The sequence below is a fragment of the Primulina tabacum genome, chromosome 3 (assembly GCF_025594145.1).
Source record: "Primulina tabacum isolate GXHZ01 chromosome 3, ASM2559414v2, whole genome shotgun sequence".
Lineage (NCBI taxonomy): Eukaryota > Viridiplantae > Streptophyta > Magnoliopsida > Lamiales > Gesneriaceae > Primulina > Primulina tabacum.
Genome location: NC_134552.1, coordinates 1,567,970 through 1,640,058, shown reverse-complemented (window position 1 = coordinate 1,640,058; position 72,089 = coordinate 1,567,970). Strand labels below are relative to the sequence as shown.

The 72,089-nt window shown below is 36.0% G+C and overlaps 5 protein-coding genes across 5 annotated transcripts; 3 read left to right on the top strand and 2 right to left on the bottom strand.

Annotated features, from left to right (window-relative positions):
- Positions 1-5,466: 5,466 nt before the first annotated feature.
- On the bottom strand, positions 5,467-6,746 carry LOC142538808 (NAC domain-containing protein 90-like). The gene is made up of 3 exons (XM_075644104.1): positions 6,495-6,746; positions 6,077-6,360; positions 5,467-5,900 (listed from the first exon to the last, which is right to left on the bottom strand). The coding sequence occupies exons 1-3, from the start codon at positions 6,646-6,648 to the stop codon at positions 5,601-5,603; spliced, it is 738 nt and encodes a 245-aa protein (XP_075500219.1). The 5' UTR covers positions 6,649-6,746; the 3' UTR covers positions 5,467-5,600.
- A 13,463-nt stretch (positions 6,747-20,209) lies between these two features.
- On the top strand, positions 20,210-20,989 carry LOC142538807 (germin-like protein 9-3). The gene has a single exon (XM_075644103.1). It carries the CDS (start codon positions 20,250-20,252, stop codon positions 20,862-20,864), a length of 615 nt encoding a protein of 204 aa, XP_075500218.1. The 5' UTR covers positions 20,210-20,249; the 3' UTR covers positions 20,865-20,989.
- Positions 20,990-38,634: 17,645 nt separating this feature from the next.
- Positions 38,635-40,167, top strand: LOC142538271 (uncharacterized). The gene is made up of 3 exons (XM_075643628.1): positions 38,635-38,814; positions 39,022-39,369; positions 39,415-40,167. Exons 1-3 carry the CDS (start codon positions 38,635-38,637, stop codon positions 40,165-40,167), a joined length of 1,281 nt encoding a protein of 426 aa, XP_075499743.1.
- Positions 40,168-51,203: 11,036 nt separating this feature from the next.
- On the bottom strand, positions 51,204-51,521 carry LOC142538270 (secreted RxLR effector protein 161-like). The gene has a single exon (XM_075643627.1). It carries the CDS (start codon positions 51,519-51,521, stop codon positions 51,204-51,206), a length of 318 nt encoding a protein of 105 aa, XP_075499742.1.
- Positions 51,522-64,953: 13,432 nt separating this feature from the next.
- Positions 64,954-65,421, top strand: LOC142538269 (brassinosteroid-responsive RING protein 1-like). The gene has a single exon (XM_075643626.1). The coding sequence runs from the start codon at positions 64,954-64,956 to the stop codon at positions 65,419-65,421; it is 468 nt and encodes a 155-aa protein (XP_075499741.1).
- The last annotated feature ends 6,668 nt before the right edge of the window (positions 65,422-72,089 follow it).

The following is a 72,089-nucleotide window of genomic DNA, read 5'->3' as shown; positions in this document are numbered from 1 at the left end:
TTGATAGGCACTGGGATTAATTAGAAGTCGTAGGAAACGATTTGATGTCATTTGCCGTATTTTTGTGTCGTATGTGTCGTAGGGTGAACGTCGTTGCTTTGGGGCGTTTGTACGAGTTTGGTTCGATGTTAGGGTATACTAGGATGGGTCTCGGGGTGTCGGTTCATGGTCCGTACAATCGAGTCTAGAATGATAAGCATCGCGTGTATTGAAATTTCGTGAGTTTGCACTTCCCGTAGCTACACGGACCCTTTTACGGACCAAGGCACGGGGTCCGTGTCTTTGCTTCCTTCGCGGTGCCAAATTCCAGAGACTAGACGGACCCGTAGATGGACCCTAGCACGGGGTCCGTGTCCTCACTTCTTTTCGGTGTCTTTTTACCTAGCCTAGACGGACCCTGACACGATGTCTGTGCCCTTCCTTTTCTTCGAGTATACAGAAACAGTATCTACACTGACCCGGACCCAGAGGGGTGCACGGGGTCCGTGTACTCCAGTCTTTTGGGAATTTTCTTAGGGATCAATTGGGATTTCAGGTCATGGTTTAGTTCAATGTTTAACAAAGTTGAGTCACGGGAATTTAGAACGTCCTAAGGAAAAGATTGAGCTTGAACGTAAGTACGAATACCTACGTCTAAGTTATGCAAGTTAAGCTTTTAAATTCATGTTAGTATGTGCAGCAACGGCCCCAAACGAAATCCAACGAATCTCTCAACGCCAAGTAAGTATGTTGACGTGCAAGAAAATATTTTCAAGTTTTTGAGGTATGCTAAATGTCTTGTGACCAATGTATGTATAGGGTTGGAAAGCGTTAAAGCATGAACGGGGATCAACCCACCCCGTTAAAGCATGAACGTGTTTAGATCAGGATTGAAAAGCGTTAAAGCACGAACGGGGACCAATCCACCCGTTAAAGCATGAACGGGGATCTCATGTATGTGGCAATGGGTCCGCCCCTGTCATCCCAGTACTGTGGTTTAGTCTGATAAGGTGATTTATGTTATGGGTCACTTTCTTTGAAACATGCCTCTACGCAAAATTATGAAGTTCATGTATATTCAAGTATGTACAAGTATGCAAGCATGTTTATGAAAAGTTTCACGTTATGGCACGTCTAAGTTATGTACGTATGTTCATGTTTAGTGTGAGTTCAAGTTTCAAGTATGTACGTTCTATTTTAAAGTTGCATGTGGTTTTATTACGTATTATTCGTTACTCCCAGTTTATACGTATTGAGTCTTTAGACTCACTAGACTTGATCGATGCAGGTGATGATGTTTATGAGGAGGCTGGAGGTGGGGACCAATGAGCAGGCTTGGACTGAGCGGGAGGCTAGACCCGAGGACCGCCATGTTTTAAGTTTTATGAAAACATTCAATGCTTTTGTCAAACTTTAAATTTCAAATCTTTTGTTGCAAAAACTTGTGAGACGTACAAGTTATCTCTTTTATCGAATTGTGAATGTTCACGTTTCAATTAAGAAAATTTTTAATTTTTCCGCAAATTTTGAATAGTAAAAGTATGGTACGTTACACAATCGCCCTTGGAAAGTGGTCGGAGAACATCCGATTTGCCCAAAATCCGAAGACCCTAACCTCAAATCGAAAAGAAATTGAATTTTTGATTTTTAAAATTCGAAAATAAATCTAAATTTTGGATGTAAACTTCAAAAATATTAGATCCAAAAAGCATGAATTTAATCAGACCCAAAGTCAGAAAACTTAAAAAAAATCAGATCGGAATCCAAAAAATTATAGACTAAAAAAGCGCCTTAGATAGGAGAATAAAATATAATTTTCTATTTTAATCAATCAATAAACACAATTCTCATAATTCAAGTTGAACGTTGCTCTGATATCACTTGTTGGAGATTTAATTAAAATTAAAAATAAACTTATAAATCATGTGATTAAATTCATATATCACAAGACGCTAGAAATTCATGTCGAATTATCAAAAAATATAAATAACAATAAATGAGTACCATAATCCGTTGATTGATCTGGTGTTGGAGTTATGAATATTCTAAGACAATAGATAATCAACCACCTTATTTTTGCCTTAGATGGGAGAAGAAAAGAGATCTAGAATATGTATGTCGTATATATTATGTGTTATTCTATGTGACTCGGGAACCATAACCTTATATAACTTTACCCAACATAGAAGACTTAATTAAGTTGGGTTTCTACACATAAGATGGACCATACCAATTTATTTAATACTTTGAAAACCAAAATTAATTAGATAACCTTATTGAATCCTAGATAGCTTGTCCATATACAATTAATTAAATTATATGAGTTCACAAAATAATTCCAACAGGCAAATGAGTATATTATAGCAAGTATGTAATATAATCTTGCTGGTCATGTAATGAATTTACAACCAATCATCGACAACATGGCGTTATACTTACTTGGAAGTTGCCATGGCTTGAACTGATAAGTTTGGACAAGAGGGACGACACAGTTTATTTCGAGTTTTTAGGTAGATAAAAGGAAACCAGTTCTTCTTCCATAAGTTAAAATAGAATGCCAAGTGCAATTTCCTCCATGGATTGATTTGTTCTGAGAATTAGAATGCAATATCAAATATATGAGCAAACTAATTGATGTTTCCGAGTGAAAGTGGAAAAAAACTGGAAGAGAATTTTATGTTTCTCTATTGGATAAAAGGGAATGTTACGTGCAATTTTCTCTATGGATTGATCTGGTCTGAGAATTAGAGTACAATATCAAATATATAGAAAATTAAATGATTTTTCCAGAGTGAAAGTGGAAAAAATCTGAGAGAGAATTTTTTGTTTCTCTATTTTCGTATTCCCTACCAATAGCGGCTAATTCAAAGATAATACTGCTCAATCTTACATTAAAATCTGACATAGTTACTTCAGTTTTCATCTTGATGATGTCAAATTTTTAGATTGCCATTGAAAGTTTACTCATTTGTTGGATTGTTACCTTCGTATAATTGTATCAATTTATCCCAGATATCTTTGGCACTGAGATACATTTTGATCTTGCTGAAAATATTCTTGTCCAAAGTTTTGTATAATATGTCATTGACTATATTGTCCAGCTATGCCTTCTTTTTGTCCTCACTAGTATAGTTCATCCTTGGTTTTTCAATCATCTTGTGAGTACAATCAAAAATGGCAATAATAGTGTTTGCTTTCATGATTCTCATTGTTCTGTCTGTGATGACGTACCATATATCATCGTCTTGTGTAACTATATGAGCTTACATCCTGATATTTCAGTCATTAAAATCTTCTTTAGAGAACATTGAAATCTTACTAATGATGCCATTTAGAATATTATGTTTAGAGACAAAAATAAACCTTTCTGATACTACTTGTTATGTTTGGAAAAAATTTAGAGGGGTGAATAAATTTATCTCAAAATAATTCGGTTGAATTAATAATACTGAAATTTTTTTATTGTCACTTGAGTTCACAGTAAGTCAATCAGTATGAACTATATGGAAATATGTTTATGAAACTAGTTGAACAAATAGCTTATCAAGGAAATCAGTTGGGATTATATGAAGAGTAGTAAGGTAAGCTCTTAAAAAATAAATAAGGAAAAGGTTTTTATGGGTGTCGGAGATTTTAACACTCCTACATCACTCATTCTCCCTCACGGAAGGCTTGAGCTAAAATATTTTGGTAATTACAAGTAATTTCAAATCACCTATGTCAGCAGGACTTAACACTACCTAACTGAAACTCTTAATAAAAATTCAATCTAAATTCTTTGAGCAGTAATAATTCCTACTCTCAATTACACATATTTCATAGAGAATTTATAAGCACAAATTTGATCCTCAAAATGATTTGACGATGAATTATTAGCGTGTGCTAGTTATTTCAGTTTGGTTGGTAGAAAGCTTCTTTCAGAGGAGATAATTTAACAAAAAAGTTCGGAGATAAAGTGTGTCTGTCTAATTTTTTGAGCTTGTTTAACTGATCTATTTATGATTTTAATCTGCAACGATAATCTTTTGAAAATATATACGTTTCCAAATACAGATGTAGTTGTTGCCATGTCATCGTCCTTTCTGACATATTCTGGTAGTGCGGTGAAACCTCACATTTTGTCAAGGTTCAGTTATTGTTGTCACAGAAAGCTTTATCTGCCATTTCAGCCGTGTTCTGATCCTTAATCACTGACAATACTGATTTTTCAAGGAATATATGGATTTGAAGTGGCTGATTGACTTATAGATTTTTAGTTGGGCTTCATAAGTCGACCTTGAATCAATTTGGCTATTAATATCCTTCTTATATTTTATCAGTTTGGATTTGAAATCAATTAGCCTTCTTAGGAAATTTTTTTCTTATGACAGTTCAGTTTATCTTCTAGAAATTAGTATGGTTAGTTTATGTTATTATCCATCGAATCAACTACCTTGTTTAATTAGCAAAACTAGAAATGTTCCAAATATATAGGAATTAAATCACAGATTGCCTTGTTATGGAAGGAAAACATCATTCTTTTTAAACGATCAAATGAAAGGTTCTCTTTGTTCAAAAATTAGATAAACTAGATATTATTATATAATACGACACTACGATAATTATTATTTGTGCTATGCATACACATTGCAAATAACTTGGCCTGATTAGGTCTTGTCCTAGCCACTTTGGCTGAAAAGTGAAAAAACATAATTTAATATATTCAATAACTAATTTTTTTTTTGACAAAATTTATGATTAAACATATATTCGTTAATTTTTGTTTTAAAGATTAAATTAAAAATAACAATTTTTAAAAGAAAATTAATTATTAAAATATGAAATTTTTTCGTCCAGTTGAAATTTTTATCTTTGTCAATATAACGTAAAACTTTAATATATACGTGAAAGAGAAAATTGAGAGAGATTGAATTATGTGAGATACAAGAAAACAAAAGTCGTCAATACTTTTCATTTGTACGTATGCAATGACAGTTTAACATCAAAAAAAGAAACATCAATTAACTTTTTTTCATTTTTTCGCTATAACTTTTGTTCGAATCCGATCCTATCCCACTCTAATTGGGAAAGTTTTACGTAATTGCATCACAAATGAGTAGACAAAATAAATAAAATTATTACACTAACGTTGAAAATAGATAGAAATATAAAAAAAGAATAAATTTTCAGACATGTTGCCGATACTAAGTAGCAGTCAAAAATTTGTATCCATTTTTCATGATATTATGTATGGATCGGGTATATCATGGCGAATTATTTAGAAAAAATGGTGTTTTTCACAATGAAATCTGATAAGTGAGATTTCGAGTACGTGTTGGGGCTAATTTAATTAAAGGACCCAGTCTTGAACTTGATTTGAAGTGTGATTAAAAGGTCGAGGTCTAGCTTGACGAATTTAGGTCACCGACTCACGTGCAAGACTTCTTCTTTCACACGAACAACTTAGGTGAATATCGCTATCTTCCAATATATATAATGGAATATAAATGAATATAGAAAACTTGAAATTTTTCATTCCAAATTTTATGTTCGTTGAAATTTCGTACATCTATTTTTGCAACACGTGCCCAATTCTCCAAACTATATAATATATTATTTATGGAACTTATTAATTATTCCCATTATAATTCTAATAAATTTTCCAAACCAAATATAATTTCTCCATTCGAGCCTCCTCCGATATTTTCCTTGTTGCATTCCAATGAAAATTGGCTCGAGGTTTCACCTATGCTTCTATTCTTCATCACATGATCTCTAGCACTATTTTCATCCCTTGAAACATGATCAGCTTCAGTGTCATTCTCTACTGTTATACTAATGTTCCCGCCGGTGATTTCTCCTGGTGCGGCGGGACGTCGATCGAATGCTCGCAAACTTCCCGATACGATGTAAACTCTGCACAAAGACAGTTCGTCCCGCAACTGCAGAATTATCAATCACAAATGCCGGTGAATACGAATAGCTATAGTATACAAAGTATTCAAAATAACTTTTTGACGTAAAAGTAAGAGCAATTCTTGACAAATATTTTCTTTGCTTTGGCGCGCGCGGGAGATATCGAGCAATATGTGTAGTTTTGCATGAGTAAAATTTGAACCTTGCGAATAGAAGTGTGCGAATCTTGTGTAATGGCTATATACTCGTTCATTTTCCATTTGGTTTTCTTCCCACTCCCAGCTTTCCCTTTGTAAAAAACCATGCTTTTTCTCACTCCAATAACTTTATGATCCGCCGCATATACATAGCTCGGCGAGCCGGTGGCTTTCCAGTACCCGGTGAAGGTGGTTCGGTTCGGCCTCCCTCTACGTACTTCATTCTCCTTTCTTTGTACGAAAAAGAACCATTGTTCCGTATCTCCTCGACAAAGCTCCCCACATTGCACTGCGTCGACAATGTATAAAATTTTAATTAAAAGTTGGCAAATGAGTATATTAATCTAGCAAGTATGTAATAAAATCTAGCTGGTCATGTAATGAATTTACAACCAGTCGTCGAAAACATGGCGTTATACTTACTTGGAAGTTGCCATGGCTCGAACTGATAAATTTGGACAAGAGGGATGACACGGTTTATTTCGAGTTTTTCGAGCTTGAGCTGGTTAGGAAGATAAAAAGAAACCAGTTCTTCTTCCGTAGGATAAAAGCGAAAGCCAGCTGCAATTTCGTCCATGGATTGTTCTGGTCTGAGAATTAGAGTGCAATATCAAATATATAGAAAACTAATTGATGTTTCCGAGTGAAAGTGGAAAAAACTGCAAGAGAATTTTCTGGGAAATTTCCACGCGTTGATGCAAAGAAAACGGGGGAATTTAATTAATGTTTTTTTTTTCCTTTCATTGTTATATGATGCTAATAATAAAATAATACCTATCATAAAAATCTTGAATGGGTCAACCCCTTTTTATTTTTGTTCATTTATTTATTATATAAATCTTGGGTGGGATTGTGGATAATTTAGTGGCCAAGTGGCCCTATGAATCAAAAGCTGCTCATATTTTTAATAAAAGTATTAAAAATTGAAAAGAATATGGCAATTCAGAAATAAAGACTCGAAATTTGCATTTAAATACTAAATATTGGACGAAGTTAAAATTAATGGATTCTGTAAAAACTTCACATCTACGAAGACATCTCTTGCTCTTAGAATTGAAATGCTACGTTGCACGCGGTTTTAGAAATGGTAAAACCAAAAAAAAAAAAAAAAAACATTAATCATCAAATCCATGTAAATGATTAAAATTATAAAAAAATTATGAAATTTGGAATTATTAATAACCAAAATCAAACAAATATACACGACAAAAACACAATTTCCTAATATATAAATGAGTAGCTCTGTTGTGAGACGGTCTCACGAATCTTTATCTGTGAGACGGGTCAATCCTTCCGATATTCACAATAAAAAGTAATATTCTTAGCACGAAAAGTAATATTTTTTCATAGATTACTCAAATAAGATATCCTCTCACAAAATACGACCTATGACACTGTCTCACACAAGTTTTTGTCTATATAAATTATTTGGGTTCCAACAGGATTAGTAAACTAAATCAACCATGAAAATAGATAATAATAACTAGCTACTTTGCACACGCGGTGCGTGTGTGTACAGTTTTTTTTTATAATTATCTATAGACTAAAGTGAAATTTGACAAATTATCGAGAGACTAAAGTGCTATTTGAATAGTTGTAATTTAAAACAAAAATAAAAAAAATGTTTTTTGAGATTTAAAAAAATAAAAACAAAAATGTAATTTTGATATAAAATAAGGGTAAAATTGAGAAATCAAAAAATAGACCAACTTTTTTGTCTCTACTAGGGAGATTCTTAATAGATAAATATAATATATATATATATATATATATATATAGTAATAGATAATAATGATAGTAACAGTACTTGATAAGGGGAAACTATCCTCCCATGCCATGCATGGTAAAAGCTAAACTACGGATTTGAATATGTGGATGCAAAATTTTCGAGACCAATATTTATTAGAGATTTTAAGTTTGTTTTTTTTTAAAATACGAAATTGACCTGTAAATTGACATGTATTAGCTTCTACTCATATAATCGATCCGATCAGATTTTAATATAATAACTTGGCTTCTTGCACTTTCAATTTATTTTTTCGCCGAAACGTCGATATACATATGAACATCTCAGTGATGATCGGAGTTAGGGGCGGAACCACCCCAAAGGCTGGGGTGGGCTCTAGCCCTGGATAAAAAAAAAGTAATTATAGTATATATGTAATTTTAACATACATTAAAGTTTTATCGAACCCATAAAATAATTATATTTAATAACTTAGCCCACAAAAATTATCTTCAACCCATTTATCATAAGAAGAATCAACTTACTCTATAAACTGTAATTTTGGAAGCAAAGACTTGAAGCTGAAAAAGATTGTACGGGTGTGGCCCTCGATTGAGTTAGCACAAGGTGAAATGATTTTTTTTTTTGCTACTTAATTGGTTTATTTTATATATTATGCAGAAAGATTCAAAATATGGTTTGATTGAGTTTGTAATTATTTTTAGCTTATGTAGTGATGAAGTTATAGAAGATTAGATTTTTGTTATGTGTAGAGCTTGAGATTAACTTTCGTATGATGCATATTTTTAGTTGTTTCTGGATTTTTTGTTTTTCTTTGAAGTAAATTTATGTTAAATTTGTATACGCAAAAGTTAGTAAGTGATTCTTCAATTATTTGTTAAGTGACTACGACATATTATTTTGAGTTAATTTGAGTTTTTGAGACGATAATACATTATTTTAGTAAAGTGAAATGCTTATGTTATTGTCTTAATGTTATTAAATTCTCAATATGTGTTCATGTATCCTATTTAGGTGGTTGAATGTTATTAATTATCAAAGTTAGTTTTGATGCTCATTTAAAATGTTTGGTCTTCTCATCCTAGACATGTGCTAATAAAATTTGATTTGATTGAAATATTCATTTTAGAAATCAACAATCGACGAGTTTTATTCGATGAAAAAACATATGACACATCTTCAGTAGCTTATATCTAGTTCATATAACTACTGTGTATCGAATCATTCAACCCAAAGTCAATCGGAGTCATATAAAGAATGTCCAACGCTACGGCATATTACTTTGTTGGGAAAAAAACTAAAAGATAAAGAAGCCAAATTGTTAAACTAATGTAGGTACGTAGGTGATTTCGGCCAATTCTAGGTTCGACAGGATTGCTCTTCTCTTTATTATTATTATTATTATCAATGAGGCTGGTTCAGAATGACTTTCTCTTGATCTCTTTTCGTCAAAATTAGAATAAGTTTGCTATTTATTAATATTAAAGTCGTCTAATAATTGTCAACGTATAACATTAAAAACAACGAATCCCTTGGTTAAATTATGATATTTTAAATTTGGAAAAAAAAAAAATAGAATAAAGGATTGTCATGGTAATTTCGGGAATGAAGTTATGTGGGATTTATAAAATTTAATTGTTTTTGGAAGAAAAAATGAAATATATAATTGATTATTTTGTGAAATAACTAAAATAATGTCAGATAATATCTGGGTTATTACAATTATTTAAAATTTTATTGGGTTTATTACATCAACAATTTTGGGGTTTTTAAAAATTTTTGTTTTTAAATGACCAAACTCTAAAATTTTAAAACTATATGTTAAGGATAAAGTTTGAACTTACGTTTTGATGATGAAAAAAATCGAATTGATATGAGTTCGAGCTGTATATATATAGATATATATTGAACTTGAGAAATATGGATCCATTTACTGGCCTTATTGATTGTTATGGAACTAATGCATATTGAGCCATTACAATCGAGTTAGTTGAGACAGTCCAACAACTGAAAGTCGATCTCTGTGAATACATTGTCCACAATCAACCCGTTAGAACCCAAATTTTTGGGCATATAATTATTTATTTAAATATCAATATGTATTAATATCGGAAATCAAGACTGAGATATCCATCTAATTTGGAATAGAATATTATATACAAACTAATTTTTCACAACAAGGAAGCATCTCGAAATTATGGAAGAAGCATCTTGTAATTTATGAAAAGAGAATCTCGTAATTTATAAAAAGAGTATCCCAAAATTTATGGAAGTAACATCTTGAAATTATGGAAGGATTATCAACGAATTATGGTAAGATTTTCACCTCGCTTCTATAAATATCAATACCTCATTCTTAAAAATCACACCTTCAAATCCATTCTATATTTTGAAAATTCTCTCTCAAGTGCTTCAATATTTTCGAAGATTTTGCAAGGCGAAGTTATGTTCATTTTCGAATGAAACATTCAAGCCAAGATTATGTCAAAATCTGATCTCAAACATTCAGAATACAATATCATATGTTTTGAACATCAAATCAAAAATTCAGCTAAATCCAACGGTTAGTTTTCTGTATATAGTCTTCCCAAGAAAATTGCTCAGATTTAGGCGAGAACAACATAGCTATTTTTTGTCCATAAAACAGATCAAAACGACTTCCAGATCATATCTCCACCGTTCATAATGTAGTTGACGTAGATTTTAACATAGTGTGAAATTTGAGCCAGATCCAACGGTGCAATAAGTCGCAAATAATTATGCAAGACGACTGATTTTTCAGACGAAGTGCTGCTGCATTTTGGAAGTATCATTTGCATGATTATTCTGTGTTTTCGAATTCTTCAAGCAATACTAAGGTAAGTGGGCTTGTTTTAAAATATGTTGTGTATGAATTATTTCGTTTTTGAAAGTTTTGATCGAACACCGTTATTCTGTTTCTACCTCTTCTTGATACGATTATCGTATGTTATATTTTTTGGCACTATGAATATTCAACTGGATATGGGTATGACTCCCAAAACATGATAAGTATGGCCCATACATGGTGGAATTATAACCGTTATACTGTCACGCCCCTTTAGAGGAGTAAAAATTAGAGACTGATATCAGTAAACCATGAAAAGTAGAAAAACCTCAGTGCCTAGGCCAAGGTATGTTAAAGTTTATACTTATATGCATGATATGTTGTTTTTCGAAGATCATGTGTATTTGGTATGTATGTGCTCGATCGTCCCCCGCTTAATGAGTGACGACCACATCACTCACAATTTACTCTACTCTCCCTAGATAAGTGAGAAGAGGAAATCGAAGAAGATGAAAAATATCAGTTTTGGGGCTGATAATAAGATGAATCAAGAAGTTTATTTTATTTTTTGTTTATTTAAGTATTTTATTTCCCGTTGTAAATACTTTCGCATATTTTTATTGTTTTAAGAACGTATGTTGTAAAGATAATTTTATGATTGATTGTGAGTATAAACTGGTTTTTGGTTTATATTGTACTACAAGGCTTGTTGTTTTCAATTGTGTGGTTGTAAAACAACGCGGGTGTCGACTTACACTGATCTTAGGGCGTGACACAACCAGTTGTCTCCGAGTTATTTTTGAGAATGTTCTCACATACAAAAAATATTTGAATGTTATTCTCTCTCCTCGAACATATTCTAGTATCCATTAAGTATCCAAAATAATTTATTGCTCAAGTACTATAATCAGATAGACGACAATGACACATGACAATATCCACATTAATATCAGATATATAGTACAATTGTGTCTACTAATCACATTTATTAACGTCAGAGCCAATATCTATAAAGAGATCATAGCTTCATAATTTTTGGATTACTAAAAATCATAAGATCATTTGCATATTAAAAATCATTTGAAGTTCTCTACAACATATCATAAAGTTTTATTTATTCGATTTGATTGCACACACTACAAGTTTTTATCAGATCATTTAGGGATAATTTGTGCATTTTATTCACATTCAATCTTCTGTATTTGAGCTGATTTATGTAGAGTTGATTGTAAAATGTCATAAGCCTGTTTTTGAACATATTGTTAGTTTTTTAAAAGTTGGTAGGAGTTTCGACTCAATAAAGTTGTTGAATAAAACTGAAGTGTGTTTGTATAAGGTGTTGTACCAATCAAATCATCTAGTGGGATATTATTGATAAAGTTTTGTCTTTGGACTTCCATAAACAAATTCTTGAATTTTTATTATCTATTTTACCTTTTATTATAGTTTGCGTATATCAATTCACTTTGTACCGCAAGCTTTTTTCTCACTTTTAAATATTTTTAGTTGCTTTATAGTACCTTGTATGATCGAGATTCTAAATTGAGTTGTTAATTTTGATTTATTTTGAAATTTACTCGCAAATATTTTACAGTTTATTCACCCCCTCTAAGCTCTATCATCGATCCTGACAAGTGATATCATAGAGGTTTTTCTTGATCTCTGAACTATGATATACACGAATAGTTTCTTTTAATAAAATAACTATGTTCTTCAAAGAAGAATATGATGATTGAAAGATTTGTATGCATGCACATTTATCAGCTCAAGATGACGATATATTATATGTCATAACTGACTGGCCAATGATGATTAAGAAGGCCAATGCTATCATTGAAATAACAGATGGAGCTCCGTAAATGACCGAGAAACCAAGATCAGAAAGACTGTCGAAGACAATAAGAAAGCAAATTTGGACAATGCTCCTAGGGACATTCTATACAAAACTCTGGACCAAAACATGTTCAGCAAATTAAAACTTGTTCTATAGCCAAAGATATTTGGGAGAAATTAACTCGACTCTATGAAGGCAATGACCCGACCAATGAAAAAAGGGATAGTGGCTATGCAGAAATTTGATAGCACAAAGATGAAAGCTGGTGAGACTATGAATGAGTTTAATGAAATATTTAATAGTATTGTAATCGATCTAGCTGCCTTTGGGAAAGAGTACAAAAATCTGGAAGTTGCTCTAAAAGTGATGAGAGCTCTGCCAAAGGAATGAGAGGCAAGACCATATCCATGCAAGAATCTAAAGATATGAAAAATCTTGCATGATCTGTTTTCTGTTCCGAAAAGCTATGAGCTCGAGCAGAGAACCAGAATTGAAGGGGAACCATCCATTCCCCAAACAATGAAAGTACTTGCTTCAACAAAAGAATCCCCCTCAAAATCAGTGAACAACTTGGTAATGATATCATGTCACTCTCGTAAAGAAGATAAGAAATTTCTTTCACGAGGAAGAATCACAAAATTTTCAAGGTTCCAATAGAAAGAACAACTATAAAAATGAATCAACTGTCGATTATCAAGCATGTTTCAATTGTGAAAAAACAAGTAACTTCATTGTAGATTGTACCAGACTCTAGAAGATGAGAAGAAATCATTGCAGAAGAGGAGATCAAAGAATAAAGTGAATCTTTGTAAAGAAGAGAGGACAAAAAGTGTTAGTTTCTTTAGAAAGTAAGAGTAAGTGGGCTGAATCATAATCTAAAACCTCCAGCTCATAAAGTTCATCTAGTGAAAGTGACAATGAACCAGTCGAATGCTTGATGTTTGATGCTGAGCCGAAGATTACCTAATAAGAGGTATTTGACTTTAGCTCTGAAGAATTTACACGAGAAGATCTAATTACTGCATTAAATGGTATGGTTATAGAGTATAAAAAACAATTGTAATCATTTCAGGAAGTCATGGAAAAAAATAAAGGCCTGTCGGATACGTCAAATAAATCGAGCTATATGTACAACGATAAATTTGATGGTTTGAAGACCAAAATGAGCATGATAATGACTGAAAATGAAAATATGCTAGCTAAACTCCAAGTTATAATAATTGAAAATCTAAGGTTGAACCATTGGGTCAAATAACTCTTTTGTTTCAAAGGTTGAACCATTTGGTCAACACTTAGAATAAGTCTTTTGTTTCATTGAGAAAAATGCATGAACTGCAAAAGAAAGTTGGTGACAAAACTGGCTTAAGCTTTAGCAATATGATTGTAATTCATATGAGAGAATTACTGAAATCGTATCTGGACAAAGGCAAATCCAAGTTTGTGAACTTTTTTTGATCAACATGATATATGAACATATAGAGCCTTAAATTCATATTGTTGGAACAAAATATTTATGTTTTGGTGTTAACAAATTATTAAAGCAAACTATCTAAGATGAACTGAACTCCAAACCAAATGTTATGACTATGTCTATAAGCTAATCTGGTTTACATAAACTGGACTAGAAATATATCTTAACACTTTTATCATTTTATCAGTTATCATCATTTAGTCTCAAGGACATCAGTTTACACCAGAGAATTAAATCAACTGCATTACATTTTGTACGGATTTCAGGAATGATGACCTGGACAAAAGATGCACCAACGAATAAATTATTTGGAACATAACTTTTTTGAAGTTTGTGACCGTTGCAGTTCGAAATCTATAAATAGAGATGCAGATCAGTTGATCAGAGGTTATTAAGTTACGAAGTTACCAAGTTACAAGAAAAGAAATTATACAGTTACAACAACCAAGTTTCAAGCATTCAAGTTCAAGAAAAACTGCTCATATATGCTCATATACTGACGCACACTTTACAAAATATTGTATCTGATCATTGACATTCACTTAGTGCGATGAATTCTTTATAATTCATTGTGTCCAAGAAAAATTTGTATATTATTTTTCCGTTCAGTTACTGCAAAAACTGAAACTCTTAATCTAAATTGGAATTTTGCTAATTTCTTTTAAAAATGAAAACCTTCTAGTGTGAGCCTTCCAAAAGAAAAAAAAAAGGGTTATGTAAGGGGCTTGAGTTCATATATTTTACTTTCAGTTTATATAGTTAAACAATTTTTAAATTGCTCTAATATGTCAGTTTGTCTTCTTTCCGCAGATATTTTGTTAGCCCACTGATATTGACAATCGAGAATACCAAGTTCAGTTTTTATCCAGACTTAATTATTTTTTAGCAAAAAAATTTTAGGAAGTATTTGCTCAACCCTCTTTCTAATCACTTTAACCAATTCTGTTAAGTATTATCATAGCGAGGTTTATTTCCATCTCTGAAATTTTTTATAAAATGACTTCATTCAAAAAGATTCAATTACTTTTCATAGAAAAATTTGATGACTGTAAGATAATGATGCATGCTCATTTAGCTGCACAAGACGATGATATGTGGTACATCATTACTGATGAACCAATGACAATTATGAAATCAGATACTATTGTTGCTTTAATCGGATGGGGCACCCAAAATAATTTAAAAGCCAGATATGAATGGAAAAACGATGATAAGAAGAAATCCAACCTCGATAATGTGGCTAAAGAAACACTATATAAAACTCTTGACAATAACACATTCAACAAAATCAAAATGTGCAATACTGCCAAATAAATTTGGAAAAAATTGATTCAATTGTCGAAGGTAATGAAATAGACCAAATAAAAAAAAACTCTATGTGGCCATACTTAAGTTTGATAATATATAGATGAAACCAAAGAGAATCATTGTCTGACTTTGATAAGAGATTGAGTGAAATCGTGATTAAACCTAGTGCACTTGGAAATGTGTCAATCGAGAAGTGATCTTGAAGGTGATGAGATAAATCCCAAAACAATGGGATGTCAAAACTATAGCAATGCGTGAATCCAAATATTTGAGCAAGATGAAAGTTCTTGACTTATTTGCAGATTTAAAAGCTTATGAATTCGAATTTAAAACTAGAGAAAATGATCAATCTGCCTCACAGTTGACTAAGGCCCTAACTACTGTAAAATTGGAACCATCAGTTTCAATTGACGAGTCAGCCAAGCAGTTGAGCAGTGATGCCATTTCACTATTTGTGAAGAAGTTTGGCAAGTTTCTAAGAAAGAATTAAAGCTATTTTCAAGACTCTCACCGAAGATGAGAGCTAGTCTTGAAAAAAAGAGATCCATGAAGAAATCTTTCAAGAAAAATCGTGACCAGAAGTGCTAGTGGCCAAAGAAAGCAATTCAAAGTGGGCTGACTCAGACTCTGAGTCCTAACCAGAAAGCTCAAGCAAGTTTGAATGATTACGAGGAAGCGAAGTGCTTAATGGCAAATGATGCTGAGCTGGAATCTACTAGTAAACATGTATTCGATAATATTTCAACTGAGTTGACAAGAGATGATCTTGTCACTGCACTACATGAGAATGAGTACCAAATACTTTCTCTCTCATTCGAAGAAGTGAAAGCTAATCAAATTGATTTGCTAGACAACAAAACTGAACCTGACTGGGAATAGTTTAGTAAAATGTTAAGTCTCAAGGCAGAGATTTCTAAACTTATAAGTGAGAATGAAAGAATACAGGAGGAGAACTAGATGTTAAAATATGAGAATATGAAGCTAACTTAACTAGTTTCATCCTGAAACAAGCCTTCAGTTTTCTTAACTGAAATCCAAGAGTTGCAGAAAATATTTGGAGACAAAACTGATCTCGGTTTCAACAACAATGAAAGAATTGTTGAGACAAGTACTCAACCAAAATTGGAAATTTGCAAAGGAAAGTATATTCACTTTGTTAGATCCAGTTTGGTATATGAATACAAAGAACTTATCCCTCAAGTTGCAAAGCCTATTGAAAATATGACTAAAGGTAGAAAGTTTGATGTTGGTTAAGTGTCTGAGAGATCCAATGCTAAGCCAAACTGGATGCCTAAACAAACCAGTTTTGTTAGGCATAATTCAATAAAAGACAAGCCTAACTGATACTTTAACAATAATCTTGTTCAGAAAAGATACAGGAAAATCAATGAAATTGGAAAGGATAACCAATATTTTTTTAATCTAAAACACATAGAACACAACATACACATGCATAAGCATAGGGGTGGGTACGGTACGGTATATCGTACCGAACTATGATACCGTATACCGTACCGTAAATATCGGTATGGAATTTTTTCATACCGATACCGATACCGGAAATTCGGTATACCGAATTTTCGGTATGAAAAAAGTTCATACCGGATATCGTACCGACACCGAAAATTTTGTCGGTATACCGGAAAAATGTCGGTATACCGAAAATGTTTTCGGTATACCGACATTTTTCGGTATATCGAACTTAAATTTAAAAAAAATAATAATATAAAATTATTTTCGGTATTTCGGTATGTACCGAAATACCGAAAAAAATTAATTCCGTACCGATACCGATACCGTACCAAAATTTGCGGTATATCGATTTTTTCGGTAATTTCGGTACGATTTTTCGGTATTTCGGTATTTCGGTATATTTTCCCACCCCTACATAAGCACAACCTATTTGAAACACATCGAGTGGTCGGTCAGTTAAACTGAACAGATTTTGGGTTCCAAAAGGACTAATCCAGTTTGGACCCAAGAAGGAATAAAGACCAAAAGTTATTTTTAATTTGTGATTGCAGGATGAACTAATCAAGAACTCAGTTTGGTATTTGGACAGTGAATGTTCAAGGCACATGACTGGAGAAGCCCAACTGGTTTCCCAACTGATCCAATGTTCTGGACCCATGATCACATTTGGATATGCTTCTCAAGATAGAACCGTGAGTAAAAGTAAGCTTATCCATGGTAACATTATCATTGAAGACATACTACTTGTTGAAAATCTAAAATATAATTTGATTAGTATAAGTCAGTTGATTGATCATGGCTATTCAGTTGAGTTCCATAAACATTTGTTTAGTGTCAAAGATATTTCTGGATACAATATAGATAGGTGACAGATGTGGCAATACATACAAAACCAGTTGAACTACTCAACCTAGTGAACCAATGTGTTTCATTGCTTCACTTACCAAGGAACTGGTTATGGCACAAGATGTTAAATCATTTAAATTTTAAAGTCATTACAAATCTAAGCAAGAATGATTTGGTCAATGGTCTGACCAAATTGAAGTTTCCAAAGAGAGTATTTTCAGCTTGTCATTCTGGGAAGCAAGTTTGGTCATCTTTTAAAAATAAAGGGTGTCACTCATCAAACCGAAGTTTAGAACTGTTGTATATAAACTTGTTTGATCCTATCTCAATCAAAAAAATTATTTTGGACGTTTGAAATATTCCTTGACTGTCATGATTTATAACATTCATATGATGTTTTAGTTTATTTTTACCTATGTGTTTAAGAACGCTGGACATCAAATCGGTCTGGGATTAACGAAGTTGGTTCTTCTTGTAAATCCTGATTACAATATATTGGCTCCTACTTATTTCGAAACTACATCCAAGATCGCCACTTGGTGTTCCTCAATGGAGTCGGTAAACAAATCAAAGTGCATGCTAGTACGTAGAGCTTTTACGTTGTCCCAGGTCAAATGAATAATGATGTACAATAATAACAGCGGACTATTCCACTCGATAGATAACTACTTGGACAGTCCGAGGGAGAGTTTTTCATTGCAGCATAAAATGAACACCCATATGTATGAATGGACATCTCCATGTCTTTATCAATGAAATAAGGCGTTTATATCGCAGATGTTAGTCTCAAACTCAAGCGAACTTTATCCTTATTTTAGGTAGCTGATTCGACTAAGAATCTATTTGGAATATATGTTATAATTCTTAATGAGTTTCATGATGTTGGAACATTTCATGTTCGCAATTTTGATTTTGATGTTAACAAAACTTGTTATTTTGTTTCTAATGAATCTAACTAAGTGCGCAGAAGCTGAAACTGATCAAGATTCGAACTGATCAGTTATCGGGCCAAAACTGAAGCTATCAAGACGCAAAACTGAAAGCGCCAACTGATTGCCCAAACTGAATCAGTTCAACTGATATATCAAAAACCAGTTCAACTGATTGTCCAGCTGATAGGTGGTTCAGCAGAAGACCTTCAAAAGCCCGGCCAGCTAATGAAGAGCTCAACTGATGAAGAGCCCAGCTGACCAGTTCAGCTGACGAGCCAACTGATTTCACTAAACCAGTTCAAGATCAGTTCAACTGACCAGTTCAGAACATCATCTAAAAATCAATCAGTTTGCAGAACACGACAAGCTTATTCAAATAAAATCCAGCTGTGCGCATTAAGGAAAAGCTTCTGTCCAGTCAAAGGACAATAATGGACGTTGCAACAGAGTTTTAAGCCAAAACGTTCCAGAATGGCTGTCGGAAAGTACATGCATATTTCGAGGAACAGCTTCAAATTGCAATGAACATAGTTGACGATTCTTGGTGTACGGTCTCATTGCCTCTATAAATACCAGACCAAGATCATCAATATATAAGTGTGTGTGGAGAAAAATATACAAGTGTGAAAATCAAGAGAAAAGAGCACGCTCAATGCATATCAGCTTACAAGAAGCAATCACCCCAGATTTGAGAGAACACTTCAAAGTGTTATCAACTTAGATTAGAAGCACAATTTTCCTCAGTGTGTGAGAACACTTTTGTATTGTATTCGTAGATAAGCTCTCACACACGCACATACCATCACTCATATAAAAGTCAATAAAGCCAAGCCACAAGCAGTTGCCTGGTTGGATATCTACTTTAACATAATTAAATCCCCAATTCATATGAGAACTTCCGCGATGCAATGTTGTATGGAAAGGAACAATCAATTTCTCCGGAAGAGGTGCAATATGCCATAAAAGGCCAAGGAATTACAGAAAATGATGCACACAAATGGCCAATCACAAGGTGAGAGCCTAATGGCTCGTGGAAGATCTGAGAAGAAGTCTCCATATAATGAAAAGAACAGGTCAAGGTCAAGGAGCAAGTCAACGTTCAAGTGCTTCAACTGCCTTAATTGTCCTGATAAAAGGAAGAAGCCACCAGAGAAAATAAAAGAAATGGTGAGTCTTTGTGGCTTTGAGGACTAGGATTCCGACCAAAATCCATAGTTACACAAGTTAATGGATGAAAAAAACCTTTTTCTCTTTGTTTATTTTCTCTTTTACTAATCTAGTAATGCTGATATAGTCTGCTAGTTTGCGAGGAATATAAGCTTCATCTTTAATTTTGTTTCCGTTCTCGCCCTCGAATCATGATTGGGACTGCACAGGTGACGTGCTGTCAGTTGTTTGATGTACGTGGTTTTCTTGTTGATATATATATATATATTAGCTCTCACCGAACATTGGATTATTAGCGTAACAACAATATAAAAAAACAACAGTAAGCAATCAAAACCAAGTTAAAAGCATATCCTTATAATACCCACCACAAACATGAAACAACTCCAATAACAAGATTTCACTTTGAAATCTCAAAAACAAAGCCGGCGTCGTTATCATCAATCTTGGGATTTCACAAAAAACTTTCACTCCTTTTCTTGAAATCCCAACTGCTATATATATATATATATATATATATATATAGAAATCTCCCAACACCAACCACCAAAAAGTCCCTCAACATCATATACAAAGAAACCCTATTGTATCCCAATGGATTTATTCAAGAAAGCCTTCACGGTTTTTTGGGCCTCACTTCTTGTACTGCAAATGGCTACGGCCGGAGATCCTGATATCCTCACCGACTTTGTCCTTCCACCAAACACAACATCGGTCGATGGAAACTTCTTCACCTTCACTGGAATGCGATCTCTCGTGACCGCTCCGGTCCCAGCAAAGTTCACCGTCCTAAAGGCAACAATGGAACAGTTCCCTGCCTTAAATGGACTCAGTGTATCCTATGCTGTTCTCATTTATCCAGCCAGCTCAGTCAACCCGGTTCACACTCATCCTCGTTCCGCCGAGCTTTTGTTCCTAGTCCAAGGGTCACTAGAAGTAGGGTTTGTGGACACAAAAAACAATCTTTATACTCAAACCCTACAAACGGGTGACATCTTTGTGTTTCCAAAGGGACTTGTCCATTTTCAATACAATGCTGACATAAAGAATCCTTCATTGGCAATTTCTGCATTCGGAAGTGCGAATGCGGGCACTGTTTCGTTGCCGAATACCTTGTTTAATTCGACAATTGACGACAATGTCTTGGCTTTGTCTTTCAAAACCGATGTTGCCACTATTCAGAAGCTCAAATCTGGGTTGAAGGCCTAATTAGTACACTTGGAACTTTTCCTACAAATAATTGTTGTTTTTAATTTTCAGTTTATGTAAGGCTTTAATTTGAGTGGGGAATTCTGCAATAAATAATTAATACGAATCTTCTAGATTGATTTGTTTGATGAAGTTTCCCCTTAATTCTTGCTTATCCATTGATCGGTTTAAGGAGTCATTCGTATAATTTATTTTAATCACTACAACAAAAACGCAAAACGACAACAAATCATCCGTTGTCGTAGTCTTTTTAAAACTGTTGTAACTGAGGGTGTTGTTGAAAGTGTGTTCAACGACAACGATTTTAAACCGTTGTCCTAGCTATGATTTGCGAAGAATTATTGAATTCGCGACGGATATTTTTCATAAATCGTAGCTAAAATTAGCGACGGATATCATGACAACAGCGACGGTTTGATACACCGTCGCTAATATTAGCGACGTTTTTCCATAGAGTTCGTCGCTACTTTTAGCGACGGTTTATCATGTTGTCCATCACTAATTTTTTTAGTAAAATAAAAAATAATTACTTCTAATAATTTAATAAATCTAAAAAAAATTTACAATCTGACTATGATAACAATATTCATGATCTTAACTAACACTTAAAAATTTATCAAAAATTGAAACGAAAAAATTTACCCTAAATCGAAATTAAAATCGTCTAAGAGAGAAAGATTTTAAGTATTGTGAAGTGGTGTGGAGGAAAATAGACCGAAAATACGGATATTTATAGACAATTTGCGATGGTTTTTGATCAAACGATCGCTATTAGGGACGGTAATTTCATAATCTGTCGCTATTACCGGCGGTTAGACAAACACTGTCGTTATTAGCGACGGTTGTTTATTAATCCGTCGCAATATTTAGCGATGGTTTTTAAAACTGTCGCTAAATTTAGCTACGGTTTAAAAAAAACCGTCGTTAATTTAAAATTTGCGACTGTTTTGCTTAAAATCGTCGCTATACCGTCGCTATATAAAGCGACGATTTTGAAACCGTACTTAAAACCGTCGCAATTTTTAAATTAGCGACTGTTTTGTTAAAATTGTCGCTAAATTTAGTGACGGTTTTGCTTAAACCATCGCAAAATATAGCAACAATTTAAAAGAACAGTTGTTATTTGTCTAAAAAACACGCTAATCGACAATAGTTTTCTAAAACCATTGTCGATTGTCCAAAAAACACGCTAATAAACAACGCTTTTTAGAAAACTGTTGTCTCTGACCCCTAAAAAAACGCTAAAAGACAATAGTTTTTAGAAAACCGTTATTTTTTGCTTAAATAAATACACTTAAGACAACGGTTTTCACTAAAATCGTTGTTAAAAAGTATAGGACAACGATTTTAGCAAAAAACTGTTGTCGCAATGCATTGTTGTATGCCAAAATTCTTGTATTGAATATATATTTTTTATATCTCGTGTGTAACCAAAAGAATTATACATGTAGTTATTCAATTTGTCTCCTATGTATTTAGTCGAATTAAATTATAAAAACCCAAACTGCAGGGGACATCAAATATAAGATATGTCAAGAAAATAACCTCAAGTTCTTTTCCTCTTCGTGAGCAGAAGGTGATCGTTTCCATATTTAATTTGAAACACTCAGATGCACAAAAAAAACAATTTTAATGTCAATAAGATACTATTACAATAAGAGATAATTTCACGGGTAATTTTGTTCTTGTAACTGGTTTAGACTTGTAACTTGTCAAAGTTTGATTTCATCAAATATGTCACGTCCCGGGACGGGGGCTAGTTGACACCGGTGTTGCTCTCAAATTTACATTCGAAAACAACAAGCCTCATAAGTACAAAATTCAGAAACCAGTCTTTTATTCAGAATACTGAATAACTCAATGTCTGATACAAACTCAAATGTTTTACAGCAGAAATGTAAAACCGAACATAATACTGTCTTAACAGATGCAGCGGAATCTAATTACATAAATCAGAACTGAGAAAAATAACAGTCTTCTTCACCAGCCCCAGAACTGATGCTGTTCTTCTTCTTCTAACAATTCTTCCTCGCTTTTATCTGAGATGGATTTGGTGGGTGAATGATATGGTTGTCACTCAGTAAGCAGGGGCGGGAATAACTCCCAGTTTTCGAAATCATTTTCACACAGAAACAGAAATATGAATAATATACAAAAATTCTTATTTTCATAACAGAAATCAGTATTCACTATTCCAAAACCAGTATTCAGTAATCAGTAATCAGTAATCAGAAATTTAACAAGTAAGCACTGAGCACGTTCGTGAATTTCATGGCTAAACTAATATCAATCCCCTATATGTTCTCTCCTCTAAGGGGTGAGGCCAGTAATCAGTAATCAGTAATGTTCAGAATATATATTCCTGCCATTAGTTCACTAAGTTTCAGTGCTTCAAAAATCAGAAATCAGAAATAGAACATACAGAAACTTTGCTTTAAAACATAAATCATCAAACTGGATTCAAGATATTTATACATAAGCCCACTTACCATAATTTGCTAGGAATTTCGGTGGAAGTCTGAAATTTGGTTGCTCTTGCTACTGGATTTTTTTGCTCGAACAAAGGTGCTCTCTTAACTCGAATTTTCAAGTGATACTCAAGATTTGTGTAACACCAATTCAGAGATTTGAGGGTGTTATTTATAGGTAAATTTCTGACTGTTAGCCTCCCAAATAAATGGCCATAATCTGCCATTATGTGTCATTACAGCCTTTAATAATGATAAATGCTTCAGTTACAAGTCATAAACAAAATCAGTAGCTATCCGCTGGAATCTCGCTACTGAACTCTTCTGCTGCTGGATTCTGTATGCTGAAAAAATACATGTCTGCTGGAAAAATATCAGCTTATGAGATATTAGCATCTGTTGAAAATTCAGGTTCTCACAAAATAACTTGATTTTTTTTGTTTTGGTCTTTTTTTTATTCGAAACCACTAAATCAATCAAATATGATTTATCTGACACCAATAGTCTCCTACATGATATGTGTGGTGAGAATAAATCTTATATTACATATATTAAAATTCATCAAAAAATGGAAATATATCAAAATGATCTCAATACTTCGAAGTAAGATGAAAAAAATTTGTTGTATCCCTTTATTTTTATTTAGATAGATTTTAGTATGTGTAATATAGACTTTATTTTTGTCGAATGAGTTACATAGGAGAGCATTGATATGAAATAAGCAATATTCGGTGGATCGAGTAGTTTCGGGTGAAAAAAAGACTAAAATAAAAAATTCAAGTTATTAAATGAACCAAACTTTGACAAGTTACATGACAAAAATCCAAAACATTATAACTTACATGACTAAAATTGAAATTTTTCGTAATTTTACATATCTAAGTATAGTAAATGCACATGTGACCCCGAAATTTTGAAAAAAAAAACATCAATATCTTGTCTATATGTTTCTCTCGTCATGCTTTCAATTATCTATATTGTCAAATAGGTATTCCTCTCAAATATTTCATTTGTTGCACTTGTAAGTGAAGATATGAAACACCATAAAAGTTAGCATTATTTCAGTGGAAGTCAGCTTTTTGTGGAAAATCGACTAGCATTTTTAAACAAAGGAATACAATGAAAAATAGAAAGTAAAAAGGCAAATACAACATAATAAGGCTAAAATTTTTATTCAAAGAAAAAAATCGCAATGAAACAAATAATATGACTAAATTACAATTTGAATATGAAATTTTCTCTCAAATTAATCAAATAAAAAAAAACGTGCAGCTAATAGAAATATTGGTAGCAAACCTTATCATAAAAATGAAAAATTGAACAAATTAAATATTCATCGAAATATTAAATTATGAATTTATATTTAATTAGAATTATACTAAAGCCCCCACATATCTTCAATTGATAAATTAATGAGAAGTTATTCCCAAAATAGACAATATTATACTATTGTGGAAAAATGCGAGTTCCATTGCACAACAATATTGTGATATAGATATATATATATATATATATATATACCGGAATGTCACATTGTACACCAAACCAATCCGGGATTAGCGGAGTTGGTACTTCTGATAAATCCTTACGAACAGACTTTATTCCTTATTCGACCGTCAAATCAGGTCCATGATCGAAGACTGGATTCTTTGTTTAGATCGCACTAGAGATCTTAAATAATTTTGTATCAAGATTGGATCGCATGAATCCCAAAAACCCAATGGCGATGTGACCGTGGAAGTGGCCGTGAATTTTTCTTGTGAAGAACTAAGGTGGTTGAAATTTTTGAGGAGAAAAAAGGGAAAGAAAATTTGTGTGTAAAACTTGTGGTATTTCATATGACACTCAATTAAATATTTTTAAGCCTTGATTCCTAATCACATCAGGAATCTTGGTCATATTAAGATTCATAACCCAAATCTCATCGGAATTTTCATTTTCATTAATTAATTAAAATTTTCATGTTGTACATAAAATGTAAAGTCAACTGTTAATCATGCATAACACACACACATATCTATACATATATATATATGCATATGTATATGTATAGACATATATGTAAAATTAAATAATCATTATTTAATTTCTTAATTAATTGTTATTCAATTAGTTAATAAATTCTAGATCCATCTTGAATATTTCATTGGAATCATGTATATTTAGTAGTCATCAGTACTAATATTATAATTTAATTAGTACATTCTAAATTTACTAAATAAATAATTGAGAACTCAAGATAACCCCGATCGACGATCAGACGGCTCCGATATACCGATGGTATAAATCTCGTTCATGTAATGAAAATTAAAAATTTCAAAGATCAAAATTTCTATTGATCCATTTTTGGCAGCTGCCAATTTTGTGAACTCCTTTACCAAAACTGGCAGTTCCGCTCTCCTTATTAATCAGTAGTTAAGCTAACTTCCACAACTTCCAATACATGGAATCCACTTATAAACCCTTTTATAACCAATCTGTTTGATCTCCATCAAACAACAGTAGCCAAATTCAACTTTTTGAACTTGACTATCTCAACGGTAACACAGAATCCAATATTTGTGTGATCATCAATGGTTTAGGGATATAACTATCTGTTTGTTCACAATTTCATGTGATTCAAAATAATATTTATTCTTATTCGGGCTTATCCTAATTAGCATTATTCTTTTCATCAACACCTTGATCAAGAACGTCAGAACTCAAGTCTGATTGTACCCATCAGATAATGGTAAGGGCGTCTAGTAGCATCGCCCATGATCCCCTAGGTATCACTGATATTATCTGCAAATGATATTATCTGCAAGAATCTTAAATTATGGTTAACGTATAGTACGGTCCCTTCAACTCATATATCCCGATCAAATTCGCAACCACTGGTTTAGCGAAAATTGCAAATGAATTAGATAATGGTTGAGTATATCTTTGAGTAATAATAGTGACATGTTATGTGGAACCGAGGAAACACGTTTCTAAATGCAAATGTCTTACTTTGGCTAGATACTCCTTGCACTATTAACTCATCAGATCACATATGATATATTCACCCATATGGAAATAGTAAATCCCTGACTAGAATAGATTTGCTCTTACGTATTTCAAAATTACACTCATCCTCACCACCTGATGAGCCTCAATGAAGTCAGTAAATAGATCAAAGTGCATGCTAGTACATATAGCTTCTAAGTTATCGCGGGCAAAGGACTACTGATATATAACCATAATCGCGGACTATTCCACTCAATAAGTGATAACCACTTGGACAGTCCGATTGAGAGTTGTTTAGTGCATTATCAAATGATCACTCATCTGTATTAATGGACATTTCCATGTCCTTACCAACGAAACATGATATTTACATCACAGATGCTAGTCTGAAAGCTCAATTGATCTTTATCTTTATTTTAAGCGGTTGATTCGACTAGGAACATGTTTAGAATATACGATATACTTCTTAATGAGTTTCATGATCTTACGTTGAGAGGCAGACCTCATGTTACTTTTTGCACATTCAAGGACTTTTTTTGTGCAGTTTGCATGAGCTTACATATAAAATAAATTACATAATTTGATAAAATTTTATAATATTATTAAAATAAAGATTATTTTTACATAAGAGTCAATAAAGTTAAGCCAGAAGTTGGCTTGCTGAAAACTTACTCTAACAATGGAATCAAAGAACCCGTCAGAAACATCAAGCAACAGCCGGTAGAACCGAAAATCAGAAGATGTTTCAATAAGGAGAATGTGGTTTATTTATTGCTTCAATCTAGTTCTTTCCTGATCTGTACATCATCTAGTATCATCCTACAAGTCCTCAAAACGATCTGGTACTCCAAGAACTAGCCAGAAAAGTGAAGCAGAACAACCCTAAAGCATTAAAGAAACGAAATAGGGTAGCCAATTAAGAAAAACGAGCTATTGTCGTGTTCCGGATTTTGAGTCCTTTTGTTCCTAATACCAATGTTAATGTTTGAAAAAATGCAAAAAAATGAGACGACAATTCGATTTAAGAGCAGCTGCGAGCAATGTGAGACATATATAGGTGCCATTTGGATCGTCATGCCGATTATAAATGAGATATAACAATGTGAGATATGGTTACAAATTTCGTGTTCCGATCTATTCCATACTTCTATTATGACATGTTAGGCATGACTAAGTGAGTTAAGTTGGACGATGCAAAATCTACCTAAATGATAGCAAGATGCATGATACAAGATATTACATATATTTTTATTTATTTATCCATTCTTGATTTTTATATACAAGACTCACCCTGAGATAAGGGAGCAATGCTCTATGATCATTACTATTGAAGTGCTCCGAGTTTTAGGTCGTGTTTACTGCCTTCCGGTGGACGGTGGTTCCCGTGCATAGTGCGTCGTACCTTATTTACATTTGTTATTATTTGAGAAAATTGGTTGTTGAGCCTATGGTGAATTATATGTGGAGTTGGATTCAGGTCGTTTAGATGTTGTTTTCTGTGGGATTGGAATTTGAGTCTAACTAGTTGATTATAATAAAGTCGTTGGAGGCTGGCTATACGATGACCAATTAAGGGATGAAATAAAGAACGTTAGACTTGGCACTTGGAACTTCAAAATTTTCATTTTTATTCATTTAAGTTTTTAAGTCGCAGCTTTAATTAATTCAACAAATTGTTCCTTGTTTTAAAACTCAGTCTTTTTCTGACATGTCTTTAAACAAGTCAACAATATCTTATGCTATGTAAGATGGAAAAATGTAATCGAGCTCATATCAATTTGAGGTATGTGAGTGATAAGTGCAAGATTTGCACTTAAATTTATATTGGAATCCATTTTGAATTATGCTTGTTTCGAACAGAATTATGCGTTTTTGGTTTGTTTTTGTTGTCATTACAGGAATGGAGAAAATAGCGGACACGAAGTCAAGTAGAGTCAAGGAAACATAGCGCCATGAAGCACTCGGACAGAAGCTCGCGCGCGCTCGCGCGAGATCACGCGCAACCGCGCGCGCGCAAGTAAGCAGCAGAAGACCCGAGACATGCGCACGGCCGCGCCACTTCACGCACAGCCGCGCGCGAACAGATGAAGCAAATGACAAGAAGCTCGCGCCCGCCCGCGCGAGATCACGCGCAACCGCGCGCGCAAGTACGAGCCAACAAGCAGACGCTTACGCGCGGTTGCGCGACTTCATGCCGGACCACGCGCACACATGCACGGGCCAGTGAGCAGAAGCAACCACACAGCCGTGCCAGAACTTGCGCAACCGCGCGCGCGGCGTCCAGAAAAGTTATAAAATGCGCGCCGCTAGGTCAGAAATGGGGGAGGCCGTCTTGGGGAAGAAAGATACGAGAGAAGCTAGCTGCCTTGGAGAAAATCACGAGAAATCAGAGCGCATACACGAGACGAGAATTCAGAGTGCGAAGAACTGCCACAAATACGAAGAACAACGGATCCGGGGACGGAGACGACACTTCGGATTTGTTATCTTTTCCTTCGTTTTTTTTATATTCTACTGTGTGGTGATGTCTAGAACTGAAAATATGTCTTGTCTTCGCTTGGATTTCGTGATGAACTAATTTCTCATTCTAGAGAATGATGTACCTTTGTGGACACGATGATTTGACGTGGTTATTCTATATGATTGAATTCCATTGCATATTTAATTGTGTTTTTTGTGTTTATTGCACTGCAATTTACTGGCCATAAATTGTTTGTTGTCTGATTAATTCTACAACTCGGGAGAGGACTAGGATTATAGATCATTAGAACACATCGTTAAATGTTTATAGCGTTCGGAAGGCGTATAACTTTGGCGAGGTTTAGTAAGAACATTGTTTGCATTTATCTATGAAACTTAGATTCTAATTAGGAATAATTGAATCGAAGTTGATAGATACAGTTATTCGTCACTTGGGAAAGGGGGAATATGCAATGGAATTCAATCATATAGAATAACCACGTCAAATCATCGTGTCCACAAAGGTACATCATTCTCTAGAATGGGAAATTAGTTCATCACGAAATCCAAGCGAAGACAAGACATATTTTCAGTTCTAGACATCACCACACAGTAGAATTTAAAAAAAACGAAGGAAAAGATAACAAATCCGAAGTGTCGTCTCCGTCCCCGGATCCGTTGTTCTTCGTATTTGTGGCAGTTCTTCGCACTCTGAATCCTCGTCTCGTGTATGCGCTCTGATTTCTCGTGATTTTCTCCAAGGCGGCTAGCTTCTCTCGTATCTTTCTTCCCCAAGACGGCCTCCCCCATTTCTGACCTAGCGGCACGCATTTTATAACTTTTCTGGACGCCGCGCGCGCGGTTGCGCAAGTTCGGGCGCGGCTGCGTGGTTGCTTCTGCTCACTGGCCCGTGCATGTGTGCGCGCGGTCCCGCATGAAGTCGCGCAACCGCGTGTAAGCGTCTGCTTGTTGGCTCGTACTTGCGCGCGCGCGGTTGCGCGTGATCTCGCGAGGGCGCGCGCGAGCTTCTGGTCATTTGCTTCATCTGTTCGCGCGCGGCTGAGCGTGAAGTGGCGCGGCCGTGCGCGTGTCTCGTGTCTTCTGCTGCTTACTTGCGCGCGCGCGGTTGCGTGTGATCTCGCGCAGGCGCGCGCGAGCTTCTGTCCGAGTGCTTCATGGCGCTATGTTTCCTTGACTCTACTTGACTTCGTGTCCGCTATTTTCTCCATTCCTGTAATGACAACAAAAACAAACCAAAAAGGCATAATTCTGTTCGAAACAAGCATAATTCAAAATGGATTCCAATATAAATTAAGTGCAAATCTTGCACTTATCAAACTCCCCAAACTTGAACTTTTGCTAGTCCCGAGCAAAATAAAATAAAAGCTAATAAAGAAGGGAAAAAATAACGCAAACTACTACAGTCATGGATATGCGAAAAGTGATATTGGCCTCCGACTTATCTTATTTCATGTAATTCATGATTTCCCAAGAGTCACGTGCGTGTGTGATATGTCAATGTTTATTTACCCCATTGAATGCTCAAATAGAGTTGTAATGCACATTCGCCTTACAGAATCAAGAAATCCTCAGTTCAGTTCAACTCACACTTCATCAAAATATAAATTTGCATTCACAGATCACATAGGACTTTATCGGTGATTATTTGGCTCGAAAGATGGTCAATCACAAGTATGCCAAAGATGAAATCACAAAATGAGATGCTTGCAAGCAAGTGATTAAAGTCTATACTCGTTGACAATGTTTTTCAGGTATCCATAGGCTTGATTTGAACAACTTTTCTCCACTAGTATATTGGATAAATGTGACAAGGTTAATAGGTCTTGTAAGCTTGTAACGTCAGGCCACGGTTCACGGCTACAATAAAGGATATGGAAATCAAAATTTGTGAGAAATAATCAAATTTTCATCATTTTCACTATCATTTGATTCACCATCACTTTATTGATTTCTTCTCATTCATATCCTTCATCTCCCATATATTCTCTTTTTTCACCACTTTTAATTCACATATATATATATTTTTTTAAACAACTCCTTTTAGCACATTTAACTTTTTCTTTTCAAGGAGTATTTGAATCATTACAACACCCATGAACTTATTTCTCTCAAAATTAGGTAAGACAGTAAGTGTATAAGCTTCATTAGGTAGTCGTTGTGGGAAATAGAATAAATACAAGTAGGGGCTAATTGTATGTCATTGACATACACCACTTGATTTTTTTTTTTTTGTAGGCTCAAAATGGGGTACTAGGGATATTTCATTTTCGTTTGGTAGGCTCGAAGGCTCAAAACGGCTCCAAAGATCGCCTAAATCATTCCTATGTCACATATTATCCGTATTTCGCCTCGAAAAGTGTTCAAACAAGTTCTAGACTTTCGTCAATCCATTAGTCAACTCATACAAACCAGTCACATGCAATTTTCAATAAAAATGATAGATGAAATAGGTGCACGAAGAAAATTTAAGCATCTCAATTAACTTGAAGCTCAAAGGGCTACAAATGACAATAAGCAAAGAATATAGGCCCAAAGATATTGTGAAAAATTGCCTAGCTCATTCCTATGATTGCAAAAGTGTCAATCAATGTCATGCAAGAATTACCAAGAATCAGATCTCCCTCATCTCTTTAGCATCACAGGCGTACAACTTGTCTCTAAGCAACAATAGTATCAATAAACACGACAGTGCAAAATATTTGTGACTCCTAGGTTCTCAAGAACACATATAAACCTCAGGGCCACAATTCAATTTTCATCATCGGTCAAACATTTTACTTATCCATGACTTTTTCTAACAAATATAGAATGCAAAAAGTAAATAGAAACTAAATTAACTATTGAGCACTAATTAAAAAAATAAATTCAGAAAAATCTAACAAGCAATTTTTACCCACCCCCTCCCCTCCAAAACTTAAAGTATGCATTGTCCTCAATGTATAGAAATAAAGAACAAGACAACACATACCTTGCTACGGGGTGTCTGAACTCGGGGCTCGAATCATCATTGCCAGTATCTTCGGTATCCTCGTCCATGTGCTGCGGCGGTGAAAGATCTGGTGGTGGGTACTGTGGTGGCCATGCTGGATGTGGTGGAAAGGGAACCTCCCCGGGTCCAGCAGGTGGAAACCGCTGGGCGATCACCGATGTGAAGTCCATCATGAAAGACATGAAGGTATTAGTAATTTGTCGGTGTTCGGCCAGCTCTCGGCGCTGAGCACGCGACTCTTGTTCCAATCGGAACATCCTGTCTCGCAGGCTAGATCGAGGAATCGATAGTGGTGGCGGTGGATGGCGTTGTCTGGCCCTTTGGTTGTATTCTGTCCTAGCTTCTTGTTGTTCCATCTCTCGTCTTCCTCGTAGGCGGTATGCTTCAGATACTGTTATTGGGGCTTTAGCTTTCAAAACTGGTTCCTCGGAGCCCCATTGCACACCGGCATAAAGACATAGGGCAGTAATAGTATGTGCACAAGGGAGATTGACGGTCATGAGTCCCGTGCCAGCACGCATGATAAAACTGTGGATGAGCTTCCCAAGATCGACGGTTCTCCCAGTCATTATGGCGTAGATCAACGCCACCTTATCCTTTGTAATCTCCGTCTGATGTGATGATGGCATGATCCGTGAGAGAATAAATGATGCCCAACTGCGTGGATCACGGAGTAAGTCAGACTTCTTCAGAGTGACTGGGAGCCCTGATTCAAGCGTCACTCTGCACCCTCGATGCATAAGGTCCTGATAATCTCATCGTAGTTCACATCCCCAGTGATCAACTCAGTGTACCCGTCATTTTAAAAATCCGGCAGATTGTAGATTGCATTAATGGTGGCCGAATCAAAATAGACGAGTTGCCCTCGCATCAAAACTCCGTATTCCTCATGTTTGATTCTCAAATTCGCATAAAATTCACGGACTACGGATATCACAGCGTCTGGCGGAGACTGTGCTATATCTACCCATCCTCTTCGCACAACTTCCTCGATTATATCACATTCAAGGTTGCTCATATCTAGCCCTCTTTCCTTAATAATAGATCGAGACATAGTGCTCTCATATACTTGAAAGGCTTCCTCGTTCCAAAGTTTGTGAGCATCGTAGGAACGAGACGAGGAAGCCCCATCCTTTGATCTTTTTCTCGGCGCCATAATTTTCAATTTGTGTCCACACCAATAATCAACAAATATAGAGCACAATGGCACCAACAATTGCTTGATTTTTCTTTTTTTTGCAAATTATCCCAGACAATAATAATGTAGAAGAAACGTAAACCTTAAAGACAATAGCTTGAGATGACACCCGGCGGCGGCGGCGACGTGCCTGAGCGGAGGCGGCGGTGGCTGCTGTTGGTTGTGGGAGAGATGAGTTATGTGTTTGTGAGAGGAGGAGGTGGATTGAAGGGGTTTTGGGAGAAATTTAGGCAAGGTTAGGTGTTGATTTGGGGAGGAGAAGAATTGTGAGAGGAAAGTTTATGGAGAGGCGGCTGTTTTGAGGGGAGGATGTGTGTGTGTGTGTAAATCGTGAGATAGGGTTTTAAATGGGGGGTAGGGACGTGGCGCGCGCGGTCGCGCGAGAAGTGGAGCGGCCGCGCACGAGCTTCTGGACACCTGCCAATAATTGAGTGCGCGCCATAGCGCGCAATATGGCGCAACCGCGCGCGCGTCTCGGGTTTCCTTCGTTAATGATGTGCGCGCGGTCGCGCGAGAACTCGCGCTGGGGCGCGAGGGCTTCTGTTCTATATGGTTGATGGAGTGCGCGCGGTAGCGCGAGAGTTGGCGCAGCCGCGCGCACCTTGCTGTATCTGCCCACCGAGTATTAGCGCGCTGCCGCACGAGATGTTGCGCGCTGGCGCGCATGATGCTGTCCCTGGCCTCTTTTTTTTTTTTTTTTTAACCTGCAAAAATTAAACGATTCAAATTAATACGCGAATGAAAATAATTAAAAGCAAGAAATAAAAGATAAAATAAAATAAAAGTTATTAAATAAAATAAAAAAAATAAATGCGAGAATTAATCGTGGGTTGTCTCCCACGTAGCGCTTGGTTTAAATGTCATCAGCCCGACTACCAGTCCTGTTCAATTGGGTTCACCCAGACTAAGATTGTCAATATTCCTCACTTCAGTTCCATAGTATGCCTTAACCCGCTGTCCATTGACCTTGAAAGTTCGTCCATCACTGCACTTCAACTCGATAGCCCCATGAGGATATACTGTTTCCACTACAAATGGCCCTGACCAACGTGATTTCAGTTTACCAGGAAACAATTTCAGACGAAATTTGAATAGTAGTACTTGTTGTCCTGGTTTGAGCTCCCTTCGGTCAATGATTTTGTCATGCCACTTCTTAGTTTGCTCCTTGTAGATCTTGGCATTTTCATAAGCGTCATTACGGAATTCATCCATCTCACTTAACTGCAGTTTTCTGACATCGCCAGAAGCTTTCAGGTCGAAGTTCAACTTTTTAACTGCCCAAAATGCTCGGTGCTCCAGTTCTAGTGGCAAGTGGCATGCTCTCCCAAATACTAGCCTATAGGGAGACATCCCAATAGGCGTCTTGAATGCGGTCCGATAAGCCCATAACGCATCATCCAACTTCATAGCCCAATCCCTCCGGTTGGTGTTGACAGTCTTTTCCAGTATTTGCTTAATTTCCCGGTTGGATACTTCAGCTTGTCCATTCGACTGAGGATGATATGCTAGTGCCACTTTGTGCTTCACATTGTATTTAGCCAAAAGTGAGTTAAAAATTCTATTGCAAAAATGCGTACCTTCGTCACTTATGATGGCTCTTGGTGTTCCAAACCTGGTGAAGATGTTTTTATGCACAAATTTCACTACAACATGAGAGTCATTAGTATTGGTGGCGATTGATTCCACCCATTTCGACACATAATCAACAGCTAATAGAATGTAAGAATTACCAAAAGAAGGAGGAAAAGGTCGCATGAAATCTATACCCCAAACGTCAAAAAGTTCCACTTCCAAAACATTTGTCAGTGGTAATTCGTGACGTCTAGAGATGTTTCCTAACCTCTGGCATCTATCACATGATTTTACTAAGGTATAACTATCTTTAAACAAACTAGACCAATAGAAACCAGATTGCAATACCTTAGCTGCTGTTCGTTACGCTCCAAAGTGTCCACCATATGGTGAAGAATGATACTTCTCCAAAATTTGTTGGGCTTCGAGACCCTCCACGCATCTCCTAATCACTTGGTGAGCACATCTCTTGTACACAAATGGGTCATCCCAATAATAAAACTTGATATCATGGACAAACTTCTTCTTCTGATGATAGCTCAAATCTGGAGGAAGGGTACCACAGGACAAAAAATTTGCAATATCAGCAAACCAAGGAATTACAGTGTTTACCTCAAAGAGTTGCTCATCCGGAAAAGTTTCCTGTATAGCTCCCTCTTCTTTCTTCTCCTCCAACTCAAGCCTCGACAAATGATCAGCTACCTGATTCTCACTACCTTTTTTATCCTTGACCTCAAAGTCAAATTCTTGTAATAGCAAAATCCACCTTATCAAGCGTGGTTTTGCATATTTCTTGGCAAAAAGGTAGCGAATAGCTGCATGGTCAGTGAAAACAATTACCTTTGTGCCAATCAAATAAGGCCTGAATTTGTCGAAAGCAAATACTACTGCAAGCATCTCCTTCTCGGTCGTAGTGTAATTCTGCTGAGCAGCATCCATCTTACGGCTTGCGTAGTAAATCGCCCTAAACATCTTGTCCCTTCTTTGGCCTAAGACAGCGCCCACTGCATAATCACTTGCATCACACATTAGCTCAAAGGGCTCCTTCCAATCCGGCACTATCATGATCGGTGCGGTCACTAATGCCATTTTGATCTTCTCAAATGCCTGCAAACAATCATAATCAAATATAAAAGTCGATTCTTTTTCAAGTAAAATACATAGGGGTTTAGTGATCTTAGAAAAATCTTTAATAAATCTACGATAAAACCCCGCATGTCCGAGAAAGCTCCTTATTCCTTTGATGTTCTTTGGTGGGGGAAGTTTTTCGATTGCAACGACTTTAGCTCGGTCCACCTCTAATCCCTTGGACGACACTTTATGTCCAAGAACAATACCCTCTTGGACCATAAAGTGGCACTTCTCCCAATTAAGAACTAAGTTCTTATCCTGGCATCTCTGTAAAACAAGGGATAGGTTATGTAAACAATGATCAAACGACGAACCAAATACCGAAAAGTCGTCCATGAAGACTTCCATAATTTCCTCCACCATATCTGCGAACATGGCCATCATGCACCTCTGGAAAGTGGCAGGTGCGTTGCATAGCCCAAACGGCATTCTCCGAAAAGCAAACGTGCCATAGGGACACGTGAAAGTAGTCTTTTCCTGATCTTCTGGCGCTATAGCAATTTGGTTATAACCTGAATAACCATCTAAAAAACAATAATGACAAAAGCCAGCAAGTCTATCAAGCATTTGATCAATAAAAGGCAGTGGAAAATGATCTTTACGTGTGGCATTATTTAACTTTCTATAATCAATACATACCCGTCAGCCAGTTAGAGTGCGAGTAGAAATCAGTTCATCATTTTCGTTTTTAACCACAGTTATTCCACCCTTTTTCGGTACAACTTGTACAGGAGACACCCAACTACTATCAGAAATGGCATAAATCACACCAGCATTTAGTAATTTCAGTACCTCGTTTTTCACAACCTCTTTCATTGCTGGGTTCAACCTCCTCTGGTGGTCCACATAAGGAGTATACGACTCCTCCATCAAAATTTTATGCTTGCATATAGTGGGGCTAATTCCCCTAATATCAGAAATCGACCATCCTAAAGCAGCTTTAAATTTCCTCAATACTCTCAATAATTTATCTTTTTCAGTACAAATAAGGGAGGAAGAGATGATTACCGGATATGTCAACTTGTCACCTAAAAATGCATAACATAAGTGGCTTGGCAGTTCCTTCAAGTCAGGCGAAGGTGCTTTTACCTCGATTCTCTCATTTACATCCAACTCTTCAGGCGGTGCATCTTTCCTCCTGTCCTTCTGCAGTGCTTCAAGAGCCACACATTGCTCTTTCACTTCCCAAGTTTCTTCATCCGCAGTTCCAGCAGCCAAACAGCTCTCCAAAGGATCCCTAGTTTCTACACAATCAAGAAACATACATGAGTCTAAAATATCAATGCTTTTACAGGTGCTTACCTCATTTGACTCCTTCATGGCGTGGTAGATATTGAAGATGACAGCTTCTCCGCCAACTCTCAGGGTGAGTTCACCCTTGTGCACATCTATCAAAGCCCTTCCAGTTGCCAGAAACGGTCTCCCAAAGATTAGTGGAGCATCATGATCCTCTTCCATATCTAAAATCACAAAATCAGCAGGAAAAATAAATTTATCCACTTTTACCAATACATCTTCGACGATCCCACGTGGATACGTGAGACTTCTGTCCGCAAGCTGCAACGTGATAGTGGTTGGTTTTACCTCTCCAAGCTCCAATTCTCTGTAAATAGAAAATGGCATTAAGTTAATACTTGCTCCTAAATCACATAAGGCTTTACTACATTTAGAACCACCAATAAAGCAAGGAATAGTGAAACTCCCTGGATGTTTTAATTTTTGTGGTAACTTCTTCTGCAGTATGGCGCTACACTCTTCAGTAAGGTTCACAGTCTCAAACTCCTGCAGCTTCCTCTTCTTAGACATCACATCTTTCATAAACTTTGCATAATTCGGCATTTGCTCCAAAGCATCAGCAAATGGTATGTTGATGTGTATCTTCTTAAAAATCTCCAAAAATTTTGCAAACTGATCATCCAATTTCTTCTTTTTGAATCTCTGAGGGTATGGAAGGGTCGGTTTATATATTGGAGGTCGTTCAACTTCCACTTCTGTCTTGGATTCCTCATTTTTTCTTTCTTCAACTGTCTTCTCACTTTCCACTCTATCTTTAGGAATTTGTACCTCCAATTCCTTTCCACTTCTCAAGGTGACTGCCTTGCACTGCTCTTTCGGGTTAACTTCGGTGTTACTAGGAAATTGACCCCTATTCTGATCTCTCAATGCGGTAGCCAACTGTCCAATTTGAGTTTCCAAATATTTCATTGTGGCACCCATATTTCCCATGTGAGTTTCCATATTGTCAAGGCGAGATTCAGTCCGTGCCATCCTCTTGCCGGACTCAGCAACAAATGTTCCTACTAAATCCTCAAACGAAGGCTTTCCTTCCCCCTTTGATGTATTGAACCCCGGTGGAGGATTCAACACATTCTTATTATTTGCATAAGAAAAATTTTCATGATTTCTTAATCCTGGATGATACGTATTAGGGGGAGGGTTACCTCGATATCCTCCAAATCCTCCAAAATTTCTGTTGTTGACGTACTGAGCTTCTTCAAGAATAGATTGTTCTTCAGCAACAGTTGATGGACTCTCAGTTTCTGATATGCTCACTTTGTTCATAGCTGCGAGTTGTGTGGTCAGTGCTGATACATGTGCAGTGAGTGACGTAATGGGATCCACAGCATAAACTCCAGCTGTCCTTTTTACTCCTGCCCTTTCAGACAGCTACTGGTAGCTATTTATTGTCATCTGTTCAAGCAAATCATAAGCTTGCTCGGGAGATTTAACAAATATTGTGCCAACAGTAGATGCTGCAGCTGGTGGCACGATATTTGCTAAATCTCCCGAGCAAGCTTATGATTTGCTTGAACAGATGACAATAAATAGCTACCAGTGGCTGTCTGAAGGGCAGGAGTAAAAAGGACAGCTGGAGTTTATGCTGTGGATCCCATTACGTCACTCACTGCACATGTATCAGCACTGACCACACAACTCGCAGCTATGAACAAAGTGAGCATATCAGAAACTGAGAGTCCATCAACTGTTGCTGAAGAACAATCTATTCCTGAAGAAGCTCAGTACGTCAACAACAGAAATTTTGGAGGATTTGGAGGATATCGAGGTAACCCTCCTCCTAATACGTATCATCCAGGATTAAGAAATCATGAAAATTTTTCTTATGCAAATAATAAGAATGTGTTGAATCCTCCACCGGGGTTCAATACATCAAAGGGGGAAGGAAAGCCTTCGTTTGAGGATTTAGTAGGAACATTTGTTGCGGAGTCCGGCAAGAGGATGGCACGGACTGAATCTCGCCTTGACAATATGGAAACTCACATGGGAAATATGGGTGCCACAATGAAATCTTTGGAAACTCAAATTGGACAGTTGGCTACCGCATTGAGAGATCAGAATAGGGGTCAATTTCCTAGTAACACCGAAGTTAACCCGAAAGAGCAGTGCAAGGCAGTCACCTTGAGAAGTGGAAAGGAATTGGAGGTACAAATTCCTAAAGATAGAGTGGAAAGTGAGAAGACAGTTGAAGAAAGAAAAAATGAGGAATCCAAGACAGAAGTGGAAGTTGAACGACCTCCAGTATATAAACCGACCCTTCCATACCCTCAGAGATTCAAAAAGAAGAAATTGGATGATCAGTTTGCAAAATTTTTGGAGATTTTTAAGAAGATACACATCAACATACCATTTGCTGATGCTTTGGAGCAAATGCCGAATTATGCAAAGTTTATCAAAGATGTGATGTCTAAGAAGAGGAAGCTGTAGGAGTTTGAGACTGTGAACCTTACTGAAGAGTGTAGCGCCATACTGCAGAAGAAGTTACCACAAAAATTAAAAGATCCAGGGAGTTTCACTATACCTTGCTTTATTGGTGGTTCTAAATGTAGTAAAGCCTTATGTGATTTAGGAGCAAGTATTAACTTAATGCCATTTTCTATTTACAGAGAATTGGAGCTTGGAGAGGTAAAACCAACCACTGTCACGTTGCAGCTTGCGGACAGAAGTCTCACGTATCCACGTGGGATCGTCGAAGATGTATTGGTAAAAGTGGATAAATTTATTTTTCCTGCTGATTTTGTGATTTTAGATATGGAAGAGGATCATGATGCTCCACTAATCTTTGGGAGACCGTTTCTGGCAACTGGAAGGGCTTTGATAGATGTGCACAAGGGTGAACTCACCCTGAGAGTTGGCGGAGAAGCTGTCGTCTTCAATATCTACCACGCCATGAAGGAGTCAAATGAGGTAAGCACCTGTAAAAGCATTGATATTTTAGACTCATGTATGTTTCTTGATTGTGCAGAAACTAGGGATCCTTTGGAGAGCTGTTTGGCTGCTGGAACTGCGGATGAAGAAACTTGGGAAGTGAAAGAGCAATGTGTGGCTCTTGAAGCACTGCAGAAGGACAGGAGGAAAGATGCACCGCCTGAAGAGTTGGATGTAAATGAGAGAATCGAGGTAAAAGCACCTTCGCCTGACTTGAAGGAACTGCCAAGCCACTTATGTTATGCATTTTAGGTGACAAGTCGACATATCCGGTAATCATCTCTTCCTCCCTTACTTGTACTGAAAAAGATAAATTATTGAGAGTATTGAGGAAATTTAAAGCTGCTTTAGGATGGTCGATTTCTGATATTAGGGGAATTAGCCCCACTATATGCAAGCATAAAATTTTGATGGAGGAGTCGTATACTCCTTATGTGGACCACCAGAGGAGGTTGAACCCAGCAATGAAAGAGGTTGTGAAAAACGAGGTACTGAAATTACTAAATGCTGGTGTGATTTATGCCATTTCTGATAGTAGTTGGGTGTCTCCTGTACAAGTTGTACCGAAAAAGGGTGGAATAACTGTGGTTAAAAACGAAAATGATGAACTGATTTCTACTCGCACTGTAACTGGCTGGCGGGTATGTATTGATTATAGAAAGTTAAATAATGCCACACGTAAAGATCATTTTCCACTGCCTTTTATTGATCAAATGCTTGATAGACTTGCTGGCTATTGTCATTATTGTTTTTTAGATGGTTATTCAGGTTATAACCAAATTGCTATAGCGCCAGAAGATCAGGAAAAGACTACTTTCACGTGTCCCTATGGCACGTTTGCTTTTCGGAGAATGCCGTTTGGGCTATGCAACGCACCTGCCACTTTCCAAAGGTGCATGATGGCCATGTTCGCAGATATGGTGGAGGAAATTATGGAAGTCTTCATGGACGACTTTTCGGTATTTGGTTCGTCGTTTGATCATTGTTTACATAACCTATCCCTTGTTTTACAGAGATGCCAGGATAAGAACTTAGTTCTTAATTGGGAGAAGTGCCACTTTATGGTCCAAGAGGGTATTGTTCTTGGACATAAAGTGTCGTCCAAGGGATTAGAGGTGGACCGAGCTAAAGTCGTTGCAATCGAAAAACTTCCCCCACCAAAGAACATCAAAGGAATAAGGAGCTTTCTCGGACATGCGGGGTTTTATCGTAGATTTATTAAAGATTTTTCTAAGATCACTAAACCCCTATGTAATTTACTTGAAAAAGAATCGACTTTTATATTTGATTATGATTGTTTGCAGGCATTTGAGAAGATCAAAATGGCATTAGTGACCGCACCGATCATGATAGTGCCGGATTGGAAGGAGCCCTTTGAGCTAATGTGTGATGCAAGTGATTATGCAGTGGGCGCTGTCTTAGGCCAAAGAAGGGACAAGATGTTTAGGGCGATTTACTACGCAAGCCGTAAGATGGATGCTGCTCAGCAGAATTACACTACGACCGAGAAGGAGATGCTTGCAGTAGTATTTGCTTTCGACAAATTCAGGCCTTATTTGATTGGCACAAAGGTAATTGTTTTCACTGACCATGCAGCTATTCGCTACCTTTTTGCCAAGAAATATGCAAAACCACGCTTGATAAGGTGGATTTTGCTATTACAAGAATTTGACTTTGAGGTCAAGGATAAAAAAGGTAGTGAGAATCAGGTAGCTGATCATTTGTCGAGGCTTGAGTTGGAGGAGAAGAAAGAAGAGGAAGCTATACAGGAAACTTTTCCGGATGAGCAACTCTTTGAGGTAAACACTGTAATTCCTTGGTTTGCTGATATTGCAAATTTTTTGTCATGTGGTACGCTTCCTCCAGATTTGAGCTATCATCAGAAGAAGAAGTTTGTCCATGATATCAAGTTTTATTATTGGGATGACCCATTTGTGTACAAGAGATGTGCTGACCAAGTGATTAGGAGATGCGTGGAGGGTCTCGAAGCCCAACAAATTTTGGAGAAGTGTCATTCTTCACCATATGGTGGACACTTTGGAGCGTCACAAACAGCAGCTAAGGTATTGCAATCTGGTTTCTATTGGCCTAGTTTGTTTAAAGATAGTTATACCTTAGTAAAATCATGTGATAGATGCCAGAGGTTATGAAACATCTCTAGGCGTCACGAATTACCACTGACAAATGTTTTGGAAGTGGAACTTTTTGACGTTTGGGGTATAGATTTCATGGGACCTTTTCCTCCTTCTTTTGATAATTCTTACATTCTATTAGCTGTTGATTATGTGTCGAAATGGGTGGAAGCAATCGCCACCAATACTAATGACTCTCATGTTGTAGTGAAATTTGTGCATAAAAACATCTTCACCAGGTTTGGAACACCAAGAGCCATCATAAGTGACGAAGGTACGCATTTTTGCAATAGAATTTTTAACTCACTTTTGGCTAAATACAATGTGAAGCACAAAGTGGCACTAACATATCATCCTCAGTCGAATGGACAAGCTGAAGTATCCAACCGGGAAATTAAACAAATACTGGAAAAGACTGTCAACACCAACCGGAGGGATTGGGCTATGAAGTTGGATGATGCGTTATGGGCTTATCGGACCGCATTCAAGACGCCTATTGGGATCTCTCCCTATAGGCTAGTATTTGGGAAAGCATGTCACTTGCCACTAGAACTGGAGCACCGAGCATTTTGGGCAGTTAAAAAGTTGAACTTCGACCTGAAAGCTTCTGGCAATGTCAAAAAACTGCAGTTAAGTGAGATGGATGAATTCCGTAATGACGTTTATGAAAATGCCAAGATCTACAAGGAGCAAACTAAGAAGTGGCATGACAAAATCATTGACCGAAGGGAGCTCAAACCAGGACAACAAGTACTACTATTTAACTCTCGTCTGAAATTGTTTCCTGGTAAACTGAAATCACGTTGGTCAGGGCCATTTGTAGTGGAAACAGTATATCCTCATGGGGCTATCGAGTTGAAGTGCAGTGATGGACGAACTTTCAAGGTCAATGGACAGCGGGTTAAGGCATACTATGGAACTGAAGTGAGGAATATTGACAATCTTAGTCTGGGTGAACACAATTGAACATGACTGGTAGTCGGGCTGATGACATTTAAACCAAGCGCTGCGTGGGAAGCAACCCACGATTAATTCTCGCATTTATTTTTTTTATTTTATTTAATAACTTTTATTTTATTTTATCTTTTATTTCTTGCTTTTAATTATTTTCATTCGAATATTAATTTGAATCGTTTAATTTTTGCAGGTTAAAAAAAAAAAAAAAAAGAGGCCAGGGACAGCAGCATGCGCGCCAGCGCGCAACATCTCGTGCGGCAGCGCGCTAATACTCGGTGGGCAGATACAGCAGGGTGCGCGCGGCTACGCCAACTCTCGCGCTACCGCGCGCACTCCATCGTCCATAAAGAACAGAAGCCCTCGCGCCCCAGCGCGAGTTCTCGCGCGACCGCGCGCACATCATTAACGAAGGAAACCCGAGACGCGCGCGCGGTTGCGCCATATTACGCGCTATGGCGCGCACTCAATTATTGGCAGGTATCCAGAAGCTCGTGCGCGGCCGCTCCACTTTTCGCACGACCGCGCGCGCCGCGTCCCTACCCCCATTTAAAACCCTATCTCACGATTTACACACACACACACATCCTTCCCTCAAAACAGCCGCCTCTCCATAAACTTTCCTCTCAAAATTCTTCTCCTCCCCAAATCAACACCTAACCTTGCCTAAATTTCTCCCAAAATCCCTTCAATCCACCTCCTCCTCTCACAAACACATAACTCATCTCTCCCACAACCAACAGCAGCCACCGCCGCCTCCGCTCAGGCACGCCGTCGCCGCCACCACCGCCGCCGTCGCCGCCACCTTCCCCTGCCGCCCGGTGTCATCTCAAGCTATTGTCTTTAAGGTTAACGTTTCTTCTACATTATTATTGTCTGGGATAATTTGCAAAAAAAAAATCAAGCAATTGTTGGTGCCATTGTGCTCTATATTTGTTGATTATTGGTGTGGACACAAATTGAAAATTATGGCGCCGAGAAAAAGATCAAAGGATGGGGCTTCCTCGTCTCGTTCCTACGATGCTCACAAATTTTGGAACGAGGAAGCCTTTCAAGTATATGAGAGCACTATGTCTCGATCTATTATTAAGAAAAGAGGGCTAGATATGAGCAACCTTGAATGTGATATAATCGAGGAAGTTGTGCGAAGAGGATGGGTAGATATAGCACAGTCTCCGCCAGACGCCGTGATATCCGTAGTCCGTGAATTTTATGCGAATTTGAGAATCAAACATGAGGAATACGGAGTTTTGGTGCGAGGGCAACTCGTCTATTTTGATTTGGCCACCATTAATGCAATCTAGAATCTGCCGGATTTTGAAAATGACGGGTACACTGAGTTGATCAATGGGGATGTGAACTACGATGAGATTATCAGGACCTTATGCATCGAGGGTGCAGAGTGGCGCTTGGATCAGGGCTCCCCAGTCACTCTGAAGAAGTCTGACTTACTCCGTGATCCACGCAGCTGGGCATTGTTTATTCTCTCACGGATCATGCCATCATCACATCAGACGGAGATTAAAAAGGATAAGGTGGCGTTGATCTACGCCATAATGACTGGGAGAACCGTCGATCTTGGGAAGCTCATCCACAGTTTTATCATGCGTGCTGGCACGGGACTCATGACCGTCAATCTCCCTTGTGCACATACTATTACTGCCCTATGTCTTTATGCCGGTGTGCAATGGGGCTCCGAGGAACCAGTTTTGAAAGCTAAAGCCCCAATAACAGTATCTGAAGCATACCGCCTACGAGGAAGACGAGAGATGGAACAACAAGAAGCTAGGACAGAATACAACCAAAGGGCCAGACAACGCCATCCACCGCCACCACTATCGATTCCTCGATCTAGCCTGCGAGACAGGATGTTCCGACTGGAACAAGAGTCGCGTGCTCAGCGCCGAGAGCTAGCCGAACACCGACAAATTACTAATACCTTCATGTCTTTCATGATGGACTTCACATCGGTGATCGCCCAGCGGTTTCCACCTGCTGGACCCGGGGAGGTTCCCTTTCCACCACATCCAGCATGGCCATCACAGTACCCACCACCAGATCTTTCACCGCCGCAGCACATGGACGAGGATGCCGAAGATACTGGCAATGATGATTCGAGCCCCGAGTTCTGACACCCGGTAGCAAGGTATGTGTTGTCTTGTTCTTTATTTCTATACATTGAGGACAATGCATACTTTAAGTTTGGGGGGGGGGGGGGGGGGGGTAAAAATTGCTTGTTAGATTTTTCTGAATTTATTTTTTTAATTAGTGCTCAATAGTTAATTTAGTTTCTATTTACTTTTTGCATTCTATATTTGTTAGGAAAAGTCATGGATAAGTAAAATGTGTGACCGATGATGAAAATTGAATTGTGGCCCTGAGGTTTATATGTGTTCATGAGAACCTAGGAGTCACAAATATTTTGCACTGTCGTGTTTATTGATATTATTGTTGCTTAGAGACAAGTTGTATGCCTGTGATGCTAAAGAGATGAGGGAGATCTGATTCTTGGTAATTCTTGCATGACATTGATTGACACTTTTGCAATCATAGGAATGAGCTAGGCAATTTTTCACAATATCTTTGGGCCTATATTCTTTGCTTACTGTCATTTGTAGCCCTTTGAGCTTCAAGTTAATTGAGATGCTTAAATTTTCTTCGTGCACCTATTTCATCTATCATTTTTATTGAAAATTGCACGTGTCTGGTTTGTATGAGTTGACTAATGGATTGACGAAAGTCTAGAACTTGTTTGAACACTTTTCGAGGCGAAATACGGATAATATGTGACATAGGAATGATTTAGGCGATCTTTGGAGCCGTTTTGAGCCTTCGAGCCTACCAAACGAAAATGAAATATCCCTAGTACCCCATTTTGAGCCTACAAAAAAAAAAAAATCCAGTGGTGTATGTCAATGACATACAATTAGCCCCCACTTGTATTTATTCTATTTCCCACAACGACTACCTAATGAAGCTTATACACTTACTGTCTTACCTAATTTTGAGAGAAATAAGTTCATGGGTGTTGTAATGATTCAAATACTCCTTGAAAAGAAAAAGTTAAATGTGATAAAAGGAGTTGTTTAAAAAAAAAATATGTGAATCAAAAGTGGTGAAAAAAGAGAACATATGGGAGATGAAGGATATGAATGAGAAGAAATCAATAAAGTGATGGTGAATCAAATGATAGTGAAAATGATGAAAATTTGATTATTTCTCTCAAATTTTGATTTCCATATCCTTTATTGTAGCCGTGAACCATGGCCTGGCATTACAAGCTTACAAGACCTATTAACCTTGTCACATTTATCCAATATACTAGTGGAGAAAAGTTGTTCAAATCAAGCCTATGGATACCTGAAAAACATTGTCAACAAGTATAGACTTTAATCACTTGCTTGCAAGCATCTCATTTTGTGATTTCATCTTTGGCATACTTGTGATTGACCATCTTTCGAGCCAAATAATCACCGATAAAGTCCTATGTGATCTGTGAATGCAAATTTATATTTTGATGAAGTGTGAGTTGAACTGAACTGAGGATTTCTTGATTATGTAAGGCGAATGTGCATTACAACTCTATTTGAGCATTCGATGGTTAATTTAGTTTCTATTTACTTTTTGCATTCTATATTTGTTAGGAAAAGTCATGGATAAGTAAAATGTGTGACCGATGATGAAAATTGAATTGTGGCCCTGAGGTTTATATGTGTTCATGAGAACCTAGGAGTCACAAATATTTTGCACTGTCGTGTTTATTGATATTATTGTTGCTTAGAGACAAGTTGTATGCCTGTGATGCTAAAGAGATGAGGGAGATCTGATTCTTGGTAATTCTTGCATGACATTGATTGACACTTTTGCAATCATAGGAATGAGCTAGGCAATTTTTCACAATATCTTTGGGCCTATATTCTTTGCTTACTGTCATTTGTAGCCCTTTGAGCTTCAAGTTAATTGAGATGCTTAAATTTTCTTCGTGCACCTATTTCATCTATCATTTTTATTGAAAATTGCACGTGTCTGGTTTGTATGAGTTGACTAATGGATTGACGAAAGTCTAGAACTTGTTTGAACACTTTTCGAGGCGAAATACGGATAATATGTGACATAGGAATGATTTAGGCGATCTTTGGAGCCGTTTTGAGCCTTCGAGCCTACCAAACGAAAATGAAATATCCCTAGTACCCCATTTTGAGCCTACAAAAAAAAAAAAATCCAGTGGTGTATGTCAATGACATACAATTAGCCCCCACTTGTATTTATTCTATTTCCCACAACGACTACCTAATGAAGCTTATACACTTACTGTCTTACCTAATTTTGAGAGAAATAAGTTCATGGGTGTTGTAATGATTCAAATACTCCTTGAAAAGAAAAAGTTAAATGTGATAAAAGGAGTTGTTTAAAAAAAAAATATGTGAATCAAAAGTGGTGAAAAAAGAGAACATATGGGAGATGAGGGATATGAATGAGAAGAAATCAATAAAGTGATGGTGAATCAAATGATAGTGAAAATGATGAAAATTTGATTATTTCTCTCAAATTTTGATTTCCATATCCTTTATTGTAGCCGTGAACCATGGCCTGGCATTACAAGCTTACAAGACCTATTAACCTTGTCACATTTATCCAATATACTAGTGGAGAAAAGTTGTTCAAATCAAGCCTATGGATACCTGAAAAACATTGTCAACGAGTATAGACTTTAATCACTTGCTTGCAAGCATCTCATTTTGTGATTTCATCTTTGGCATACTTGTGATTGACCATCTTTCGAGCCAAATAATCACCGATAAAGTCCTATGTGATCTGTGAATGCAAATTTATATTTTGATGAAGTGTGAGTTGAACTGAACTGAGGATTTCTTGATTATGTAAGGCGAATGTGCATTACAACTCTATTTGAGCATTCGATGGTTAATTTAGTTTCTATTTACTTTTTGCATTCTATATTTGTTAGGAAAAGTCATGGATAAGTAAAATGTGTGACCGATGATGAAAATTGAATTGTGGCCCTGAGGTTTATATGTGTTCATGAGAACCTAGGAGTCACAAATATTTTGCACTGTCGTGTTTATTGATATTATTGTTGCTTAGAGACAAGTTGTATGCCTGTGATGCTAAAGAGATGAGGGAGATCTGATTCTTGGTAATTCTTGCATGACATTGATTGACACTTTTGCAATCATAGGAATGAGCTAGGCAATTTTTCACAATATCTTTGGGCCTATATTCTTTGCTTACTGTCATTTGTAGCCCTTTGAGCTTCAAGTTAATTGAGATGCTTAAATTTTCTTCGTGCACCTATTTCATCTATCATTTTTATTGAAAATTGCACGTGTCTGGTTTGTATGAGTTGACTAATGGATTGACGAAAGTCTAGAACTTGTTTGAACACTTTTCGAGGCGAAATACGGATAATATGTGACATAGGAATGATTTAGGCGATCTTTGGAGCCGTTTTGAGCCTTCGAGCCTACCAAACGAAAATGAAATATCCCTAGTACCCCATTTTGAGCCTACAAAAAAAAAAAAAAAATCCAGTGGTGTATGTCAATGACATACAATTAGCCCCCACTTGTATTTATTCTATTTCCCACAACGACTACCTAATGAAGCTTATACACTTACTGTCTTACCTAATTTTGAGAGAAATAAGTTCATGGGTGTTGTAATGATTCAAATACTCCTTGAAAAGAAAAAGTTAAATGTGATAAAAGGAGTTGTTTAAAAAAAAAATATGTGAATCAAAAGTGGTGAAAAAAGAGAACATATGGGAGATGAAGGATATGAATGAGAAGAAATCAATAAAGTGATGGTGAATCAAATGATAGTGAAAATGATGAAAATTTGATTATTTCTCTCAAATTTTGATTTCCATATCCTTTATTGTAGCCGTGAACCATGGCCTGGCATTACAAGCTTACAAGACCTATTAACCTTGTCACATTTATCCAATATACTAGTGGAGAAAAGTTGTTCAAATCAAGCCTATGGATACCTGAAAAACATTGTCAACGAGTATAGACTTTAATCACTTGCTTGCAAGCATCTCATTTTGTGATTTCATCTTTGGCATACTTGTGATTGACCATCTTTCGAGCCAAATAATCACCGATAAAGTCCTATGTGATCTGTGAATGCAAATTTATATTTTGATGAAGTGTGAGTTGAACTGAACTGAGGATTTCTTGATTATGTAAGGCGAATGTGCATTACAACTCTATTTGAGCATTCGATGGGGTAAATAAACATTGACATATCACACACGCACGTGACTCTTGGAAAATCATGAATTACATGAAATAAGATAAGTCGGAGGCCAATATCACTTTTCGCATATCCATGACTGTAGTAGTTTGCGTTATTTTTTCCCTTCTTTATTAGCTTTTATTTTATTTTTCTCGGGACTAACAAAAGTTCAAGTTTGGGGAGTTTGATAAGTGCAAGATTTGCACTTAAATTTATATTGGAATCCATTTTGAATTATGCTTGTTTCGAACAGAATTATGCGTTTTTGGTTTGTTTTTGTTGTCATTACAGGAATGGAGAAAATAGCGGACACGAAGTCAAGTAGAGTCAAGGAAACATAGCGCCATGAAGCACTCGGACAGAAGCTCGCGCGCGCCCATAACCTAAGTGTTCTTGGCCATTAAATAATTGGAATTCAGGAATATAAATTCAACTGTGAATATTCATCGTGGAAACTTTGTGAAATCATTTCTCTAGATATTTTCTCTCATTATTATTTCTCAATTCGGTGATTTAATTAATTCATTGTTTTCAATTAATTCGTTCAAACAAACCAACCTTTTATTTGATTTTTCTAAATAAAGTTGAGACTATTTTAATTACGAGCACTGATATACATTTTTATACACACTCCTCGTGGGATCGATATTTGTACTCTAACCAGTACTAAAACTTGACACCGTACACTTGCGGTAGTGAAAACGCGCAACAGTGAGACTTTGGTTGTATTCCCAACAATTACCATAAAATTAGAGTTCATGACTGAACACTTGAAGATGCTTTCTCGGTGCCTGCTGCTGTTTTGAGTGTTAGCTAGGTTGATGATTCCAGCTTGCTCTCCAGCTTCCATTTGTTTGGTTTACTGGTTTATCTGCTATGGAGGTGTGTATATATCTATATAATGGATTTGTTATGAATTGAATCCCAAGAATACAATGAACTCAATGGCACCAGTGACAAATTCCAAACATTGATGAGAGCATTCTCAGTGAATGAATGTAATTGCTCGATTAAACAAACAATCAATCAAGAATATCAAAAACACAAATCAATAACACTATCAAATTACGTGGTTTGGCTTTGAATAGCCTACATCCATGGGAAGAACAACCATCCAATATTTTGTTGATCACTCACAAGAATGTTACAATTACAAGAGTAATAAATACAACACGAAAAAATCAATTACAACAGAGCTTTATCCTCTCAATCTTCCTTGTGTATCTTCCACACTCTTCTGGGCCACTTTCTGGATTCTTTGTGTATTGTGATCGACGAATGTGGATCTAATTTGCAGCATAAAATTGAATTGTCCTTCTTATAGCTTGTAAGCCCTCCTTATATATGTATATCAGTGGTTTGCATTTTCCATCAACTTCCATGCTAATAACCGAAGACCAGACTTCCAACTGCCTTGAGTTTTGGGCCCAACCACCAAATGCAATCTTGAAATCACTTGTATTTTAATAGCATGCCAACTTGAGAGGCACTCATCCTTATACTACAATCTCTAGCTTGACTCCAAGGTTGTCTGTCTTCTTCCTATCTTTTGAATTACCTCTATTCCATTTCCTTAACCAAGTCCACACATGACTTGAACTTGGAAAATGGCAATGAATCTGTCATCATATTTGCAGGGTTGTCCTTAGCATCAATTTTCTTCATTTGCACTTCTCTTTTGGATATAACTTCCATTACAAAATGCAATATTACATCTATATATTTTGATATTTTTTTATGCACTTGGTGCTTAGTTAGGTGTATTGTACTTTGATTGTCGCAATACACCTCTACCTTACCTTGGACTCTCTCCAACTCAAAAACCATTCCTTACAACCATAAAGCCTCTTTAATTCCTTCTATAAATGATATATATTTAGCTTCGATGGACTACTGGCTGTATGAAGCTTTCCAAGGGATTGTTCCAAAAAAAGTGAAAATGAATCATGATAATGACTTCCTTGAGTCCATATTTCCAACGAAATCAGAGTCTACATATCCTTTGATTGGATTTTCATCTGTCATTTGTTTTTCAAATAGCAATCCAATGCCAGGAGCTCTTCTTAGATACCTTAACATCCACTTAAGTGCCCGCCAATGTTCATGTCCTGGATTGGCCATGTATCTAGAAACCACACTCATTCCATGAGCCAGATCAGGCCTTGTGCTTAGCATCAAATACATGACACTTCCTACTCCACTGGCATAAGGAATGTGTTCCATGGATTTCCTGTCTTCATCACTTTCGGGAGACTGATCCATCGACAGCTTTAGGTGTTGTACCAGAGGGGTTGTAACTAGTTTGAACTATTGCATATTGAACCTCCATATTACTTTCAGTCGTATTATTCTTGACACAAGAACTTGTGTGTCTTCCTATCTCTTTTGATTTCCATACCCACCCAGTATCTTCTTGGCCTTTCCCAAGTGTTTCATGCCAAATTCAGAGCTCAACATAATTTTGACATATTCTATATTCTCTTTGCTCTTAACGGACAACAAATTGTCATCTACATACAAGAGAAGATATGTTTTGGTTTCATTTCCTTGTTTATCTATGTAAACACAGTCATCAAAGCTACTCCTTGTGAAGTGAATACTTGTTATGAACTCATCGAACCTCTTATACCATTTTCTAGGACTCTAATTTAAGCCAAAGATGCATTTCTTGAGGAGACACACCTTTGTCTGCCTCTGGCCAATTTATAAGATCCCAGATTTTGTGTGTCTGGAACTTGCTCTTGTTTCTGGTGCACACTTGGTTCCTCGAGTGTTTCTTTTCTGTGTCAAAGGCATATTCTGAGGGCTCCACCTCGACCTACATATCATTGTTTCCTTTTTCCTTACTCCCAAGTTTGGTTTTAGTCAGTTTGTAAGCAATATTGGATTCATGAAAGGTGATGTCCCTTGTACGGAATCACCTAGGTCCAGTGGCTTCCAGATTCCATAATTTTTCACTTCATCAAGGTAGCCTATGAATGCACACTCCCTTGCCCTTGGTTCAAGCTTATCTTGTTTCATGTGTGCATAGGCAATCCAAACACCTTTAAGTTGGAGTAATCTGTTGTTACCCCATTCCAGAGTTCCATAGTAGTCTTGAAGCTTATTGCACTGGAAAGAATGTGACTTCAGTATTTCCCCAGAAAGTCTTTGGCAGGCCTGTATTAAACATAATTCATCTTATTCTTTCTAAGAGTGTTCGGTTTATCCTCTCATCCAGTCCATTATGTTGTGAAGTACCACTTACTTCATATGTCTTGTTATCCCTTTGGTTCCACAAAGTTTAAGGAATTGCTCTAATAAGAAATCCAAACCATTGTCAGTTCTTAAAAACTTCAACTTTATGTTCAATATGTACTATGTTGCAGTGAGTCAGTCCTTGAACTTTTTTATGGCATCTTTTGATTTAAGTAAAAAACCCCTTGAAAATTCATCGACTATTGACATGTTATACTTTCATCCCCCATGTGTGGGAGTCCTTGAAGGTCCCAATAAGTCTGAATGAACATACTAAAAGGTCCTGGATGTTATGTGTACGTATTCATTTAGTGAACTTTACTCTCTTGGCTTTTCCAAGGATACAATGCTCACAAAGCTCCAAACCCAGCATTTTATCCCCCCACACAACAAGTCCTGTTTAGATAACTGAATTAATCCACGCTCACTCACGTGCCCCAATCTCTGGTGCCGCAACAAAGATGTATTTGGTTTATCAGAGACCACGGCAGAGGTGCCTATCACAGTGGTTCCTTGCATTACATAAATTAGTCAGCTAACTTGCAATATCTTTCAATTTAAACATTTTCACCGAATCGTTGACAAGACATTAGATATTATAGCAATATTGCGGGGCCACGTCAACATTTTCTGGTGTCACATCAATGTTCGGATGAAAAAAGACCAAAATTGAAAAAGTGCAAGCTCGTGGACTAAGATCGTTGATTTTACCGATTTAAAAATAAAAAAAATATTGAAGTTACAAAACAAAAAACATCATCTCAAGAGTGCTTTTTCTTGTATTATGGCTCCTCAACAAACATTCCATCACTTCCAGAATATATACTTCATATACAAAAAGCAAATTGTTTTTTTAATTTAATTTTGCAATAAAATTACCTCTTCTATTTTAATTGAACACATTTTAAAACTCTAAAAAATCTTAATATGATGTATTTTGAGCACTTAACGATTTGGTACATACCAAGTAGAAACTAGGAATATATATTCCGACATCTAATCACTTTCATTATTATGAAGTATTCAAAATTTATATTGTTAAACAGAGTACTAAAAACCCAATGCCAAATCAACCTAATGTCTGGTAATGAATTAATAAACTCGGACATAGTCACTATCATGATTAAGTCGGAGTTAGGCAAAAACTTATGTGAGACGATCTCACGGATCATATTTTATGAGACAGATATCTTATTTGGGTCATCAATAAAAAAATATAATTTTTATGCTAAAAGTATTACTTTTTATTGTGAATATCAATAGGGTTGAACCATCTCACAGATAAAGATTTCTGAGACCGTCTTACAAGAAACCTACTCTCGAAGTTAAATAGATCTATTAACAGTCGTATATTATATTAATTTAAAATTGAGCTTTGACTTTAATTAGCACCACAAGCTGTTGTGATATGTTCAAAAAAAAAAAATTGGTGGAAAAACTCATCACACTAAAATTAAATTAAATGTCCTTGGACTAAATTAATATACATAAGAAAAAATATCAACGCAATTCGATATGAAAAATGTGATAAATTAATTTTAGTGTTAGACATTATACATATATTTCAATTCGTTACACTTTTTAATGACAATAGAACTTGAAACCGCTACTTTTCGGTGCACATTAAGTAAACCTCAAACTAATGTAATAGCATTAAAACTACGTTATTTAGGTAAATCGGATTGGAAAAAATATATACAACAAACTCGTCTAAGAAAATGTTGATGAAAAAATCAAACTCCTAACAATTAATAAATACTTACTTATTACATCAGCTTAGACATCGACAGTTCTTTACTTATCTTAACACTATGTTTAGGTACTCTTGATTAATAATATACCAACTACCATTATTTTTTGTTTTCGCTTTTATATATATATATATATATATATATATATATATATATATATATATGAGGCTCTGTGCAGCCTTCTTTTATTATTTTTTTTTAATTTAAAAACCAAAGTCAACAAAATAGGCTTTTAAGATTAAAAGACAAATGGTTGGAGTTTTAGATTAAAACCAAACTAACGGTCGCAAACACATTCTGTAGTTTTAGATTAAAAATAAAAGCCATTTTGGATACAATGGAGTAATTCAAAATTCGAAAATCCGAATACATTCACACATACACCGAACCCGATTTTTATTTCCGACGGCTTGAGTGTTTGATTTTTCACGCACATATTCTACCTACAAAATCCGAAATTCGAAAAATCTTCGGAATAAGAAATTTCCAACAACCTCGATTTACCTTCTGATTTGAGGTGCCCGGAAAAAGCCTGCACGAGATCTCCGGAATTGCGATCACTTGAAGCTCCCGACCGTGTGGTGTGTTTCTTTCATTTTGTTCTGGTTCGTGAACATGGACGGAGCTACATGCTCTTGTGTCCGGACTTTAGCCCGGGTGGCCCAATTTTTTTAAAAAAATTTATGTGTACATTTTGAAATAATATGGTATTAGCCCGGGTATATCAATTTAAAATATTAAAAGATTATAGAGTTTAAAATTCTAGCCCAGATAGAGTCATATTTCTGGCTCCGCCCCTGTTCGTGAAGATGGTAGGTGGAGGGTTTTGTGCGTGAATTAAAAGCCTATTTTGTTGATTTTGGTTTTTAAATTTAAAAAAAAAATTAAAAGAAGGCTGCACAGCTGGGCGCCAGCACACGTTACCCTGCACCCCTTGGGTGCAGGGTAACAAGCCTATATATATATATATATACAAGGATGTAAGTTTAAAATATATAAAAAAACTCACTTCATATTTAATAAATTGATTGTATTACTATAATTAAAACATAAAAATAATATTTATTTACATTATAAATGTATATGTTGAAACGTCTGCTATTTTTATTGCTTAAATAGTACTAGTAAGTTTTTTTTAAAAAAAAAACCTTACCTTACGGCCGAACCCATCCAAAATGTATAAAATATTTTTGCACCATTTTAAAATAAACCAACCAACTAGTACTTGAAAAATACAAAGAAATAATTTAGCATAAAATCATCAAATGTTTTACCAAACCTAAAAAGCAATAAATTTGAAAAATATCATCCTCTCAAAACCACTCAAAAGCATAAATAAGCAGTCTTAAAAATCTTTTAACGTAAATCATAAACTTAAATCATAAGTGCGGAAAAGTAGAAGTGCTGGTCCTCAGGTTATGTGCACCTCCAGTCCAGTCAAGTCAGACATCCAAGCCTCCCTCAACATTATTATCATTCTCACCTGCATCAATCACACCTAGTGATAAAGACTCAACACATCATATTCTTGTTACCAAATAATACGTATAAAACCACATGCAATAGTGAAAAATAGTTATACGTAAAAATAACGTTTTCATGTCATGCATAAACTTCAATCATAAACATTTTCATAAACGTTTTCATGATGCATAAATTTTAAAGCATTTTCATGATCCTTTTTCATATCATCCTCAACATATTCATATTCATATTATCACCAACATATACGTATTTCTTTTTCCTTTCGTTGAATTCAGATCGTTAATTGTGACTTTCGTGTTCATCTACGTCTACGTTTACGTCTACGTGTTGGGCGATGGATCCATCTATATGTAACCATAGTACTGGGCAGCAGGGACACCAGCAACACTCTCACCGGTCAACTGGGCCTTGGCCTTACGTATTAACATATCATCATATACATATACATATTCATATCCGTATCCAAGGAAACACGATCGTCGGGCTCCCAGTGGGACCATAAACCTCACGAAAATTCCAACATATCATCGTATTAGTCACATTTACTTCACTTCCTTCAACGTTTCATATTATCATCACTTTATAAAATTTAAACATGTATGAAACATTTTTCTTTTAAACTAAGCATGCAACATGTCTTTTAAATGTCCATAATTAAACCATAAAATCCATAAACATTTTAAAAATAACATTTTAACATATATATATATATATATATCCATGAACATTTAAAATAACATTTTAACATATAAAAATTCATAAACATTCCAAATAATCATATTAGCATATAAAACAGCATTCATGATACTGCCGTGACGTTTACTAATTTCTAGGTGTAAAATGACCGTTTTACCACTAGACGTAAAATTTCACGTTTTTTAAAATTTTCTTAATTTCATTGACTCTAACATGTCCCGAATAATTATTTAAGATTACAAGAATTTTTCATATTTTTATTTAGCTTAAATCGAGGACTTTTAAATTAATCTTTAAATGTGACGTATTAATGCGTTTTAATCCCGAATTAAACCAGACTTTAATATAAAATTCCAAAATTAAAAACTTAGACTTTTAATAATTATTTAAGCTTAAATTTAATTTTTCATAATTTTATAAAGCTTAAAACTAGGCGTTTCAATTAATTCGTTAATTAATGTTTCGTGCGGCGATAAAATCCCGGATAAATCCAAAACCCATTATTTTGATCCCAAATCTAACAATCTTAATAAATTAATATATTTATAATCTTTAACACTTAACATTGAAGTTTAATGAAAATCGTGGAAGATAAAAGAAATTTATGGAAGAGAGAAATTTGATGTGGGAAGAAAATTTGTGAAAGTGAAATGAAAGAAGAGAGAAGACTTTGATGTGGGAAGAAAATGACCAAGGATGCAGGTATTTATAGAAAATGTGCGACGGTTTGTGTGTAAACTGTCGCTAGTAGCGACAGTTTTCGTATAAACCGTCGCTAGTAGCGACAGCTATAATAAACCCGTCGCTATTGCGTCGGTTACCTATACCGTCGCTTGTTTCAAAAAACCGTCGCATACATTAACTTAGCGACGGTTGTTTTGTCGCTAATTTAAAACTTCAAGAATTTAAAAATGTGACGGTTTATAAACCGTCGCTAAATTAAATCGGCGACGAGATTGAAGAAACAGTCGCTAATACCGTTGTCTTTGACCCTTGACATAATTTATATAGACAACGGTTTTTGAAAAAACGTTGTTGTAGCCCAAAAAAACCATCCGAACGACAACGGTTTTTAAAAACCATTGTCGTAGCCTAAAAAAACCGCTCATACACAACGGTTGTTAAAACCGTTGTTGTAGCAAAAAAATAAAGCTCTTAGACAATAGTTTTTAAAAACCGTTGTTGTAGCCCAAAAAAAAACTCATAGATTAAAAACCGTTGTCGTAGACACATAAAAGACAACGATTTTTAAAAAACCGTTGTATATAAGCGGGTTTTTTTAGGCTACGATAACGGTTTTTGTTAAAACCGTCGTTAAAAGAAAAAAGACAACTGTTTTAATAAAAACCGTTGTCGTATGAGTGTTGTTGATTTGTATTTTTCTTGTAGTGTATATTATATATATCAAATATACATAAACAAAAATAACAAAGAAACTAAAATTTTTTCTCTCATTTTAAAATATCGGGGATCCTTTTGCTTTATATATATATTTGTTGAGATGAATTTTAATTTAACTAATATGGGTTTTATTCTATATATATATATATATATATATATATATATATATATATAGTTAAATTAAAATTCATCTAAACAAATAAATATATATATATATATATTTATTTGTTGAGATGAATTTCAATTTAACTAATATGGGTTTTATTCTCGCCACGTGTGTCACATATAAGAAAATCAATTTCAAATAAATCATATTTAATAGATTTAGTAGTTTCAGGCAAAAAAAAGAGCAAAACCAAAAAAAATTCTAAATTATTGTGTGAAAACCAAATTCAGACTAGTTACAAGAATGAAACCCAAAACAAGTCAACCTACATATTAAAATTCCAATTTTATATGATCCAATTTTATATGATTTAAATCATAGGCTTGTATTGAGTGAAAAAGCCAATAGAGTGCAGTTATAGCCGACCGCGTGATTCACACTAACTAATATGTAGCCGACCTATCTATTATTACGTAATTCAAACTAATTGAATAAATATCATGTCTGTGTTGTGAAAAAGTAAAAATTTATGGTAAAAAATAAAAATCTCAAACTCTCAAAATTTACCAAACTACACACTTTATAATATTTTTCTCTCACTCAATTGTGATTTTCTTCACAAATGAGAGATCTATTTATAGGAAATCTTTACAAATAATCCAAAAATAAAATACATCATTACCTACATCATCACACACTAATTTTCAATATTTACAACTCTTATTTTCAACATTCAAATATTCAATACACACATTTTAAATATATTTTTCAACACTCCCCATTGTGATGATGATCATAATGATTGTCTTCATTACGTGTTTTTATATTGCCTCGTTAAAAACCTTACTAGGAAAAACCAATTGGGATAAAAACCATAGCAAGGGAAAAAGAGTGCAGTCACGTAAACTCCCCCTCATGTTGACACGAACAATTCTTCACAAATTTCGTAGATTGCGCATCCCAATATTATATATATGCTTTCTGAATATTGACGTAGGAAGCGCCTTTGTGAAGAGATCTGATGAATTTTCACTTGATTGAATGTGACGAACATCAATACATTTATTCTTCTCAAGCTCCTTGGTGAATGCGAAGAACTTAGGAGGAATATGTTTAGTTCTGTCGCTTTTTATGTATCCTTCTTTCATTTGAGCAACACATGCAGCATTATCTTCATATAGTATCACAGGCTTCTCGTCGAATGATAATCCGCATAAGATTTGGATATGTTGGGTCATTGATTTTAACCACACACATTCACGACTTGCTTCATGTAGTGCAATAATCTCGGCATGATTTGATGAAGTTGTTACGAGCGTTTGTTTCTGTGAATGCCAAGAAATTGCAGTGCCTCCACGAGTAAAAACATATCCAGTTTGGGAACGTGCCTTGTGTGGATCAGATAAGTATCCATCATCGGCATTACCAATTATACTTGGATTAGCATCTTTTGAATACAAAAGTCCCAAGTCTGTCGTTCCTCGTAGATAACGGAATATATGTTTAATTCCGTTCCAGTGTCTCTTTGTTGGATATGTGCTAAATCTTGCCAACAAATTTACGGCAAAAGATATATCAGGCCTTGTACAATTTGTAAGATACATAAGGGCACCGATAGCACTTAGATATGGTACTTCTGGACCAAGAATATCTTCATCTTCTTCACATGGTCGTAATGGATCATTTTCTATGTTTAATGATCTAACAACCATTGGAGTACTTAAAGGATTTGATTTATCCATATTAAAACGTTTAAGGATCTTTTCTGTATAATTTGTCTGGTGAACAAACATTCCACATTCTTTTTGTTCAATTTGTAAACCCAGACAATACTTGGTTTTTTCAAGATCTTTCATTTCAAATTCTTCCTTCAAGTATGACACAACTTCTTGAATTTCCTTATTCGTTCCAATGATGTTTAAATCATCAACATATACAGCAATAATTACGCATCCGGATGTTGTTTTCTTAATGAAAACACAAGGGCATATTGAATTATTTACATATCCCTTTTTCATCAAGTGATCACTTAGTCGATTATACCACATTCGACCAGATTGCTTTAACCCATATAATGATCTTTGTAATTTCACAGAATAACATTCTCTGGGTTTTGAACTTTGTGCTTCAGGCATCTTAAATCCTTCAGGGATTTTCATATATATATTACTATCAAGTGATCCATATAAGTAAGCTCTAACAACATCCATAAGACGCATTTCTAAATTTTCAGATACCGCCAAGCTAATCAAATACCGAAACGTAATTGCATCCATCACGGGAGAATACGTTTCTTCATAATCAATTCCAAGCCTTTGAGAAAAATCTTGTGCAACAAGTCGAGCTTTATATCTCACTATTTCATTTTTCTCATTTCGCTTTCGAATAAAAACCCATTTGTATCCAACAGGTTTTACACCTTCAGGTGTAAGGACTATATGTCCAAAAACATTACGTTTATTTAGCGAACCCAATTCAACCTGGATGGCTTCTTTCCATTTTATCCAATCCTGCCGATTTTTACATTCACCAAAAGATTTTGGTTCATGATCTTCATTATCATTTATGATGTCGATTGCCACATTATAAGAAAATATATCATCAATTTCTTCTATATCTTTTCGGTTTCATATTTTTCCAGTATTAATGTAATTGATAGAGATTTCATGATTCTCGTCAGTTTGTGGTTCTGACAGAATATTTTCATCATCATGTGTTTCTTCAGGAACACCATTCTCTATTTTGTGATCATCATGTGTTTTTTCAGGAACATCATTCTTTATTTTGTGATCATCGTGTTTATCTATAAATTTTCTTTTTCGAGGATTTTTATCCTTGGAACCGACTGGCCTTCCACGCTTCAGGAGTTTAATGACATCATGAGTATCTTCAATTTGTTTCTTTGGAATTTCAATTCGAGCAGGGGCATTTGCAGCATGTATATATGATTTAGTTACCCCTTTTGTGTCAGCAAATGCATCTGGTATTTGATTGGCTATTCTTTGCAAGTGTACAATTTGTTGTACATCTTTTTCACATTGTTTTGTTCTTGGATCCAGATGTAACAATGATGATACATGCCATGTAATTTCCTTTTCGGTATGTTTCTGTTCTCCCCCTAACATTGGGAAGATTTCCTCATTAAAATGACAATCAGCAAAACGTGCTGTGAACACGTCGCCTGTCTGAGGTTCAAGATATCGAATGATTGATGGACTATCATAACCGATATAAATTCCAACCTTTCTTTGAGGTCCCATTTTCTTTCGTTGCGGTGGTGCAATAGGCACATACACCATACATCCAAAAATTCTCAGATGAGAAATGTCTGGTTCTTTACCAAATGCAAGCTGCAATGGGGAGTATTTATGATATGCACTTGGTCTGATGCGAATTAATGAAGCAGCGTGTAAAATTGCATGTCCCCATATAGAAATAAGGAGCTTTGTTTTCATAATCATTGGTCTAGCAATCATTTGCAGACGTTTAATCAATGATTCAGCCAATCCATTCTGTGTATGTACATGAGCAACATGATGCTCAACAATGATTCCCATAGACATACAATAATCATTGAAAGTTTGGGAAGTAAATTCACCAGCATTATCAAGTCTAATTTTCTTGATTGTATAATCGGGAAATTGATTCCTCAATTTTATTATTTGAGCAAGTAATCTTGCAAATGCAACATTTCGAGTTGACAATAAACATACATGTGACCATCTGCTGGAGGTATCAATCAATACCATAAAGTATCTGAATGGTCCACATGGTGGATGGATTGGTCCACAAATATCACCCTGAATACGTTCAAGAAACATTGGTGATTCAGTTTGGATTTTGGCTGGTGATGGTCTTATAATAAGTTTTCCAAGAGAACATGCTTTACATTGAAACTTATTATTCTGAAAGATCTTCTGGTCTTTCAGCGGATAACCATGTGTATTTTCTATAATTCTTCGCATCATTTTTGAACCAGGATGTCCCAATCGATCATGCCAATTGGTTAATATTGAAGAATTATCAACTACCATGTTTGATTCAATCGGACTTATATGTGTATAATGCAATCCAGTAGGGAGCATTGGTAGTTTTTCAATCACATATTTCTTTCCTGATTTATATGTGATAAGACACATATATTTCTTATTCCCTTCATTCATTATTTGAGTATCATACCCATGGGAATATATATCATCAAAACTCAACAAATTTCTTTTCGATTGTGGTGAATATAAAGCATCATTGATCAAAAATTTTGTACCATTAGGTAACAAAAATTGTGCTTTACCACATCCTTTAATCAAGTCTACAGGACCTGATATTGTATTCACCGTTGTTTTTGTTGGTTTTAGTTCCAAGAAATATCTTTTATCTCGGAGGATAGTGTGCGTTGTACCACTATCGGGTATGCAAACTTCAGCTTTGCTCATAGCATTTTTCATTTTTTGAACTTCAAAAAAATATGCAATGAAATAAAATTACTGGCAATATATATTTAAATATAAGACATATCATAATTATACAATAAAACATTATATGGATACATGAAAAATAAATTATTGTACATTTATATTCTACCACTATATTGTTCATTTTCAGAGAAATCATTGAGAAAATCTGCAGCATCAATATTGTTCATTTCTATCCCACCAACATATTGATCATTTCCAGAGAAATCATTCATAAAATCACCAGCATCAAAATGAGTTGAATCACTCAAATGGTCACTGCGTTCAGTGAAGTTGGTCTCCTTTTCTTTCCCCTTTAATGATTCTTTATAAAGTTTACAAAGGTGTTCAGGGGCTCGACAAATTTTGGACCAATGTCCTGGAGCACCACATCTGAAACAAGAACTTTCATATCTTTTTGAATGATTCTCATTAACACTTGTATTCTCATGATGCCTTTTCTGTGGATGGTTTGGGACTCTCTTTTGAGATGAATTATAAAAATAACTATCTCTATTGTTTTCAAAACCACGGCCTCGACCACGACCACGGCCAATTCCACGTCCACGTCCACGTCCACGACCTCGACCTCGACCTCGACCAAAACCTTGTCTTTGAATTTGATTTTGGTTTCCAGGTTTAAATTCATTTTTACTTACAGCATTTACTTCTGGAAATGCTGTTGATCCAGTGGGTCGGGACTGATGATTTCTCATTAATAGCTCGTTGTTTTTTTCCGCCACAAGAAGACAGACGATGAGTTCGGAATATCTCGCAAATCCACGTACTCTATATTGTTGCTGTAGAGTAATATTTGATGCATGAAACGTGGAAAATGTTTTTTCAAGCATTTCCGATTCTGTGACCTCATGTCCACAAAATTTTAGCTGCGAGATTATTCGATACATCGCTGAATTATAATCGCTGACTTTCTTAAAATATTGGAATCTTAATATATTTCATTCATCACGGGCGGTCGAAAGTATAACTTCCTTTATATGTTCAAATCTTTCTTTCAATCTTTTCCACAAAGCCATGAGATCTTTTTCAATTAAATATTCACATTTCAATCCCTCGTCGAGATGTCAACGCAAAAATATAATGGCTTTTGCCTTTTCTTGTGATGTCGATACGCCATTTTCTTTTATTGTCTCACTTAGACCCAATGACTCAAGATGCATTTCTACATCGAGAGTCCATGGCATATAATTTTTTCCCGTGATGTCGAGCGCAACAAATTCGAGCTTTGTCAAATTTGACATGGTGGTACTAAAAAAAATTACGATGCATTTTATTAGTTAATGTTGCAATACAAAGTAAGGGATAAACAACAAGTACAAGCATTTGTAAAAATAAAGAAAACACACGAGGAGGATATTCTCCGATAAATAAAAGACTCGTGAGTATGATAACCAAAATAATTAAAAATAACCTTGAGAAAGCCATCTTCTTTTTTCTTCGAAAATTTAGTGAAGAATAATTTTTAGAGAAGAAGAGAAAGTTGGAGTGATTGAATGTGTTTATGAGATCATATTTATAGGGCAAAAACTAGCCGTTTTGTTACCGTTTATGACCGTTGGTGTATAAAAAAATAAAGGTATGTATTTGTATAATTTTATGGTAATAATATGGTGTATATAATATTAGTCATGTTTAAATAATTATGTATATCATATCACATTATTGTAATAGGGTGTCATAAGGTATTTTGTTTAAAAACATTATAGGCTTTTATACTTGTCGTATCCCTTACCGGGAGTGTGGGATGTCGTCTTAACATCCTCCCAGGATTTATAACAAGTTTTTGAAAAATTTATTTTTATTATTAATAATAACATTATATTATATATTAAATATATACACAATAAATAAATAACAGTAAAATAAATATTATTACTTTTGTTACCTTTTTCTTCTGTTTGGAGCTTGGAAAAGGATGGAGGACTTTTAGAGGTTCGTGCTGATAACGTGTTGTGAAAAAGTAAAAATTTATGGTAAAAAGTAAAAATCTCAAACTCTCAAAATTTACCAAACTACACACTTTATAATATTTTTCTCTCTACTCAATTGTGATTTTCTTCACAAATGAGAGATCTATTTATAGGAAATCTTTACAAATAATCCAAAAATAAAATACATCATTACCTACATCATCACACACTAATTTTCAATATTTACAACTCTTATTTTCAACATTCAAATATTCAATACACACATTTTAAATATATTTTTCAACAGTCTGTTAATTTTTAACTATTATTTGACGTTTTCCTACAATCTACAAATTAAGAATAAGACGGTATCACGAATCTTTATCTGTGAGACGGGTCAATTCGACCGATATTCACAATAAAAAGTATTACTCTTAGCATAAAATGTAATAATTTTCATGGATGACACAAATAAGATATTCATCTCACAAAATACGACCCGTGATACCGTCTCACACAAGTTTTTGTCGTAAATTAAAACTAATTTTCAATCCCAGTTTAAATGCATATTGTAGGTCATATTTGCCACCTGGCCTATATATATATATATATATATAGGTTCAGAAAACAATTAACATGCATTTTGTGCTGACCAATACGTACATAAAAATGCTTCGAATCCAGCATAAATCAGTTGCATTTGATTCCATCGTCATGATAGCGAGACTGCTAAAGCTGACATGGGATTATCTTCTTTACCGATCCTTCGTTTTTGCGAATGGATCTTTCGAGGATGATCTTCTTGGCCGATTGCAGCATCAGAACACAACGGGTTCCGGTGAGCACGGAGATGAATGTGCTGTTTGTCTGTGCAGAATTGATGAAGAAGATGAGGTTGCAGATATTATGTGTAACCATTTGTTTCACAGAGCTTGTTTGGATAGGTGGATGGGGTTCGGCCATATCACATGCCCCCTCTGCAGGAATAACATAAGGCCTCCATTGCTAGAGGCGGAGCCCCGGCAAGAAATGATACAGATTAGGTTTTGGGCCGCCAAAGGAACCAGGCATGGGGAACATCGCGACAGATGGTGGCTGCGCTAAGTTTATTTTCTACCAATACCTTGGTTTTGTTTTCTGTTTTAGCTCTATTTCGTCGAAATGACGAAGACGCACAAATATGCATGTTGTCAATATCCAACATCAAATCAACAATTCATGTATTATAAAACTACAATTTAGAAGATATAATCGGAAGACATGCAACATGTATGATTAGGTTCCATTTGTATACTTGACAGAATTTGGTATATATATCTTAACCAAACCTTTTATGTGGGTCGACGTGCTCTTTTATGGTCCGTGAAGAATTACTTATATGTTCAATAATACTGCATATTTTGAGTTTAAATGGTACTCCGATTAGTCAAATTTTGGTTTTAGCTAAAAATAGATTAAATTTTTGTTGATTTTTTTTTTAATCATTTTCACGAATACTAACATTGCATCGTATCTAATGTTATATCCGTAACATTCAACAGTATGTCAACAATGTCCGCATCATTTCAATTATCTCACTACAAGAAAACGACTGAAAATGTGGGGAAATTATTGGACTACCACCAATTTTTCTATTATCAGTTATAACAAAGTTTTGAAGAAGTTACGAAGAAGATTAAAATTGTATGTCTTCGATGCCTACCAAATACGATTAATGTACTACAGTAATCTAGAGAGGATAGGTGATTTGAGTTATGTATTTTGTATCTATTTGGGGATGTCCAGTGTAGTTGTTCTTGTATTAACTTTTTATCCCAATTAATGAAATCTTTTTTCATTAAAAAAAAGTTTTGAATCAAACATTTCAATATAATAAAATAAAAACACTCAAATAATTAACTAGAAGAAATCAAATCCTGAATAATTTGTTTTTGAATTTTCTAGATTATGGAATTTCTTATTCATTTATAGGCTGGGAGTCAACCTCCCTAGTCTATAAATTAAAATAGTCAAATACGTAGCAGTAGTTCTAATAATACTACGATGAACGTAATCTTTATATCTAGCTCGATTCAATGAAACCAAAGGAATCCACAGTGGTGGATATAATCCAAGGCATGTCATCTAAATATTTTCTACATCTAAATATTCACCACTGCACATTTCTGATTTGTGTGGCACAAAAATACCCGGTTACAAATTGTAACCGAGAATTGCAATTTTTTTTTTTAAATTCTTCAAACCAGCGTGATTGAGACGCGTTTGTTTTTTAGGTCGAGCTCGTTTTTTTAGGTCGAAGTGGGTCGAGCTCGTTTTTTAGTCGAACTTTTTTTTTGGTCGAGCTCAACCCAAGATCAAGGGTCAAGCTCTTCACTTTTTAGTGAAAAGCTTGGGTGCTTCACGTGGAAACCCAAGCTCTTGACAAAGCTCTTCACACACTTTGAGTGAAGAGCTTGGGTGGTGAAGTTCGAGCTTCTTTTTTTTTTTCACTTTTTTTAATATTTATTTAATTATTATATGAAATACAAATGGACGATTGAATGAAATCTTATTTTTTTAGTATCTTCGTGAATTATTAATTTTCAATTATTATTATTATTATAAATGTTGTTTTATGGTTTGTAATTTTTTATTATTAATATTATAAATATTATTTTGTGGTAAATTAGTTTTGTATAATTCGTTATAAATTTTTTAATTTATTAATTTTTATTTTTTTACAAATTAGTTATTCAAAAATAATCGTTATAAACTTTATAATTTTATATTTTAATAAAAATATAATACTAAATTATAGATAAAAATAATTAAAGTGGTGAAATGATTTTATTTAAATGGAAATAAAATATTAATTAAAGTGAAAGTGGGGAGTGACCAGACCCATTGAAAACGTGACATGTATCCAATTAATTTCCTCTTTTTATTATTTATTTTTTTATCTTGATTTTCCCACCAATCAACCCTAGCTCAATCTTAATTAATTTTCAAATCTCAAAACTGAGACCCACAGAAATACGTAGATACAAAAATTAAAGGCCCACCAGTCATCACCACTCCATTTTACACATCCATTTCCATCGTTGATTCTTCGATCATCTACTATCTATCGCTGTTGCTGGAGTTCTTGTCATATTTTATATTAGTTCTGTAGTAAATGAAAAAATAAATTAATAACTCATGTGGTCGGTTTCGGATCATATCTGTTTGGGCTAAAATATTTAAATTATGAAAGCCCAATTTAATTCTGAAACTCAATTTAATTGTAAAACCTTAAATGAAATTAGGGAGGCCCAATTAAATTGTATAGGCCCGTCAAGTGTAGCGGATTGATTTTTATCGATTCAAAACTGGTCACAGAGCGCGGAAAAGGGAGAAGAACGTGGGAGGATAGCTTGAGATCGTGGCGTGAAAAGCGGGGAACATGGATGATGGGGGAGTGGAGGAGAACCGGCCAGTTGCTAGGAAGAAAATGAGACAATCGGCTACAGAGACAACTACACACAACTCTCAACACGGACAAATCTACAAAATACTCTCTGCTAAAAATTCAATCTTCAAGCAATAGTTTTTCAAGCTTTACAGTATATTTCTAGCATTTTATGTCTTCTTGTTTTAGATTTCAGCAACACAATTTATTATATTTTTCATGTTTTGATGAATTCCTACAGTTTTGTAAATTCAAAATCATGTTAGGAGTTTATTTCCATCGATTTACAATAGTTTTCTTTATTTTGGCATTGCATTTGTTTTAGGAGACTAGAACTGACGGTCGAATTTAGAATTCACGTCGCTTGAATATTTAGAAGTTAGATTCTATCATTTTCACACAAGTTGGTGCAACTTCGCATCTGGCATGCCCGCAAATCTCAAATATTGTGCAAACAATTTTTGGCACGCCCAGTGGGACCGCATTATACCGCCAAGAAGGAAAGAAAACGTCAGTCAGGATAGCGGGGAGTCTTTGGCTAATCAAGAGGGAACTCAGGTTCCACAGCCAGAACAACCTACGGTTGAATCACAGGCTGAAGAAGTAGATCTACAGATTCCTACTACATACGATCAAGTTTCAAACAGGGTGATGGAAGAATTTACTGCTATAAAGATTGAAGAAATCTCACTGGCATTATCTAAAACAATGTCTGACTGTTTGAAAACTCTACTGAGTAAACCGAATCAGTCTACCCGAGGGGAGCAAAATACCACTATCAAAGAGACTGGTCAGGGAAGCAACCAAGTCCATGAATTCGACCAGGGAGTTGGAAACTCAAGGGCTAGAGATCCTCACCGCCCGGAGTTCACTCTCCCGAATCAGCCAGAAAGAAGGTATACACCACCTCACAAGAGAGAAGAAACCTTAGGAGGGAGGGCTCAGCCGTATCCACGTGTTCATGGAGTGGGGAGATCGAAGCAACCTGTTACTCAGGTGTACAGCGTGACAAATCCTCTGTATCAACCGGGAGCGTACGAAGACATGTCACACATGGATTATCAAGGAGTAGATGTGGGCTTCCCAGTAGGTAATATTGGTTTAAATGCAGGGTTTCAAGCTCGGGGGGCAAATTACTACCATCACAAACTCCCAGCTCGGAACATCCACGGGATTGATCCAGAGATAGTGAGAGAAAATGTACAAGAGCTGTATGGGCCGGCTTTGAGACAAATAGGCCGTCCAGAGTTCCACAAACCATACCCGAACTACATAGACGTGAATAACCCGTACCCAAGGGGTTATAGAGTTCATGATTTCAGTTTATTCTCCGGGGAGGATGGCCAATCCAGCATGGAACACATAACCAGGTTTACCATCCAGTGCGGGGAGTTAGCCAACTTGGAGAACTTCAACAATTTAAAGTTGCGGCTATTCCAAAATTCTCTCAGAGGGACTGCATTTGCTTGGTATGCCTCACTCCCCAGAAATTCAGTGGTGAGTTGGCAAGAGATGGAAAGACAATTTCACATTCAATTCTATAGAACAGAACCAGAAATGTGTATTGCCAATTTATCCAGAGTTACCCAAAAGAAAAGAGAATCTGTAGAGTCTTTTATCGACATGTTCAAAAAGATGAAGAATAGGTGCAAAGTGTTCTTACCTGAGACCGAGTTCGTGAAGATGGCACAAAAAGGGCTGGATTTTGAATTAAAGAAGAAATTCCAAGGCATGGAGTTCATAGACTTCTTTGAGCTTGCTGCTAAAATTGCTAAATACGAAGAACTATTGTGGGAAGAGTCAAACGACAGGAGAACTGCTATGGGGTCTTATTACCAGGAGGTAGAGGATGCGGCATTGGAAAAAATTCGATCAGCTGGTTCTTGCACAGTTCCCCTGCTAAAAAAGAAGCCGACGGAACTTGAAAAGAAAAATAGCTCCCAACTCCCCAAAGATATGTAGTATACATTTGATGTGTCAAAGACCAAGGAAGTTTTCGATTTCTTGGTAAAGGAAAAATTCATCACTTTTCCACCTGATCACAGGATGCCACCCACAAAAGAGCTGAAAGGTCGAGAGTATTGTAAGTACCACAACTCCTACAATCATGCTACTAAATCTTGTTGGGCATTCAAGAAAATTTGCCAGGACAGAATTAACAAGGGAGTCGTGAAGTTCCCTAACAAACAAGACTCTATGGCTGTGGATGATGATCCTTTTCCCCCAGTAGCCTTGGTTAATGTGAATGTGATAGATTTGAGGGATATTATCAATGAGAAAAAAAGCTGATCATTTGCAGTGAAAGACCGAATAATCAAGAAATTCTGGATCCCGAAGGTTCAATTGTTTGAAGCTCATGGAAAGAATAATGTTGATTGAGTAAGAACAGTTCAGCAACGTTTCCCCAGAAATGTCGGTGAATCCACGGCCTATCGATCGAGGAACCAACATTTCTACGCGAGACCAGTACATGATAATCAAGGGTTCAGAGGGGAATCATCTCTTGAGAAGTACTAGAGATATTCGGACAGGAGAAACATATGTAGAGTTGAGTCGCGAAGGGTGGAAAACAAGAAAGTATCAGCTGATCAAGGCAGAGAGCGATGTGCATATGAAATCTCAAAAGGAAAAATGATTGGGAGCAGGGGAGCTAAGACTAGGTACGTGCTCCCTGCTAGATGTGAGTTTGATGAGTCTTGGAGAGTGGTCCAACACAAAAAGTTCCCTAGGCCACCTACTAGAACTCAAAAGAGACGGTTGTTGAGAGAAAGAGATATTGCAAGGAGAGAAGAGCATGCTAAGTTGAGAAACGAACCCACAATTGATGTTCCAGTTTCCAGGGAGCCAGTGGGGAGTAAATCTAAGTTTGGAAGATCGGCTACTGAGGATAAGTTTGTGGAGGATGATGATGATTTGTTAAGCGAAGAGGATGATCAAATAAGAAAAACAATTAATTTTTGCGTTGGAGAGTTTCACATCACTGTGGATTGTGCCACAAGAGTGGTGATACTACCAGAGATGTTTAAAATGATTGAAGAAGAGAATGAGGAGTTTATGCCCAAGGAATTAGTGCAAAAGGAAGAACACGCAAATAAACTCCCTGATGGGAGTTCAAGAGTGATTATCAAGGAGGGCCACCCAAATAAGCCTCAACAGGTGATATTTAAGAAGCCTATACCGGCCATGACCAAGCACATAAGGCCGCTGTACATCAAAGCCCATGTCAATGGGAAACCAGTCTCTAGGGTCTTGATTGACAATGACTCAGCTGTGAATGTTCTTCCAGTAAGAATGTTAAGAAATCTGGGCAAAACTGAAGAAGATTTGATTCCTACTGAGGTTTCTGTTGCTGTGTTTACTGGGGAAAGCATGAAGACCATTGGAGTATTTACCGCTGATGTTACTGTAGGGAGCATGTCGTCTTTATGTGCATTTTTTGTGGTAAACTCCTCCGCCAACTTCCAAGCGTTGTTAGGCAGAAATTGGATCTATGAAAACCTGTGCATCCCATCCTCAATGCACCAAATGTTGTTATTTTGGAAAGGGGACGATGTGGAGGTTGTAGAAGCCGATGGACAGCCGTTTCAAACAAGTGCAAGCGCAGTGGAGGCCAGATATTACAATGGGGATTTTGGGCCTATCAAAATTCGTAGCAATAGAAAGAAAGAAAGTCCATTGTACATGCAAACACCAACTCCAAGCTCGGTGTTGGAAAGAATCCTCAAGCCTACTGTTATCGTGCCGCCTAGGCCGATAATTCAGCCGCTGATCGAGGAGGTCGATGATTTAGTTGAACCAAAAAGGAAAAGAGGTAGATGCAACCTCTATATGGAAGGTGCATGTGCAGCAAGTACTGAACAAATTAGAAGAGCAGGAAGCATGGGACACCTATGGAACTGAGGTTATCCAAGAAGAAGAATACGAAGAGGATGAACTTCAAGTTGATGAATTGAGGATCCAAGCATATAACGCTTTGTTGTTACAAAAGCAGAAAATAGCAATGATCTACAACAGAAGAATCAACAAGGAAAGCCTCCAAGTAGGGGATATTGTATGGAAAACTATACTGCCCCTGGGGACAAAGGACGGAGACTTAGGCAAATGGTTCCCAAATTGGGAAGGACAATTTAAGGTACACAAGGTCCTAGACGGCAATGCATATTGGCTATCAAGTGTCTATGGCCAACCACACAAAAGATGCATAAATGGCAAGTATCTAAAGCCGTACTTTCCAAGCATGAGGGAAGAAATAGAAAAAGCGAATGAATAAAGCAAATGGAGGCCGATATCCAGCGGGGAGTTGGCCTTTGGGTCCACTTTGGCATTGTTTCGAATAATGAAAATC

Coding starts and splice junctions, on each gene's coding strand:
- LOC142538808 (XM_075644104.1), bottom strand. CDS start 6,648: ATGGACGAAATTGCAGCTGGCTTTCGCTTTTATCCTACGGAAGAAGAA. Junction 6,361..6,494: donor CGAGCCATGGCAACTTCCAA/GTAAGTATAACG, acceptor TTGTCGACGCAG/TGCAATGTGGGGAGCTTTGT. Junction 5,901..6,076: donor CGCACACTTCTATTCGCAAG/GTTCAAATTTTA, acceptor ATAATTCTGCAG/TTGCGGGACGAACTGTCTTT.
- LOC142538269 (XM_075643626.1), top strand. CDS start 64,954: ATGCATTTTGTGCTGACCAATACGTACATAAAAATGCTTCGAATCCAG.
- LOC142538270 (XM_075643627.1), bottom strand. CDS start 51,521: ATGGATCAGTCTCCCGAAAGTGATGAAGACAGGAAATCCATGGAACAC.
- LOC142538807 (XM_075644103.1), top strand. CDS start 20,250: ATGGATTTATTCAAGAAAGCCTTCACGGTTTTTTGGGCCTCACTTCTT.
- LOC142538271 (XM_075643628.1), top strand. CDS start 38,635: ATGAACAAAGTGAGCATATCAGAAACTGAGAGTCCATCAACTGTTGCT. Junction 38,815..39,021: donor ATCATGAAAATTTTTCTTAT/GCAAATAATAAG, acceptor CAAATTGGACAG/TTGGCTACCGCATTGAGAGA. Junction 39,370..39,414: donor TGGAGCAAATGCCGAATTAT/GCAAAGTTTATC, acceptor AGGAAGCTGTAG/GAGTTTGAGACTGTGAACCT.